Source organism: Serinus canaria, chromosome 6, assembly GCF_022539315.1.
Source record: "Serinus canaria isolate serCan28SL12 chromosome 6, serCan2020, whole genome shotgun sequence".
NCBI lineage: Eukaryota > Metazoa > Chordata > Aves > Passeriformes > Fringillidae > Serinus > Serinus canaria.
In genome coordinates this window covers 9,077,895-9,134,678 of record NC_066320.1, presented here as the reverse complement: position 1 = coordinate 9,134,678, position 56,784 = coordinate 9,077,895, and the positions used below count along the sequence as shown (strand labels likewise).

The following is a 56,784-nucleotide window of genomic DNA, read 5'->3' as shown; positions in this document are numbered from 1 at the left end:
ATAATTTGAATTAAATTAAAAGAAGACTGAAACTCTGGATATCTTTAATTTTTCCAACTTTATAAAGTTACTTATTTCAAAGATTATTTCAAAGTCATTAATAGCTGATATTACATCTTTTTACAGTTATACAGGTTTACAGTTCAGTTCTTCTCTTGGCCATAAATATCTCAGAGAACATTTGTGCATCAGTAGGGAGCACAAAAGTAGAGAGAAAGAAGTTGGCATAGTCATAAGGACAGGATTAAAACTGACTGGGTGTTATCACAGCTGCCATTCCAGGTACCTCAAAAGTAACTAGAGTATGAAGCTTCTTTTTTGCTCCTTATTTGTCAACATACACTCACCTTCAATTTTATTTTAAAAACAATTTACATTTAGGTAAATTCAGCAGTGTGAAAATAATCATGCCAGAATGCTGGTGCCCTGAGCAATATTCAGTTTGGCCCATAATTAGTTATGAAAGAAGGAAGTGGTTAATCTTTGCATCCTAACAAAGGGGGTTGAGCCAAGAAACACAAGGTTTTGCTGAGCCCAGGAACAGCAGGCAGCAAAGCTGCAGTTTCCAGCAGGGCTACAGGACAGCAGGCTGCCCAGCACAAGACTAAATCCCAAAGAAAACCTGTCACTCAGTATCTGCTACCAGCTGAAATCTGCAGGGAGATGGCAAACATTACATTTACAGTAACACTGATCCAACACAAAAGTGTATCAAAATAACACTATCACTATGTCCAGATTCAGTCTCCTTCCCTCCAGGTGACAGAGGCATTAAACCAATATTCTTTAATAAGAAAAACAATACTCATAGCTAAAGCTGAGCAAAGCAGAAATTGTATTGTTTCTTTAGAAGACTGAAACATTTTTGCTTTCTACCACTCTGATATAACAAGATAAGAAAGTAGGAACATCCGGACTGAGCTGGATTGAGAAAACATCAATCCAATGAAGCTTGGCACAGCTGGCCAGGGGCACTTTTTGCAGGAAGCATTCACACAGACAGCAGAGTGGGTTTGCAGCACCTGCCCTGGACAGAAGGAGTTCGTTCACACCTTGCTGTCACCCCAAGCCTCCCTGCCACTACTGAGCAGACTGTCCTGCCCATAAAGCAGCTCCAGTGCAGCTCTCAGCGGAGGCAGGGCTTTCTCCAACACACCTAGCATGTTCATCACTAGGACACCAACAAATGGGTTTCTGCTCTGGCAGTAGATTGTTTATTGGTGTCTTAGGTAAATGCAAATTAATTAGACTAAATTAGTTTAAATAATGCTAGGTCTGGGTAGGATTTACTCCCAAAAATAGCAGAATAAACTTCCCAGATCTCTTGAGCATGGAAAACTGTGAACATCACTGGAAACACAGCAAGCAGATGAGTTTACTACTGTGACTAGTCTTGGGGTAGATTTTTTTGGTTTGTTATTTTGTTTGTTGGGTGGGTTAATTTTGCTGTATTTGGTGCCCTCTTTAACATCACTCTGAGGACATATGTGACATACCTCCAAGTCAGAATTACAGCAGTTTTGTAGGGACATAGTAGGCCTTAATAAATTCAACATGTTTGACTGGGGTAAATACAAACCAGCTTTGAGGAACACAAAGCTGCAGGTTTGAAACAGCAAGCTTTCAAGACAAGCATGGGTTGAGACCAGCTGCTCTGACTTTGCTTTAGAGTAATATTATGACCAAAATGTGAGAGTGAGGCAAAAAATCAGCTGCACCTAAAAGAGATCTCATAGCTCCACACAGAGATCTCAGGCCCCATTACTATGTTTTTGTCACAGAAGGAAGAAATAAATACAAATTTGCAGCAGCGCTTTCAGTCTGGTACTTGCCCCCAGACAATACCTGCAATTAGTTGCCACAGCACTAGCAGGCAGCTGGATATTGAAAGGCACTACCGTAGCCACGTGGACAAAGGCATGTAATTTTTTATAATGAAATAACCACTTTTTTCCCCCTCACTTTTTTCCTCATTTATAAGGGGATTATCTGCCCTGTGGATAATCATGGCCATTCAAAACTGAATTTAGCCTCCAAGTCTTTTCTACAGCAACTTTCAGCCAGACTATTGTGACAAAGTCAAATCAGGAAGAAGAAAGCAGCCGCAGCAAATTATTCCAGTAGTAACACCAGCTAAATTGCTGTGCAGCTTTTATGGTTTGACTAATTGTCTCATTAAGGCACATTTCTGATCACTGAAATGGATCTCAAGTATTATTAATCACTGAAAAAACAGTACCACTAAGAGCCTCTCTCCCTCCTATCCTTGGCACTCTTTGCAATGGAAAAGGCTCACAGACTCCTGTTGATTGGAGCCCCACTGCTGCACAGTTGGCAGTCAAACGGTACTAATGGCACAATAACCCAATATAACTAAAATAGTTACGCCTTTCACAGTAACAATCTCTTATAACATGATTAAGCTCCATCATGTGCATTTCCTTGTGTTTTGCAAATGTCTCAAAAAAATCTGACAATTTTTCCAGTAACTTCTTCAAAAGGAGAGGGAAAATATGTATAAAATTCATTAGCTATCATGAAACAAATTTTAAAAACTCAATAAATTTTAGAATAATACTAAAACAACTACAGCAAGCATGGGCTGTGGCACCCAGTCCACTCTTCCTTGCAGAACACGCCTCCTAAGACTGGCTTTGGCTCAGTTATTTGCAGGCACTTCAGTGAACCTTAGTTTAGGGGCTGGCTTGCCCTGGGCTAACTCTGTAACTGATGGAGAGAGACACCTCCACAAAGCAGCTCAGATCTCTGTGTACAGACTGTACAGCATCTCTGGGCTCCTAATCTAGGTACTTCATTGGTGTTTGGCTTGAAACAATATTAGGAAAGATGAAGCTTCTTCCTCATATAAGGAACCCATTTGAAAAGGAGCAAACTGGCATTATCCAAGACACAAATGATGGGCTGTCTTCATTCTCAGCAAACAGGAGGACTTTGCTCTTGGCCATCACTGCCATACACTGCAACAGGACTGTTCCCCTTACCAGGGGAGGCCTTTAGATGTTTATCCCATGCATTATCATATTAAAGACAGCAGACAACTAATTTCCAAGCAGCTAATTTTCAGAAGTCTAATGCAAAAGTGGCACAGTTATTGCTGCAAGATATACAGACTTTCATGGTTACCAGTTTGATCAAGCAGAAGAAAAGATCTGCAAAGGTCAGGGAGCTCTTCTGTGGAGATGGAAGTGGTATATGGGAAGGAAACTACAAAGGTATCCTCAGTATAGGCTCCTTCAAGTGAGAGACAAGATGCATCACTAATTTAAAGTTTATTTGAAATGCAGCCATTGCTTGCTACAGCTCTCAGTTTTGATCGGTTTTGCAAGGCAGTCTTAAGAAAAGACAGGGTTCTTCTGCACCAACACACAGGCACTTTTCAGGCACATAAATATTTGCTCACATATAGGTGCATAAGCAAATGTCCCCAGCAATGACCCACCGAGGCTGCATGAAGTACAGCCAGAAACATCACAAACAAGTGGTCTTTGCTGTAGGCTTTGGAATTAATTCTGGGTTTAATTTTTGGAATTAATTAATTAATTCACAGAACCTGGCTAGAGAGATCTCCTTCCCTTTGGGCTTTGTTACAGAGACAGGTACCATAGAGCTGAAATCTGCATAAATCTGTTGAGCTCCTAAACTGTGCAATATTATGCTCACTACAACAAATATTATTTTACTGATGAGTCTAATGAGGGACCTCAGGGTCACAGTAAATGAAAATGAAATAAAAAATGGAAGTAACAAAATTAATTTGTAGTCCCTAATTTTTTAATGTACATAAATATCAGAACAGCAATGCAGAAAAGAAAAAAATATTAGACTTTTTTTTTCCTGGCAGTCCCTTCAGAAACTATTTATGAGCAGTCATAAACTGACATGCACACTCAGATATATTTTCCTGAAGCCTGTAGAGTTTTGTCTAAGCAAAAGCTTCAGAATATGTGTGGGTAAATAAATTAAAGACTGTCTGGTTTATAATGAGAAGGGTGTATTGTGGTATAAATATTGCAGAGCACATTAAATAAACATGGTCACATATGACCAGGTATCTATTAAATGAGCACATCACAGGAGAAGTTAATTATCTGAGAGTGTAACTAGGAACCGTTTAGAATCACTGGAGATTAAGTTGCTTTATTTGTGTTTATCTTTCCTTCTGAATATCCAGTAGGTCGTTGCAATGAAGAGTCCCTAAGAAACACAGAGCTTCAGCTCTTCATCAACTCTAAGATGACAGTTTTGTCAACACCAGTTGGGAGTCAGGATAAGTCAAAAATTTTATTCAATGTAATTTTGTGCAAAATGGGTTAGCACAAACCAGTATTTTAAGATGTAAAAGTGCAAAATACTTACAGATACCTTATGGTTTGTTCAGGGGAAACAGGAAAACTTTAATGCTAAGTATTTATTTGTCTCACATACTGCAGCCTAAAAAAGTATATAAGGACTTCTTCAAAACAGATTTGTAGTGTCAGAGACTAGTATCCTGAGAGTAACATACCACTCTACCATAGTAATAAGATTTTTTGAGACTTCACAAGTTATTGTGTTTCAGTGCATATGCAAAAACATCAGTGCTGATAGAATTTGATTTTGCTTGGGTTGTGAAACTCACAAAGAAAGCTGTCCACTGTTCATCCTATACAAAATAACCAACATTGCAAACATGGACTAATTAAGAATATGTTTGGGCAAACTGATGGAGCACAAAGAACTGATGAAGGAGGATTTAATCACATACAATTATTGAAAGCAAGATGAAGCCAATCCCCTTAAATTACTTAAGTACTGCTTAAACCCTGTAATTAACATATAGTAATAAATATTTCATCTTTAACAAGCCTACTGGGAGCAGTTTGTTAAACATTTATTTCTAGTCATGGGAAATTATGTACGGTCATTTTGTCACATTCTATATTAAACAATTTTATTTTATCCTCTTTATTTTACCCCCAGCAGTGGATATGCTAATTTAGGGGAAAATAATCGTTCCTCTAGTGTATATGAAAGACACTCTTCCTTCATATGTCTTTTGGCTTTTACTAATTAACTTTACCCTTGCAAAGTCTTGGCCGGCACACAGTGGCTGCTCATATCTACTTCCCAGCCTCTCCTGTGGAACTGACTCACTCCAGACAGGGGAGCTTTAGTGGGAACTCCAGGAAAACTACCCAGGGCATCACTGCAGAAGTGACCTCACAGCCTGGGCAGGGTCACTTTGGGCAGCAGAGAGAAGAACCGGGTCTCCTCTATGGCACAGCCAAGCCTCAGACACAGGGTGGCAGGGGTGGGTTTCCAGGCAGCTTCTAGCACTGATCTGCTCTTTTTCCTTCAGCCCAGGTAGCATCACAGGTGCACAGGGAATTCTGTGAGAGCACCAAATATCACTGCCCTCCAACCAAGTCTATATCCAGACAGCTGTTACTCCACTGCAGGTGGAATTCCAACGAAATGCAGCCACTTAAACCAGTAGTAAAACAAACCCATTATAGGGATAATCTAATAGCCACCCAAGGAACATACTCCACAGCCAAGCTGTGCTCTCACACAGATGCCCTCCTCTTGTGGCAGGGTGAATGCACCCTGTCCTGGAGTGGAGGAGAATTTCACACTGGCTGTCTATGACATGGGCAGAAAGGGTCTATGTGCTCTTTTTGTAAGAGTACCAGTGAATTTGTGGGCTACTGAACAGGAAGTAAAGACTTCTGAAATTATAATTCAGGGTTTCACACAGCATCTTTAGTGATGACTACAACTGTTTTCCCCTCTAAACAAATTAGATTTCCATTTGCCATTAATGACTGAATCACTTAAGTATCACAAAGGAACTGCCTGGTGCGCTTATTAATAATTGAAAACTTTGAGGAAATCTGTGAAACATTTTCAATCAAAGCTAATAATTCTGTAAAATATTATTTTTCCTGAATAATTACTCCTTTTGTTCTTTTATTCCTTTTGGATAATAGGTAACATTTTAAATAAAGGCATAAAAAAAACCTGAAGTAACTGTTAAGAGGTATCTAAAACCAGAAGTGGTTTCAATGTTAAAAAGCACAAATTAGAAAAGAAAAAATATTAATCTGTTTCCTTCCAGCAAGTACGCTGAATTTCTATTTTAGACTACATGCTGTTCCTTGATATCTTATACCAATGATTAGGAAAATGTACTCCCTTAATCTCTATCCTCATTCTGTATAAAAATGAAGAACAACTTTCAGTTGTGTTTTTGATCAGTAGAGGCCATGAAATCAAGATTTCTATTGCTACACAATTGGAATTTGGAGAACTACTCAACAGTCAAAAGAAGCAAAGAAAGGAAAAACCCACAATTGTTTTTAATCAGACCTAATAGGAATCTTGAACGCCATATTGTAGTTACTCAACTCAGTAACCTTTACTATTCAGGAACAAGGGCAGAAAGATATATGCAAAATTATCCACATCTGCAAAGGTTTTTTTGGTGTCTGAAATGATTGCCAGCACAGAAAGGTTGTGTGACAGGTACTGAAAAAATCTCCCAGAACTGCAAGTTTGTCCATAGGACATGGAGGGAGGGAGTAGTAGTAGATGTTCAGTGTCTGTCCATCCCAGCAGGTCTCACCTGGGGATGATGGCTGCAGCCTGGGAAAATCCAGGTTATTCTATAGTTCTTCCCAGGAAAGGAGAATTAATTTTTTTTTTAAGTGTTCGGGTTTTTTTCCCCAAAAAGAACAAAATGCATTTCTTTACCAGTGCCAGGCCCCCTTGCTTTTCCCAAGCCAGCCTCACTGCACTCACACTGCAAATGGCAGCATTTTACAGCCCTTCCATCACTGGCTCCCCTTGCTTTTCCCAAGCCAGCCTCAGTGCACTCACACTGCAAGTGGCAGCATTTTACAGCCCTTCCACCACTGGCTCCCCTCAGAGATCCACAGCCACGCCAGGGGCTTTACTCCAGGCCTGACAGGGCTCAGTAGCTCTGACAATAATTCAGTGTTCCCTTCACCCCTGGGGCAGGACAACACATCCCCACCCAGTTCCCAGTCTCTTACCTGCCCTTACAAAGTCCAATATCTGGGAGCCTGAGTCCACTTCTCCCTCCTGAGCCTTTCCCAGCAGCCACCCTCGGCCTTGTTCCCCTCACCTTGACTCCACAGCTCCTTCTCACTGAGGAAATGGCGGCAACGCCACACAGGGCACAGCCACAGCCCTCCAGTCTGGGAAAACAAGGTAAAATGCTTGAGGTATTTAGGGCAGGACAGGAAATTACAGAGAGATGGGCCAGCTGTGACCACAACCTGGGCTTTAACCCCCACAGCACACAGGCCAGTCCCATCAGCCATAATTAATTAACCCCACCTGGGGTTAATTAACCCCACTGGGCTGCTCGTTAGCCTGGCAGGGGCCCTAGCGCCCCTCAGCACATCCCAGAGCACAATGCACCAACTTGAGGCGCTGCCTGGAAAATCAAAACATTCTGAATTCACTGAACCTTTATAAAAGACAAGAGTGGATTCTTTTCTTCCATCTTTGACGAGACTTGTTAACTTTACAAATCTATTCTATCTGTTTTTACAGCCATTCTGTCTTTATGTGAGTACTGAGTGTCCTTCTAGTTCATGTCTTAAACAATGTTCAACATCATCTTTGCTAACAGCAATTAAAAGAAGATATATATATATATAGACACACATATATATTCATACACATACATACATATATATGTATATGCATGTGTGAAAGCATAGAGTAGAGGTTCCCAAGTTTTCATTTTGTTAATTCTTAGCAGCAGTAGGTATTCCCAGCTCTGTATCAGAGGCAGCACATCTGCTGGTTGTGCACCCAGGTAAGAGCTACCCAGAGCTCCTGGAACAGCAGCCCGAGAGTCTAGCAAGGGATACTTAAAACAAAACAAAGAAAAGAAACAGACAACATCCCCCAAGGCACACACTTTCATCTATTCAGTTCAAACAATGCACACACATTCCTGACTTTTGTCTAGTCTCATACATTAATTTTTACCTCCTGGAACAAACAGAACGGTTTCTCTTCTGGAGAACAGGCTCCTCCTCTGCTGTAGCACAGACTCTGACTGTACCATGGGCAGAGCAAAGGTTTCCATCAAGCACTCTGCTGCTGTCTGTCAGGAATGAAGAACAGTGACAGAAGCTGATTATCTTAGCAAGTCTTGCTGCTGTGGGCATGCACAGCATGGTGTGTCCCCAAGTAGATGAAGTCAACTCACTCTCACATTTGCTGTTTCTTCCAAATAGCAAAGCTGTCATTTGAATTTCAGTGCCAACTTTTTTCACAAGAGGTCTATATAATATTTTAGTCCTTGTCAAACATTATACAAAGACAAATCTTTTAATCATATACCATTTCAAAGCTGAAGACACATGTTTAGAAATTAGAGATGTTGATTCCAGTCTAGTTCCAGTATTTTAAAAACTCTTCTTGAAATAAAAATGCATTAATGTGTTATTTCAAAAAATGAGCAAATAATAAAACAAAATATTCTAATATAACCTCCATGTTATTGTCAATTTTAAGTCAATGGTTTTAATAATTATCTTTTGCTAATCCAAATGCTGTCTACCTCACTGCTTCTATGTTTAAATAAGCAAACACTGAGGAAACAAATAGAAAACAGAAAAATGAGCTAACCTAACACTTTTACAAATAGGATGTTAATGTTAATGTCCCCACTCAAAGGAGAAATTGTCAAAAAGAACAGCCATAACAGAGAATTTTCTTCTTACGTATTTTATTTTATTGAGGTTTTTTGCATCTTTGATGGAATTTTTATGCAAGTATTATGCCACAATCCCTGATACACAATGAGAGTCAAAGTCTGTCATTTACCATTTATATTTCTATGTTAATTTTGTTTTCTACCTCTGCATATACTGTGGAAAAAGTGCATTTATCATATTTCATGCAGCGCTGACTGCCTTATGCAATCTGAGAATACAATAAACAGCCAGAAATATTTAACCGCACTCAATTCTTGCTACAGAAACAAGCATTCATAAAAGCATTAAAATACTTTGGGTGATGGTTACTGTCTATCAGCTTAATGTTTTGAGCTATAGAAAGGGATAGGAAACAACATTTGTGGCTGTCAACTGCAGTACTTTCCAAGTTCATTAGGTTTTCAAAGACTGAATTAGCTTAAATGCTTCAGTGAGAGAAGAAGCCCAGGGCGACCAGCCTGATTTAAAAGGATGCTACAGAGTTTCACAAACATTAGACTAAGTTCAGTTCTGGATTCCATGGTAAGTACCTTAGCACATCAATTCTTTGCTCTGGCAGAAGGATTGTTTCTTCACCATCATGGTGCATCCAAGCCAAATAAAAGGACAATACAAGGCACACAGGCCTTTTTGGAAACATGCTTGGGTATGTAGTACCTGATCAAAGCTAAAGCTTTTAATTACAGCTTTTTATTTTGATGAGACAAGAAGCTTTCCAGCATCAACTGACTCTTTGAATCAGACATAAACTGCCAAGTTTGTTATGTCACAGTCCATACAGCAGCAGCAGGGCAAAGTACTCCCAGAGCAAAAGCATGTCCAAGGAGCATGCTCAGGACAGGGAGGTGGTGATGAGGTGAAGCCTCATCTTGGTGTTTTCCAGTCACTTGTTATGCTGTCTCCGGGGGACATCCAGTCTGACCCTCAGGGCACTGCTGGGGTACAGGGCCTTTGTGCAGCTGCTTCCAGCTCCCTGCCCCAGCACAGGCATGGCCATCCTTCTGCACCCACTGACACTGCTCACCTCACCATTCCCTCTGCCAGCCAGTACAAAGAGGGCAGAAAGCCTCCTGTCACTACATAGGTTACTGCTGCCACTACATAGGTTAGTGCTGCAGAAACCTGCACTCACAAGTTCTCCTGGGCCAGAGGGAACATGACTTCTGACAATGTTAGTTCTTATGTCAAGAGGGGAGAGGAAAGCTGGGCTCCCTGCCTTTTAGCACTATGGAGGAAGAACAAGCAATGCTTCTCAGACCATCCTGCCATGCAGTGCCTCCCCAGAAGCCAAGCACTAGTTCCCAGCAAGAGAAACAGCCCCTGCTGCTCTCTTCCTTCCAGCACTTGCTGTTCATCAGCCCCCTGACACAGAGCAGCTCTTGAGGTGGTTCACTTTTATGTCCATACTCAAAGTACATGGCAATTGAGAACCTAATTGACAGATAAACATAAGGGACTAAAAAAAATCAATCAATCACTACTTGTGCAAAACCACAGCATGTGCCTTTGGTAAATCTGCAGCTGTTGCTTGCCCACCTTCCTCTAAAAAAATGGGTAAATCAGAAATAGCCACTTCAGAGCTGAATTAGTATCAGCAAGGAGATGTGAGGTAAGGAATAGCACTGGACAAAGCAGAAAATCAACTGCTTGTTGCAAAAACAGAGATTTCTCATCCAAACACCATCTTGTAGTGGTCAAGGAAAAGCATATCTCAAGTAGTATGGTGAGGGAAAGACTGTTCATCCAAAACAAGGATGTTTACAGAACCCCACAGTTCCCTAATACCACACAGCATCAAAGCAGGCAGCCCAGGGAGCAAGAGCACTTCTTACTTTTGAAGTCATTTGATGATGAATTCTCCTGGTGATCACCCACTGCTCTGTCAGCTGTGGTCTCATGTACACTTCTTCCCTCTTCAAGTATCCCCAAGCAACCTTTTCCTGGACCCTTTTACTTCTGCCTTCTTGACCTTGTATCTAAGTAGTTTTAATGTGACTCCCTGTTTCCAGCCTCCTCACACCTCCAGGTTACCTCACCATCTCATTTCAACAAACACAGCTGGTACATTTCTTTACCCAAGTCATCTACCAACTCTGCTTTTCAGTTTCATTACTCTTCTCTGATATATAGACAGAAGTAATTTCTTTTCCTTGTGGTAATGATTCTTGTGTGCATAACTATGGTGCTGTCCATGCCTGCTCTACTTACTTACAGTAATTAGACAGTGCCCAGAGACTGAGATAAGAGCCTCACCAATACATTGCATTCTGAGATAGAAGAAGCTTCTTGTGCCAGAGGCCCCGATTTAAATAGACAAGTGACAAAAAATGGTGGAAGGTAAACTGGATTTTTTTTTCCTTATAAACTGGGAAGCAAGGTTCAGAGTAATGAAGTCAGCTGCTGGATCCTTTTATTTGGTAAAGCAAAAATACATATTTTCCAGTATTCTCCCCACTTTCCTTTTGGATGCAGTGTTTTGAGAGATGACCAGTCAGAGACAGGTTGGGGCCCTGCAGTTAGAATGTCTTTCCCTCAAAGGCCTCCAGGTTGAAAGCTGTATCCAAGAACCTTCTGAGTGACACCAGATGCATGTTCTTGTTTCCTGTGGCAGCTGCAGCAGCAGGCTCTCGGCCAACATACCTTCATGACAAAAAGAATTAGACAAACAGTGTGGTGAGAAGAGACACTATTTTGACAATAACAAGCATGAGAACATGCTGTTTAATGCATTCAAGTCAGCTTGGTGGGTTTGGATATTTAATCATCAATCTTTCTTAAATAAAAATCAATCTAAGTTGTACCAAGTTACTGGTCAGCTTCCCTCTCTTTCCTCCCATCATTGTTAAGCTGTGTCTTCTCCCCATCCCTCCCAGGGCAGCCATATACACTGTCTCATAACTAGGTAACTTGCTTTTGGCAATGAAGACTCAGATTCCTTTGACAGCTGCATGGACAGATCTGAGAGTCAATCATCTAAAATAAATGCAAAAGTGCCTGAATTGAGCTCTTACAACAGCTGTTTCCTGCAGAAACCTAACATCTGGAATGAAATTCTTAAAATGGCAGAATTTTAGACAAAAGAGAGCCAAGTAGCAATAAATACAGACCTAGTTGCCACTGATATTCTTTTAGATCTACAAGGAGGAGCAATATGTGCATCTTATATTTGAGAAATAGTTGTCTAGATTTTTCCCTCCTTCACCCAAGAACCCAGACTGAGAGGTTTTGATTTGTGAAGAACCTGACTTACCCATAAATACCTGAAAACAAGCCCAACCAAATTTAAAAGCAAACACATCAGCCCAGGAGACAGAGCAGTTGTTTAAAGTCTCATACCAGATGGGTCGAGTGCGGTTCACAATAGTGCGGAAACGAGGTCTGACATAATCGTAATATCCACTGTTTTTGTGCTCCTCCTGACACCAGACTAGATCAGCAGTTGGATACTTATCAAGTTCTTCTTTCAGCAAGTCAAAGGGGAATGGCGAGATCTGGAAAAGGAGGGTAATAATTGTCAAGGCTTTCTCTTATGTGGTATTAGCCCATTGTGAGTCATTACTTTTCCATGGAAAGTGACTCATGTTTCTCTAATTGATTTAATGCTCAGAAATGAGTACACAAGTATTTTATAGTTGCATTAGTATGAACAGAAGTAGGTTGTAGTCCAGACCATCTGCACTCCTATGGCTTTTTTAGTGAAGTAGCTGTAGCGTGTTCTTAATCAATGAATGACAACATAGCTTCAAAGTGCACTATTCACAGCATTTAATGCTGGCAGACTGCATATACAAATGTAAGGTGCTATCATATTGTAATCTTAACTTTTCCAGAACAACATAACAAAGTGATCAAGTTTTCTGAATCTCATTGTCCAGTATGCTATTGATATGTTCCTTCTCCACAAGGCCACGAAGGATTAGAATTTGCCTTGTAAGACGCTAAGTGCTAGAAAAATGCTATCACCATCCATTCTAGGAGGGGTCTACTTAAATGCACAGAAACCCCATCACCCTGTCTTCTGAGGATCAGGGAGCTCACCTGTTCAAGTCTGGTTATAGCTACTTGCTTCTCCAGGTCTTGGTTCTTTCTCTCTTTCACAAGGTCATAGTAGACTTTTCCTGTGCAGAGAATCACTCGCTTGACCTCATCTGGTGCCTGAGCTGCTGGCCCATTCTCAGGAATCACACGTTGGAAAGTGGTACCTAGTTGGAGCACAAATTAGAAAAAGTGCCCTCAGTGGAGCTGACATTTCAATTAAGCAGCCCAGGAAACAGTCCTATAGTCCTTTACTGAGCAAGCAGCAGGTTGCAGTGATCAAAAGAGTTCTCCTGCCTCTCTGGTCCTACTTTTCACACTGGTAACTTGGCTAAAGTGACTTTCAGCAGTTCTGTTTCAAGAAGTTAGAAGATTTCCAATAATCCAGTCTTTTACTATACTTAATAGACAGAATCATATTAACAGTAGACTGTTTTTAAGCTTTGTGCTGTGTATTACATCTTTACTTTTAAATTGATTGGTCAGCTCAGCTTTGCTTCCAGTTTGGGTTTTTTTTTCCAGAGAATCACCTGAAATATTCTTTCTTCTTTCCAAGATTATCTCAACCATGTAACATTAATACAGTTTTATAAATTTCAGAATATTCTATAAAAACAAAATACATATCTGTAATGCAACTAAATCTGGCAACTGCAGAAATACCCAGGCGCACACATTACTGCTGTATATTTGATTTAAACTTCTGTTTGAGAGCTTAAACAGCAATAGCCAAAGCAAGAATTAACCCAGAGCTGAGCCATATGTATAAATGCTAATGTACAAGTACCATTTCAGATGCATATCTTCAGTGCTGTCACTTCCCAGGAGTGCAGTTTGCTTGGGATACTGGAAGAGGGACTTGATGGTCTAAAAGATCCTTTTTTTTGCTCTTCTATATGATTGAGTAGAACTATTTCCACATTAAACAACTGCAGGGTAGCAGATAGCTGCTCAACCTCCTATTCTGAATCAGCACACCCACTTACCAGGAGAATAAGCTCCTGTTTGAATCATTTATCTTGGGGAAGAAAAGCAAGAACACAAACATATCAAAGAACAACTGATTTATATCAGAACTATCCTGTCCCACTGAACAGCAGAATTCATCATTAAAAAAGACTGAATCTGTGCTTCACTGGGTCAGCTGGAGTCAAATCTTCCTCTCTCTCAGCTTTCTATTAAAAGCAGAGCAAAAAGGGCTAGCTGAGAGTCAGAAACACTTTACTAGCTGCTGTCCTCTTCAGCAGAAACATGAAAGTATGCCAAAATTCAGTGTTAATTTGGAGTTTTGCCACTACTGAGGTTAGCCTGAAGTAGAGGGGACTCCCAAGACAAAGTGACAAATCCCAAAGCCTACAGAATTTCTAATCTGACCCATTCTACAGAGCTTTTAAACAGTGATAAAAATTTCAAATGCCTTTGCTGGAGAAGAAAATTTTACACAGTTACAAAAACAATATAATACCTTTAAAAAATAAGATAATACCATATTAAATGCACACTTATACAGTGTAAGTTGCTTTGGAAAAACTGAGCAGTTGCTCTCTTCTGACAGCAGTGAAGACCCTCACTGGAACTGGAGATAGATCAGTACACCTATGCCCACATTCTCACTCTGAACAGTCACTTTAATCCCTCACTCATTACATGTCACTGCATTTCCTGATGCCACTCCAACACAGTCTAACCAGTGCAAGGCAGGACAAAAACATTGCAGTGTTTGGCATTCCCCTTGCAGTCATTGTGTATCTCTTGGTGTCTATGGCATGTCAACAACAGCTCTGAACTCACTGATCACACTTAGATCACTGGTGTGACACAGCAGCTCCAAATGAAGGATTGTAACAAGAACTGGGCACATTATTCTTCCAAATGGGCCCACTGTAACTACAACCTATCCCTCAGTCATGGGGGCAGGAGGCATGGGCTGTACAAAGAACTACATTTTTATATGAAGAGAAAAAGAGCAGAGGGACATAGTAGCCTCTTGAGGGGAAACTCCCTGCAGAGATGGGAATGCACTTGCCATTAAGTTTAAGTGTTAAGGTTACAAGATAAACTTGTCAAAATTAAGGACCTATATGTGAAAGCAAAGTTTTCAGCAAAAGTCCCTGCTAGCTCTCACTATGGCAGCTCCACAGGAATTATGCCAAAAGAAAAGACAAACTCTGCAGAGCAGATTCAGAGTCTGACATGCAACTTGGTCTAGCTAATTATTTCCCCACAATACTTTGACCTACCAGATACCATTTCATCAAAACTGGATTTAGCTTCTGGATGCCTCAGCAGTGACTTGGGTGTCAAAACAATCAGCTGTAAGACAGAAATTTTTCCAAGACTCAGGAGCTGCTTTAACTTCATTACACATGCAACATTTATAACACTGTGCACACAAAACCCACAAACTGAATATGATATAGAATTAATTAGTATGAATAGCAAACACAGTAAATTTTTGTTCCCTGTTTTTAAAGCCATTAAAGTTTCAAAATTATTCAGAAGATTTAGGTGGCCTACTCCTTTTACAGGTTCTCAAAACTCACTGGTTATGCTTTTTTTGACAACAAAATCAAATCACAGGCTATGAATGAGTAAAACATTTAACAGTTGTATCTTGGGTCTTTGAAATTCAGCAATTAGACATGCACATGATTGTTCTGCAACCTGTAAGCTACATCACTAATATCTTGACAAGCTCATCTGAAGATCTGCATAGCCAGATGGAAGCAAAACTGAAAATCAAGTTTTAGAGCCATAGTAAATCAGAGCTGAGCTTCCCTCCACCAAACTGACAACTACAACCTGTGTTCAGTTAAGGTTTTTCACCAGAAATCCTCATTCTTTTCAGCAGTGTGTCATATGCAAAGGCCACTCTTTTTTTGATGGCCAATTTACCTGGAATAATCAAGTCCATTCAGGTAACCTTACCGGCTTTCTGAATGGCAGCAAGATCTGCCTTCGGAGGACATGAAAGTAATTGGCTGGAGTCGAACAATTCACCACAATCCAGTTGCAGTCATACAGCTGGGAAACTTCAAACTGCTCAGTGAACACCTGAGAGAAACATTAAAGGCATTAGAGAAATGGCTGAAAGATCAGATAAAAGGCTTGAAAACTATCCTTCTATTTCTGACTCTCAGCAACTCCCTTCCTCAAAAAATTTATTTATCATCTCTCAGCTGAGATTGTTTTATTGGCTAGGGAAGCACCCCTTCAAATCATTCCTTTCTGTTTCCATTTCTTCCTAAAAAATTATGCAAATAAACATGATAAGTTTACATCAATTCAGAAGAGATGGGAAGTCCAGGAAAGAAGACTGAGGAGGAGTAGGATATCAGCAGGTGGAAGAAACAAAATAGAACTGCTTTGAAAGAATGTTAAACTATAATTCATTTTTTTAGTGTACAGTTGGCTTTCACTCTTTCCCATCCTGTAGAGCTCTGTACTTTATCCGTAGAAGGGAATGACCAATCTATTAAAGTCTTAGCCCAATCAAAATTAGAAGTTGCTTATTTTCATGCTCCTAGCAGAACAATTTAGCTCCACTGCAAAGAGCCAGGCTATTCTCACTTGACCTCCTTTAGAAATTGGCTAGAGACACCTATTTGCAGTACACACAGCAATATAAACAAGCGGGCTGTTCCTGAGGAACAGCCATAAAAAGATCATGCTGCCAGAGATTAAATGAATGTAACCTCAGCTTTGAAATGAGAAGCAATCTGAACACTTCCATTACTTTCACTAGAATCAAGTTAGTCACACCAAGACTTGAAGCTGAATCCTAACCCGCTACACCCAGCTAAAAGGATACTACTAACAAAAAATCTCTGGGATGTAAAAAACAAGAAAAGGACAAAACTACTTACTGGATAGGCATCAGAATCATCATTGCTCATCTGCAGAAACCTCTCAGGCCTGGCTGATGAATGCTCTGGACCCTGGTAAAGGTATAATTTAAAACAATGTTAAAGAGCCAAATAAGCAATTAGACATCAGTCTAGATTACTCACTGCATGAATACCTCCTGTTCCCTCTGCACCAGCTGCCAAAGGCAGCTGATGCCCCCTCAGCCAAAGGCATCAACAGCAGCAGTGGGAGAGAGGACACACCACAGGACAGAATTCCTCATCTTCTGCTTTCATAGGAGTTTGGGTTTCACTTGTATTTACAATATATTATATTTATACCAGCTGCAAGTGATTTCTACCCTCAGACTAGCTGCACAATGAAGACTATTAGAAAGGCAGTGGGTCCATGTGGGCACCATAATCACCTTGCTAAGGCAGAGCAAACAGGAGTGCAAGGAATGTCAGGAAGAGAAGCATTGGGGGCCTCAGTGAACTGCAGTGACTCACACTTTGTGCATGCTGAACAGGAGCAAACACAAAGTTAACTGATGACTACTTTTGCTGTATTAGCAACCAAAGCAGGCACAGGATCTGTCCTACTGTTGCGTTCAGTACAGGACCAAACACTGAGATGAACGATTTAGCTAAAATGGATCAAAATACACACACCCATTATCTGCCAGACTAACCTATGATTAATTTCTGCCTCCTCAGGAGATATTTTATGTTCTGTCATTACTGAACATTCCCATCCACTGTCTCACTAGCAGTACCCATGGCAATTACTTGAATTGCACAAATTGTGTTAACTCCATTTTACATTAGCAAAACATTCATGCTGGCCACAGAAATTATCAGGAATTAATAATGTTGCAGAATCTGTTGTTTTTCCTTTTCATGTCCCTGTTTATAAAGGAAAAGAGAAAGCTGTGAGGAATGTGAGAATGCAATGTCCTTTTTTATGTATTGCTATTGCTGACAGCCTTGGCTTGTTCAAGTGACAGGTGCCCTTAGGAAAGGCTTTCATTTTGCACACAGCTGTTAAGTACTTTAACCCAAAGACAAACTATTATATCTCTCAACTCTCTCCATGTCTCATTAGCTAATAATGTTCATAAAGAGATTTCCTCTTTATATGGCTATCTCTCATAGTAACTTCCTCTATTGAAATCTTAATTCATGAACTCCAAAATCAGTCATTATTCTGACAACTGGTAGTCCCCCTTGACTGAATACATCATCCTTCCTAATTCCAAGTGCAGGATTCCATATCCATAGGAAGGACACAAAGGTGAGGACTGGGGCACCTCTCCTATGAAGACAGGCTGAGAGTCAGGATGTTTCAGCCTTAGGAAGAGATGGTTCCAGGGAAATATTTTACAGCACCTTACAGTACCTAAAGAGGACCTGCAAGAAAGCTGGAGAGCTACTTTTCACAAGGTCAAGTAGCAATAGAACAAGGGAGAATGGCTTTAGGCTGCAAGAGAGCAAGTATAGGGAAGAAAATCTTTGCTTGTGAGGGTGGTGAGGCACCGGCATGGGTTGCTTAGAGCAGCTGTAGATACCCCATCCCTGGAAGTGTTCAAGGCCAGTCTGGATGAGGCTTTGAGCAGCCTCTGGTCTAGTGAAAGGCTCCCTTCTATGGTAAGCAGGTTTGAACTAGATGGTCTTTACAGTCTTTTCCAACAAAAACCATTCTATGACTCCATGATTCAGTCTGCTTCATGGACTAAGGGAATTCAAAGGAGAAAAACATTCTGTTGGCAACAAAGGTATAACACAAACAGCCTAGAACTGTGCCATGTATCACTGCTCCTTTGAATTCTGCCTCCACTTTTGAGGTGCCAAATAATCTGGTCACAGACAGGAAAGGACTTGAGAGCAAGGAACAAAGCTGCACAAAACTGTGGTGCACAGTAGCAGCCCAGTTTATTGTAGCACCTCTGCTGTTCACATCTGTTTGCTGTAAATCAAATCCTGCAGTAAGCATGGCACACACAGCACAAAATCCAGTGCTTCACAAGCTTGCAGTCAGTACACTGGGAACAGAGATGTTACCAGCAATTACAGGAGAGGCAGGTGAGGCTTTCCCATCACTCACTCACTGCCCCAGCAACAACCTCAGTCCAGAGCCTCAATGTTCACATCCATCTTCGGTTTCTGTGCTGACACCACCAATCAGACTGCCAGCAACTACTGCGTGGGATGGGGTAGGGTTTATCTCTACTGTGACCACCTATCCAGTGAGACCTAAACCGAATCCATTAGCTACTTTCAGATGAGTCCCCAAGGAGCCATTAGGCTGCAGAGTCTTTCAATCACAGCCAACTTGCCTGTGAATGCATGACCTAGAGGTGAAGGGATCCATATCCCATTAAGAATCCTTCCCCAAATTATCTTGTGCCCAACACTGTAGTTATAGAAAGACTAGTCCTCCTGTAATGAAAAGGTCCTCTAGGAAGAGAAAGATTTCAGCAACCCGGTGGGATTCTTAAATATTCAAGTAGCAAAATAAGCATGTTTCAGAAGACCTGTGCAAATCTTCTCTGCCAAGTGGCTATGGGAAAAAAAAGATTAAATGTATTCTAAGTAGCAGAGAACCAGCCCCTTAAGCAGAGTGCTTCCCTGCAGAGGACCACACCTCCTGCTGAGGGCACATTCGGGTTGCCCCCTCAGGATACAGTTAAAAAAATTAATTTATCAAAACCCTTGTGAACAGCATCAGACCCATTATTCTTTAAGCACACTGGATGTGGAAAGCCATTCATAAGATATGAATGCACCCCTGTGTACCAGGACAGGATCATAATTGAATGGAAATAAACGAAATTGTTTGTGAGAATAGAAATGACACAGTTTGTGGTGAAAAGGTCTAACACATTTATACAGATGGAGATTGCCACTGTGGCACATACTATGCTTTTTTAAATAGAAACCTAGAAACATACATGCAACAATTCATGAAGGTTAATGTATTTGAAAAGGAGAAAATTAACTTTGCCTGACATGATGCCCATGTAATCTTAAAAAGAATTTAAAATACACGAAGAACAATTCCAATGCTGATATGAACTTCACATATCTTTACGTGAAGGGTGTGCCCATGGCCTTTCCCTCTAAGACATTGTCTAGTTCCTCCTACTAGCCACCAAAGAAAAGACAGTCAACAGCTAGTAGAAACATTTTCCTTTCCAGAAAGACAGATTTCTTTTTATATCAAAATTAACCAAGGTCAATGGTTTTTGAAGAAGTTTTAAAGTTGTTTTGTATCATTTCATAGCAAGCGAATTTAGTGCAGAGTTTACACAGATATACTTAATGCAAAACAAAGCCAAGCAAGCACTCTCAGACATGATTTTTTTCTTATTGTACACTGAGAATCCAGCTTTCTGGGGAAAGAGGGCAGTGTCTTAGGGAAAGTTACCAAAAAAGAGAGAAAAAAAAAGGAAAAAAAATGGAGGGAAGTGGTACATGCCACTAACAAGGACACAAAGCTAAGAGCTCAGAAATATTTCCCAGGGTTTTCTGGTTTTCACCAGTCGATCCATCTGAATTCTTCTCATAACACTGAGGCAGCCCCACCTGCTTAACAGTGCCTTCCTCCCCTGGGATCCCCAAGCCACCTTAGGCTTTTCCAGCTGCAGAGAAGGCAGTGCAGCCAGCCCTCCCCTCCAGCATGTGGCAGCCAGCAGTGCTCACCATTCCTTCCATGCCGTGTGGCAGGAGCAGGACGATCCCGTTGTGCCGAACCCACTTGGCCTGGCCGGAGCTGATGAACTGGTCTATGATACACTGAGCCGTGTTGTGGAAGTCCCCAAACTGGGCTTCCCAGCACACCAGTGCATTGGGACTCGCCATAGCGAAGCCAAGCTCAAAACCTGACAAGCAAACAAGTAGGAGAAATAGAAAATAAACAGATTTCCTGAAAATTCTGTTCAAAAATAAAACAAACCCCAAATTAGAGCATGAACTGGACTTTTGGGGCCCCATTACAAATCATGCAGTTTTCAACAGTACCATTTCCAAGACTGACTTCAATCCTTCAAACTTTTCCTCAAACACTTCAATATCACAGGAGTTTTTAAACAAATTAGACCCCCTCCCTCCTCTCCAACTTTAATGTTTCCCTAAAAGCTCACTACTATCTTCTGTAAAAATGCACTTACAGCCCAGTAAAGAGTTATTTATTAATTTTAATATTTCCACAGGCCTATACAACATTATCATCTGCATATGAGAGGGGGAAAGAAAGACAAAGAAAATTACTGGTGACATCAATTTTCAGTCTACAGACATGATTCTAGTCTTCAGATCGTCCAAAAAATTTGAATATAACAGCTGCACGGCAACACATCTGGGACTTAGATAAAAAGTCCTTTCTGAAGCAGGGCTAAGGACCTTTCGGTTTCTACTTCATTGTTAAAGTATTTGATCTCTGTTCATATTTTCCTTTGACCCATTGATATAGCAGAGCCTGGAGTGCTGAATGAATACCTGTACTGAGATTCTTCACCTATAGTTTGGAGTGATTATATCCAAAAAGGTTAAAACTCTCAGTAAAAAGCAGAGGTACATATCAGTGCTTTGGGTGTAGAGGTTCTGAGGCAAAACTGACTCAATACACACGGAAAATAAATATTTAACTGATAGATACATTTTATGTTGAAGCTCTATACTGAATATAATGACCTGGTTTCAAATACAGAACTCCAATATGGGAGTACTCTCATTGAAGCTTACCCAATAGATCAACTAACTTTTGGGTCTCCATAGTCTACTCCTTGGTAATTCCAACCCAGTCTTTCATTTACCATCCCTATGGCAAGAAATCTTTGAGTCACTTGGCTTTTGGACTACTGATCTCTGAACAGTCTAACCGTGACTCCAGCAGATGCTCATGGTCCCACCAAAAGGCAGCTGATATATTAGAGGCCAAAAAAAAGACTGCAAAGTTAGACAGACAGCCCTTTGTGAGTGCCCATGACAGGTCATTACTTTTTCTGGCCTTGCCTTTGGCCTGACTGCCTGAACAGCCTTTCCTCCATCTCTAGCCTCCTCATTTGTGTAATTCCATGGTTCTTAACACAAGGAAAGAAGGGAAAAATTTACACAACTCTGTCAATCATATTCCCAAAGGTATCTGAAAAATAGATTTCCCTAGATAGGCTTGAATCCCATTCTAATTTTACACAAGCATTTAGAGACCATTTCTACTGATTGGGTGACATGGTTGAGAAAATATGCAATATGTTCAAGACTTATTTGTGCATATGCTGCTCTCTGTAGGGGTGCAGAAATCTAGCTTTTAGAGAAGCACAAACTGAGGTCTTGACCACTCAAGAGTTATCAATAATCAAACAGTACTTTTCAAAGAGTATGGAGCTCAGTGCATACTTACAATTCAGTCACAGCACACATATAATTCTACTTCATGTGTGAAAGATCACCTCTAATATTCACATGGAAAAAGGAGTATAATTTCTCATTTCCTATCTTGTTGACAACTTCACACTAATCTCTACAGGGTAAAAATGTTCTAGGTGAAGCTGCATCAAAAAATGTGATCTTAACACAGATACAATTTGCAAGCTTCTGACAGCTAGCTATAAAAATGTCTAGGAAAACATATCCAAATGTAATCTATACATTCTGATTAGTATTTTGAGAAAAATGTTGCTGAGACTACTATTTCATGACACATGTGTCTGTGGTATACACATCTTTGGTATACGAGAACTCAATTTTCCACCAGGAAAATGACAATGAGAGTTACTGAATTAAAACTATTCCAATCATGATTGTAGCAGTGGAATAGCTTTAACTCTTGACAGACTAAGGAGTCTGTGAAGAATTACTACTACTGCTACCTTTGTGGAGAGAAAGTTGCTTAAAGAACAAGATCTGAACTGCTAAATAAATAAAAAAAAAAGTCCTGGTGGAGAGAGATCTAGACAGAGGCAAGGTAAACAGCCCAGGAGAGGGTGAGGTGTTCTCTTGAAAGGGAATTGTTTGGGCACCAGAGTCAAGATCAGGGAACGTGACCTGAAGTAGAAAGTCTCCACTTTCTAGAGATGGGACATGAACTGCAGGGGAGCAAGTTCCTACTCAAGTCCCTCATGAGGACTGAGCATTTCTTTGAAATCCTGTGCAAATATTGTGAGATTAACTCTTACACAGCTAAAAACAGAGAACAGGTTGAAGCTGTGAGGAAATCCAAATCCAGGCAGCAAAATAACTTTCAAAGAATGTCACATAAGGAATCTGCACACCCAAAGGGTGTTGGAGAGCAACCAGCCAGCTCCAAACAGCAGGCAGCTGCTCAGGGCACACCAGGGTACAGGGAACCAAGAACCAGCACAGCAGTTTGGAAAACTTCTACACTGAGGAGACAGAGGGAAGCGAAATACACAGCACTTCATTAAGGCTGCAAAGCTAATGTTTCAGTTGCTGAAGTTCATTATGGTCCCTAGATGACAGACCTAGCAGAAATGCTTGTTTCTATTAGTCCAGTGCCTGCTGTGCTCCCTCACTGTTCTTCTGTCACTCTGGCACAGAAAGAAGTGTTGTCAAGCCAAGTGGCAGTTTACATAGCATACTGTGTTTTTCCCTACAGCATTTTCATGATTGTCATAAGAATAGCTGGTTTTCAATTAATGTAAGTAAGGCTACAGCCATAACTTAATTCAATATGATTTTTAAGTGACTTAGGGCATGAATGTTAATTAATGGTTAAAAGGGATTATCAGTACAAGACTTTTATGTCAGAATGAAGAAAGGTTCAAAGACAGATTTTTGCTATCTTAAACAGAAATTCTAAGCACAGGGACTACAGAAGAATATGCATCCTTTCACAGACCCAAACACAGCTCAGGACAAACTGAAGTTAGTACCTACCTGGTGGCTGACTCTATTGAACAGGGAGACTGATGCCTTCTCAGAGCTCCACGCAGATGCCATTGATTACTAAAGTCTGTTGTAGTTCCTAACACAATTTCTGACAGGCATTTGTATTTGCTACCCCTAACTTTAAAAAGACACTGTTCAGACTGAGCAGTAATACCACATATTCCATCCTAGATGTGTACTGCAAAAAAAAATTTACATTAATACCTGTCTTCTTCCTTTCATCTTTTGCCTAAAACTTGACTTTTTCCCTTGAAAAAACTGTACTCCAAGTCTCATGGTTCAGGAATTTCCTGAACTACACACAATTCCAAGTCTACCTTGCCTGATATTCCTTGAAAAATCGCAGTATGGAATGCCCCAGCCCAAGATCTCCCGAAGGCAGTACTAAATCTGACAAAGAACCCCACCTCTTGGATAGAGACTCAACACTACACAAGTCATTCTGAGGGCTGTAAAGAAAGACAGGAAATCCTTTCAATATTAAAAAAATGCTGAAGAGCTACAATAGAGCATGTGTAAGTTACTTTTGTTTTTCTTCTCTATCCTAATCAGCAAATAAGTTCAGACAAACATCTTTTGCTTAATGACTTCTCTCAGCCACCACTTACCCTTCCAGATATTCAGTTTCAGTACAAGGGGAAAATAAGCAAGGCAAGTGGATGCCCAACTGAATTATAATAATCTGGGTATAGCTAAAAATAGTAGACATAGGATGTCAAACAAAATTATCAGAGGTTGTTAAATACTCCAAATGATCAGAGATTGTTAAGTACTCTGATTTAATGCCCAGTTTACACCCACTCCAGAGTTTCCTGTAGGCAAAACATAAGCAGTTGTCTGAACTACAACTGAACAAGAGTGACTTTGTTTTCTTTCTAAGTGAAATCAGTCTTGCCAGAGTATCATTTTAATGGAGCAGCAGCTCCCCAGGTGTTCCTAAATATCTCAACTATAACTTGGTGCAAAACTCACAGCTCTGAACAGATACCAGCTCTTGGCATATATACCTGCCAAGGAAATAATCTCTAGTTATAACATGCTGTGCTGTTTAATCAATTTTTATTTAGCTCTCCCTCACAGAAACTAAGGAAATTCCTAAAATCCTTCTGAGATGCTGCATGTTAACACAGTCATAAATAAATTCCTAACACTTTTTCACCATTTTCCCCCCTTTATATTAATCTCACAACTCTCCCTACAGCCACCAATTCTAAACTGTTTCTTTTAACAGAATTAGATAGTGGAAGCAGCAGTTAAAGAACATAAAGCGTTCAGGGGTTTTGGTTCTCCTGAAGAACCAATTCCATGAACTGCAAGCCTTCACTTATTCTTCCCTGTATTAAAAAGGACACCCAGTAATGTTACAAGTCAAATAAATATAAATTCTGATAGCTCTTCTTTGACTCAGAGCCTAGAAGAGACATGTTCACACACTGCTGCTTATCCCAAAACTGTCTCTCTATGGAGGCAATACACAAGAGTAAACATGTTGGGAAAGGTCAATAAATAAAAGCCAGAGAGAGAGAGAAAACTTCATCATAAAATCACTTCAACACAGAACTTGCCATTTTTAGCTTGAAGAACCCCAACCTAACAAACACACAAAAAGCCACATCACTTAACTATTTGTACCAATTTAATCTCCTTTACTGTTAGAAAGCATCTCTGACATAAGGGATTTAAAGTTCTTGAAAATTAAAAGTATCAATATTATTAGTTTTAGAGAAACTGTCATCTCATCTGCTGAAGCAGAAGTGCACAGAAATGGTATTCTTGTTTTCAGCATACAAACAAGACCCTATTTTACCCTATTGCTTGTTTTCAATGAATTTTATTAAAACAACTTTCACCTATCTTTTGCTGGGTAAGGTGGAAGGGCAATAGCAAGCAGGATGAGAAAGAGAGAGAGAGAGCCCACTTGGTTAGCTCTTTAGAGAATGCAATTGTGACATAATTGCCTTCACACCATATCAACACTAGGCTTCCTACTGAGGTGTCATTTTTTAAACAAAATCAGATTTCAGCCATATCCAGACATTTGTCACTTCTTTTGGAATAAAAAAAAAAAAAAAAACAAATCCAGAAAGCTATGACCCACTTACCCACAAGTTTTGCAGCAACACTGTAAACAGGCTCAAATTAAGAAACCCCAGAACACACAGAGAAACAACAAGAAATTGGAAACAATCATTCTCTGAAATTTATCTATGCTAATTATTTTTCTCCTGTTTATACACATCCTTGCTTGCACTCTCCTACTGAGAGTTCACCATTACATGTTAGCAATACAAAAAATGTGATTCTGTTCACACCAATTCTGCCACAGAGCTAGCAAAAATACCTCAAAAATCTGGTCTTCAGCCCATGCTCCAACTGTTAAGCTTTTACCACTTTAATATTATTAGCAATGGGCAATATGTAGCATTGCAAAAATGACTAAGTAACCAAATATTTCTGAACTTTGAAATAAGCAGCTATCAACTACCATCTTTATCTACTACAATGTTTCAAGCTTTCCCTTCACTTGATATTTTATTACCCATAGAATCAGTAATGCTTTTGATAAATTATTAGATGTATTTGTTTCGTGCTCCACATTCCTCTTGCCACCCTCATCATGTCAGAGTAAGGTTATCCATTCTCTGTAGCTGAAGGTAAAATAATTCACTGTGATTAATGCTATCACTAAAAAGAATTTGTTTTCTTGAAACAGCACATTCAGAATAGCAGTTCAGATAAGGCCAGGATGGATTTTTTATCTCTCTATGACAAAGTGTCTCTGGTTTTCTTGTCAGATCCTTTTAAGAAAGCATCAGGTGCACATTCCAGCACTGCCAAGATCAACAATAGCAGATGGATGCTTTTAACTGAATCCCAAAAATGTAAAATGTGGGGATGCTTGTTTAAGGGATGCCAGAACCTGAGAAGAAGAGCTCTAATACCAGTTTCATACATGACCATTACACAGCTTTTTTTCCCCACATTCTTCTCCTTGCTGAGCTCGGCTTCCTGTCCAGCAGCCCTAGCAAACCCCAGGCAGATTGAGACATACCTAAGACCCCGTACTCAGAGAGAGAGCTGTTGCACACAGTGTAGGGGGCCTGCTGCTCCCACAGGTGATTCATGGGAACACAAATTCTCTTGTCAACTTCTTGATCATGAAGCACATGGTGACGATGGCTGCAAAGAGTTGTTGGAAGAGATTTATTAGCCAAGAATAATTTTGGATTTTAACAGAGCTAATTTCAAAGTTAAAGCATCAAAATTGTGGTCTGAAAAGCAAGCAAGCACCATGGTTATCTCTGCTACACACAACACCCTGGTCTGGTTGATGCCATGGGAAATGCAATCACGTCTAAATACAATTGCTGCACTGTAAGGACTTTTACTGACTATCCAGGCTTCTCAAGCACTCACAGAAACTGAAAACACCTTATCACTAGTAGAACTGGGAGAAAAACAAAAGGACGGGGAAGTTGTTGCTATAAAATAGAATTATTAAAGAAATTCAAAGGAACAAAATTGTTATTAAAAACATTTCTTTCTGCCTTCCTCAGAAATTCTAATATTTTCCTTGAAATAATTGTTGTTTGTCTTTGGAAAAAAAATGTGATCTTCAGCATTGAAACTTGAAGGAGTTGTATCCTCTTTCCTGCTATTTCCACTCACATGCACCATTTACTGTTCTCTAGAACACCATTAATCAGCATTAAAATAGGGCACCAAGGAATACTACTAAAACAGAGATGACTGAAGTAATTACTGCAATCCATTAACTCTCTGAGCAGACTGAGTGAATCATAGCAATATGTCCAGCTTTATAACCACTAACATCAGGCCAGTTATTGTACTGGTAACAATACTGTATGTTGTAGAGCTGCCAACACTGAAGTTTGAATCTTTTTGCACTTCCCTTTGCTATAATGAATGCTAGCAAAAGAGCTCTGAAATTTATCTAGAACTCAACAATGTAAAGCCAGGAAAAGACTGAACCCTTGAAAAGCAGCACTGGGATGGAAGTAGAGAAAAAGGGGGAAATTCACACACCAGGCAGCTGTTTGGCAGAAATAATTTTTGCCACTGTAATTTTGGTTTTGTCATTAAGCCAATGACAGAAGACCTAGCTGTTAAGCTTCTTGAGTACAAAGTTTTGTGTTTCCCTAGCAAAAGGTAATTAAGATGAGCGTGTATGGCCAGCCAGAAATATAGAGACATACAATTTGCACATGTGCAATTGTCAGATTTACTGACAACCCCCTTCCCTCCATCCTCAACTGTTTGTCTCCAAGAGGAGAAGGAGTCTGGTGCTTCTGTCAGCAACTTTACCTAGCTTCTATCTATTGATAGTGTTGAGGACTGAAACAGGAAGAAAAGAAGCCATCACATGGAACACTGAAAGAAAGAACTATTTTCTAGACATCACTTTAGAAGCTCCAAAATAGTGAAAGCACGACACTGTGTTGCTTTATTACGGCAACACAGTATATTTAGTTCTTCCCAAATTCTAGCCAATGCTATACCAGAGGAGACAGGCACCAAAATTTATTTCTCTATTCTGCAAGCATTCATTATGAAGCACAGTGCAGCATTCACCCCAGGAATTGGCATCACTTCAAAAGGTTTCAATTAAATACATCATTAACATTTTACTCTACAGAGAATCAGGTAAGGCAGCAAACTGTACATATTTTACATAGTGATGAGACCTGTCTTCATACATGCCCCAGAGGCATTAAAAGTCTCAGGATAAAGGACCTTATTTCACTTTAAAAGCCTCACCAACTGGCAACATGTTTGTTCATAGGGTACTCAAGTCCCAGGCAGCCACCACTGGAATTTAGGAAACTAAGGATCTGCTGCAGCAAGTATCCTCTCTTGCTTCCCAGCAATTAGAAAGAATGCAACTTTATTTCTCATTAGAAAGCAGGGGGAAAGATACCATTTCTGCTTTTCAGCAAGTGAAGGTAAGCAGTGTCTAAAAATGTTTGTTCTGGCTTAAATATTATACTTTAAAATGCTGCTACAGATACAGAGGAAATTTGATTATTATGACTGCAAGAACCTATAACATTCAGATTAATGTTGAAGAAAGAGTCCCAGCTTCCCCCTCCCTGCAGAAGACCTTATTTTTTAAACAAATGCCAAGTAGTTTCTTTAACTGTGGGATTTGAAGAGTTTTAAGAACATTTAACAGTTGTTATCTCAGTACTGACCTGAAAGTACCTCTCTCCACATCCTGCCCACTTAGTCGGACGTGGATTCCTTCTTTGAGAACAGAGCCAAAAGCCATGTACTCTGCTAAGGCCCAGTCAACAAGCCTGTTCTGGGTCATTTCCGCACGGGCTTTTAAAATCCGAGAGAGTCCTACATTGGAATAAAGATCAGAAACGACTGGATCTATTGCAGAGAAATTCTCTGTTCACATTGCATTCACCATTCTCCTTCCTCATTGCCTAGACTAAGCACAGATACCAAATGAGGTCTACAAACTGTTTTTCTAGAACTGAACTTGCTTCCTAAGCAAACAGTTGTGTAATGTAACAGTTCATGCCTTCTGTTTGAAGAAGTAAGATTGACTGTGTCAGAAACTACTGAGGACAATTAAAAAGACCCATGGTGAATTTCTTCTTCCTCAAGATTTATTTTCACATCTCTAACACCAAGTACTGTTTTATAGGAGACTGAAAATAGCAATTTGGTTTCTGAATTTTTGTCTTCCTTCTTTTCCTCATTTTTTCTCAGTGTCTTATTGCACTTCTGGAGATGTTATACAGTGAAACAGGCTGGACTGATCAATACTATGAATATCATATAAATAGAAAAACTGTAGCAGCTGCCAATGGATTTTCAGTTGGCAACCAATGGCTGACTTTTCAGGGAAGGTTTTATAACCTCGTGAGCCAAAACACTGTCACTTTCAAAGGGAACAAAACCTCACAGCTGCACACTGGCTCTTCGAGCTTTGAGGCCACAAGTCTCCTGTATTCACTGTCAATTAACAGCATCTAATTTTCACATCTGCACTGATGATTTTGGTAATCTGTCCCATACGTTATTTTCCCATATTTCCCCTTCCTTACTTTCCAATATTTTACAGAAAAACACCCCACTTTCTTTCCACATAAAACTCCCATTGAAATTGCCTCATTTTAAGTAAAAAAAAAACTCCAAAGTTTTCCCTGTAGAGTATACTAAACATTTGATTTAAAAAAAAAATCTTCCCATTGTGTTTTGCAAGACTATATGACAATAAGCATTTCCATTCTAGTGAAAGGACAAAGTACTTAAAATTTCTGTTTTTCTCCCCTTCTGTTTCTCCACAAATTCTCTCTCACAGCCTTTTAAACTGTATAAAAGAATCTAGCATACCATAATTGTTCTGAACCATAAATATACCTTATATTCTGGGCAAATGTTCCCTAGTGTCAATGGTTAATCAACTTACTAACAAGAGACCAATTTACCTTTTTAAATAGAATGTCTAATACTACATTTTATTGGGCAACTACAATTTTTAATTTATCAGTGTCACAACATATTGCACAAAAGTGTAGAAGAGTTAAATTTATCCATTAATTGTATCTGCTCAACAAGCCTGTAATTAATAACTGGGAATGCCCTACCATGATTACTTGTGTTTCATTTCCCAAAGGAAAAAAAACACATAGAGTATTTACAGAAGACAAACTTTATTCTTTGATGGATGACTCCAGAGAGGATTAGCTTTCTCTGTTTAAAGATTTTAAAGAGAAAAAAAATCTCTTTATTCCTTATCTTTAGTATGTATACTACAAGTCAACAAAAGAAAAAATATTCCTAAACAAAGGGTCTCCGTGTTTCTCTATGGAATGAGCAGGTTATTGTTCCCAACAGATGCTAGATTTCAACCTGCCCATAAAATAAAACTATCTCAGAACTCTGACACAGTGTCGGGGCTCCCCAGTGACACAGGCACTTACTGTAATAGATGCCAAAGCGAGGACTGAATCTTTTCAGAACAAAAGCTAAGACTTTTTTGGGGAAAAAAGCAAGGATTTAAAGAATGAAAGAAGTTATTAACTTAAGGTTGCAAAGAGACTTCTACCTCCCTCAGAGGAAAATCTATTTTAATGAGGTATGAAACAGAAGTGGTGTGATACTGAAAGAATATTATGCTGAGAACAAGCAGCAGGAACTTAAATGTCATTCTCCTCACCTATGGAGTGGAAGAGTCAAAGTAAAAAGTCACAGGCATTTTCCTCTTTGAGAAATGGCCCGAGAATAACTTCTGTGCAGAAATATAAAAATGGAGCAGGACACAAAGCTAGGAGGAGACACAAAGCCTTTAGCTGACCTGAATGTATTTTGAAGTCTTGGACTGGCACTGAACTAGCGACGCTGCCGATGTGAGTCAGCAGCTCTTCCGAGATGCCGGTCGGGGGACAGGACATGCTCTTGGGCTCTCCGTCTGCGTTAAAGAAGCCTGCAAGGACAAGGCTGGTGAGATGTTCAAGGACTGTTTAAGAGATATATATCTTACCTATAATTCATTCAACAATCCAAGTGACATGCTGCAACAGACTAAGCCTAGTTCTTTCCCTTTTGCTGGGAACCAATAATTTTGACTGTCTGCATAACAACAGGAGCTGATCTTACAGGCACACAATGATCTATTTTGTTTCTGCTGTCACTCCCTGTGAAGTCCAACTATGTGGGCAGAGGCTGCCAATAAAAGGCATATGGCACCTCAATCCCTCAAATAAAAATAAATAAATTAATAAATAACATGAGACACACTCCTTCTTCCTGACAGCCGAGACAGTTAACAGTACAGGAAAACCACTTCTCTGCTAAACTGGAAAATGGCTTTTTCAAAGTCACAGCTTACTTTGCACATTTTTTAACAAAAGTATTTCTTTCAAGTTGATCTGGTAGAATGCTATATTTACTAGTAACAGGGGTAAATCAAAGGTCATATATTTCATTTTAAAGGAACATTGTCTGATAAAATCTATTTAAATCCTAGATTTTGGACTCAAAATAAAAGCACATTCAAATAACACTGTAATAAGTGAAAGGACACTCCTTACCAGGCCAAGGTGAATCCAGCCAGTGCTTGATATGAAGGATCTTCTTATCCTTAGATCTAGTATATGCTTCTTCACAAATTCTGTCATACTTTGCAATTTCTTCCTGTAGAACAAAAAGGTTTTAAAATGGATAAATATAACACCCTCATATCTTACAGATGGCACCTCTCATTCAGCATGACAATACCAGCTATTTAACTCCATGAGAACATTTACTTACAAACAAATAAAATTAATTTTATCTAGGATCAAACTACCTTCTAGAAACATGCTTACACACATTACTCTAAATAAATCATTTAATTGGACAGGTGTTACAGAGGAGTGTACCAAGAGCTGAAGCTGCAAGCATTGCTCTTGAATGAGACAAAAGTGAAATACCTAATATAATTTACAGTCATACTTCTAAGATCAAAATCATCCAGTTCTCATACTCCTGGCTATGAAAGCCACTAAAGTTTGGAAAAGAAGTTTCCAAAAAATTAGTCTGTCTGGGAGAGTCTAGCAAAGAACCTGCTGGCCACACTTCTCAATGGTAACAGAGAATGCCATATTCCATAGAGGCAGAACACCTCTGCAAGACCTGTGTTTCAACCCAGAATCACACTGAAGTTATTGAGCTAGCTAATCTTTAAAATTAACAGCAATGTTGAGCTCAGTCTTTGCAGCCAAACATCCATCCGGGATCCTAGATCCAGTCACCAAACCCCACGGTGCCTCTACTGGCACACTCTTTCAATAAATGACTCAGAAAAGCTACTTCTGCATGAGCTGTGATGCTTCATACAGAATGCACCTACCCAAACTGCTTATTTTCTTGATCTGCAATATCACATCACTACACCTTCTCAGAAGGTCCATGAATGTTTCAAGGGTCCTCAAAAGGATCCATCTGCACTCTAAACATCAATTCTCAAAAAAATTAAGGTAAAGACTAAAGCAGTTTAATACAGATACCAGACTCTACACTTCACCATTCTGGAATACTTCAAGTGATCTCTGAACTTGGTTGAATTCTTGCAAGAAAACTAAAAGGTTAAATTGATCATATTTCATCATTGCTGGACACAAGGCTGCCAAGGTTATCAGTATGAAGCTATCAACACGAGCATTCAAACATTGTCTCGCTGCTGAATCAAGGTTTTAGAGATGAAGAACAGCTGACAAACGCTTCTATTTTCCAGTGTTCTCATTTAATCACCTTCTCCCTCAGAACTGAAGCAATTTTTTATGAGCAATATATTTTAATTACTTCAGAGCAGTTCCAGTCCTTTTGTTACAACAATAGTATTTTACACAAAACTCCAAGCCAAACTGAATCACAAATTGGCAAAGGGTAAGGACTTATCACAGTAAAGGAAGTTTTCAAGCAGGCAGCATACAGTGACAGTTGGGTCTTTCTCCTTACAACTCCTTAGATTCCTTCTAACTCTGCTGGCATGTACCTCAAACTCCTGCAATGTCACAGTCCCATCTGCAATCAGTTTGTCAGCGTATTTCTTCAGCACTGGGACCTGCTTATGGATCTGCTTGTACATCAGAGGCTGGGTAAACATGGGCTCATCCATTTCATTGTGCCCTCTTCTACGGTAACAAACCTACAAAGGGCAAGATTGCTTCTGTTAATAAGGAAAAATGTTGAATGTAATATTTCCATTTAATCATTTTACAGAAATTTTAAGAGGTTTATTGTATAAAAAACATTCCTGGCTTTTTGTTGGCCTGTTTGTTCCTGTTTTTTTAAAATGAGGAAACTAAAGGCCTTTAAAATCAAATGTTTCTTGACTGAACCTTCAAAGCCACAAAAAAATAAAGAGTAGTACATAATGCAGAGAATGAAAGGTAAAGAAAACCAAGACTTACCAAGTCAACGACCACATCCTTGTTGAAAGTGTTTCGCCACTCTGCAGCCACGCTGCACACATACATCACTGCTTCAGGGTCATCAGCATTCACGTGGAAAATGGGAGCATTGACCACGCGAGCAACATCCGTGGGATACGGAGATGAACGGGCCATACGGGGGTCTGTGGTGAAGCCAATCTAAAAATTCCACAAACTTCCATTAAAATAGTTTGAGGACCTCCCTCTATTCTGTTTTGAAGTTTGCATCCACACAGAAACAGCATCAGCTTTTCATTTTGGCTAGCTAGCTTCTTTTTGCTCCCTTAAAAACCAAAGCAAGGCTAATCCAATTAAGTACTACAAATTGAATGGAATACACGCAGGTGATAAAATATTATCCACTCAAGAGCTGCTAGATACTAGGATCATTTTCAGAAACATCTCAACCATTCTAATATTAAGAGGGGGAAAGGAACCCAGTTAATAACAAACAATAAAAAGAGATAGATGGAAAAGTTGATTGCAAAAGGCTGTACTTGTTACCTGGTTGTTGACCACAACGTGAATAGTGCCATTTGTGGTGTAGGATGGGAGGTCACTAAGATGAAATGTCTCATAAACCACTCCTTGTCCTGCAAAGGCAGCATCCCCATGTAATAATATGGACATAACCTAAGAGGGAGAATTGTACACACATATATTAGAAAGGAAAACTGCAATTTGAGCTTCTCAGCAGGATTTCTTGGCTCCATATTTTTGTAGTGCTTATAAAATAAAACAGCAATTTTATAATAAACAACAAATTTCTCGGCATTCTGCTGCCTTTTCTGTTTGCAAAGGAAATAAAGCTTTAAGCCTACTTCCCAAAGTTACCCATGGGGTCTCAGGAACCTTACCTAGTTCAACAGGTGATATATCCCTTTTGAAGGAGGAAAAGTGGAAGATTCTGTGACATGAAACTATTGGAAAACTATTTTTATTGGAAATACCATGAAAAACTACCATTAAAAGTTACTATATTAAACAGTTGTTACCTTTTTCCCTGCTGTATCTCCTCGGTAAAACTGTTCAGCTTTTGTTTTGCCTTGTACAACAGGATCAACTGCTTCCAAGTGAGAAGGGTTAGCCATCAGGGACAGAGTGATTTTCTTGTTTGTTTTTCGGTTGATCCTCTCATGATACATTCCCAGGTGATATTTTACATCCCCAGATCCCTAACAGGAAAGACGTAATCACAATTCAGGAATGGCATTCAGACCTGCTCAATCTGATTTACTAGGCCTAAAATTTGTGCTTCAGCCTGAAAACTGCATCTGGTTACCTGAACATCAGTGTGCACTATGGGTTTGACACCATAATTCCAAACTGGGACACTCTTCCTATTCTATTATCTTAATATTGTTATCAAACATTAGATAAATACCTACAGCATATTAATACTCTGTTCATTCATATACAACAAAAAGAGATGCTTAAAGGTTATGAACTCTCTCAAATGGAACTTATTTATCTACAGTCACTCCTGAGAGACATTCTGCATGTTAGAAGTATAATTTTGAAATTTGTTAAGAAATTTCACCAAATTATGTTCCTCAAACTAGAAAAGAAGGCATTGCAGCTGATAATGCTGTTTTCATAGTAACCATGACCAAAACCATCTTGAATGTTGACCTCTCCACACAGATCTAATGAAAAAGCATCTTACCTCATCAGCTGCTTCAAGTTTGGGATCAAACTGACAGAAGATCTGCTCCAGCTCTTTTCGGATTACATTAGCCAACACATTCAGCCGACCTCTAAGAAAATTCCAAACAGTTTTGTCTCAAACATGGTACTAACAGAGTCAACAGCATAAAATTTACAAAATCTGAAAACCACCCTGTAAGAAATTTGCAAATGTTCTCTTCAAACTTTTGAGTCTGAAACCCCTGATTTAACCCTTCTTCCCATTACAAAATTCCTCCAATGCATTCCCTCAGACATTTTAGAACACCTTGTTATCCAAGTGCATTTTGTATCTATCTAGCACTCTTCAAATAATCACATTATACATTAGTTAAGGCAGACTGCAAAAGTAAGTTCAAAACTACCTCACAAGCTTTCCCAGTTCTAGAAACTCTATGCAATGGCAGAGATACCATGGCTGCTGCCACATTTGCTTGCAGCTTCAAAGTACAGTAAGGAGAGTTTCTCTATCACTTACTTATGAAGCCTGTAGCCTCTTACTCACAGGCATTTGCTACAGTTCTGTGTTCCCATTACTTGATATGACTGACCCTTCCTATCTCAGCTTCTCTAATATTAACTTCTAAATAAATTTCTAGAACCCAAAACTTGTCCCAACACAGTAAGCCCATTTGTTGGGGTGTTTCCATTGGCATTACCTATGAGGCATTCCCATTATAACATATTCAATTCCCATTTCACTGGATTTATCAATGATGGTCTTAAGTGCAGGAATCATTACTTCACATCCTTCCAAACCAAATCTCTTTTCAGAAGACCACTTGCGAGCAAGGAAGTCTTCAAATCTTTGCCAAAAAGAAACAAAAAAATCAAGAGAATTATTTGTACAAAGATAATGTAGCAAATACAAGCTGTTTACCATCTTACAGCAAATAAGGTTACATTAAATTGTTTTAAAACATCCATGAATACAAGCTATACACCTCTGGATGGGTCACACTGAGCACCTGTTAAACAAACTTACTCAAGCGTAATATTCAGTTGACCAGTGTCAGTTTTATTTCTGTTTAAATGAAACTTTTAATGAGACATTATATTACTGGCAAAAGTATCTTTTAACACCTCCAATGAGCACTTCATTTTTAGAACTTTGAACACAGAATCTTAATCAAAAAGTCTGCCTTTCCAAATATGTGACTCTTGTGTTTAACAAAGGACATACACACTGTTTCAGATTGTAGGGACTGAAATAAATCTTGTGTCTGAGAAGCCTTGTTCCAGGAGTAAGAGGACAATTCATTCTCTGGGATCACAGTATTTCCACACAGATAGACACAATGGGAGCAGTCAATAAGCTATTTCCAAATGTGCTTTCTTTTATTGTAGATACTAAAACTGCTGCAGCCAGGTCATGTAACAACAGCAGAACACATCATGGCACATCTCAAAATGAAAAGGGCAGAAAGGATTTGAAATCACACACCAAGATGGTTCTGACACTTATTTTCTGAAACAAGCTACAAATCTTTAACACAAATGATATTACTAGTGTGTTGAAACAACTTTTTCCTAGTTTACCTCCTCATGCCAATGAAAACATTGCCAGGCATGCCACTAAAAGCCTTTCAAGAGAACAGAATGCTAAGTCACAACACAGACCCTGACAGATTCCTCGCAGCACACACTTTCCTTTGAGAAGGCAGCCAGGTTAACTCCACCCACTTGTACTCCAGATTTCAGTGAGGCTGTTCCCCCCACATCAGCAGCTCCCAGGCAGCAGGCACAGAGCAGTGGCCCAGCCCAGGCCAGCCCAGCCCAGCGTACCTCATGGAGCGCACCAGCCTTGCCAGCAAAGTCCTCTTATCCTCATTGCTGAACTTCATAACTCCAGGCGTCTCAAACTTCTGACGGATCCACTGGCACTGCTCTACATCATTGATGAACATAAACTCCAGGCCAATGTGTTGGCAGTAGGTATGCTAGCAAGTGAAAACACCAACAGAGAAACTTTAGGACCTAGTAGGCCACAAAGAAACGAATACATCTTTTTTAATTATATCCTCTTTTACTCTCCTGAAAGCTACCTTGCTTCCTGTTTCACAACATCTTCCCCTAAAGTAATTCTATAAATGAATAAATTGTTTTACTGAATCTAGTTTTGTATCACAAAGCTTTCTCTATGAAGTAACATTTCAAAATTTTTAAACTGTAAGATTCTCAAGTTAGGCTACACTCAAAGTAGGCAAACAAACCTGCATTACATTGACTGGCACATTTCACCTAACTCAGTGCTTTTCTAACAGGCATAGTAGACTCTTCTTTAGATGCACTAGCAAAGATTTGAAGTAATTTATCAAAATTCGTGTACTTTAATCACATCTTTTGTAAATGTAACCTTAAGCCAAGAAATAAAGACAGTGAGAAGACAGCTATGAAGTCCAATGCAAATTATCTGATAACTGTCAAGTTTCAGAAACCTGGAAATGTGAAAAAAGATCCAAGCAGCTGAGAGCGGAGAAAAGACAGGGAAAAATGCAAAGACACAGCAGTAATTTTATCTCCTTGTTCATTTTTTAAACTTCATTTTTCTTACTTTGAAAAGACTATTTCATTAGAAAAAATATTTTCAAAATACAAGTCAACAGAAGTAAGACCAACTGTGAGTCTGAGACAAAACTAATCTCAACATAGTATGTGCTCTCTACTGCCTTTAAGGAGTTGAATGTTAACCTCCATTAAAAAAAAAAATAAATCCAAAGCTCTAGAGACAGCAGGAAAGAAGAGGGTTATTTCTCCTTACAACAAATCAGTCCCTAAAGGCTTTTATATTTGGCAATTGATTTTGTCCTTTTATTTGCATATTACAATTTTAAGGATTATTGCTACACAGACAGCTAGAAGTGCAAAAACAAACCAAAAAAAACCCCAACCAAATATAAAGCTCAAATGCACAACAAAGATAATGTGGTTTAACAATTTACCATGCCTCAGCTACGCCAACGTAAGAGTCAACAACTGGGAATATCCAACAATGACTCACTTGGCAGCCTACAAATTCATTACCACTCCTATTTGCTGCTTTGTTATTTGGAGTTCGCCTCTAATTATATTTATTCCTTCAAATTAGTTTTTTAATTATTTTAGCTTTGATGACTTCCTATGGCATTAACCATGTCACCTGTCAGATAATGAAACTCTAGAAAAAAGACTGGGGATGGAAAACAAGGACCATCACAGCCTACAAGCGACAGCTGGGCTCTCATGAATTTGGTACCCAGCCTTCATATTTTTCCTCAAGTGAAGATCTCACTAGAGCTGGGGATCTGAAAGCAACCTCTGAATGTCCTGAACACTGTGTGCACAGGTGTTTTATCTGTGTTACAACACTTCAAAGACAATTTCTAAAGGCTCTTCTTTTAAACAAAATCAGTTCTTTCCAGAACAAGGGCTGGCATTAATATCCTACCATATTCATCTCTTTTATACTCATCCTTAGTCCATGTATTTCCAGTATTCAGCTAATTGCACCAGTAGTGCTGCAACTTCTAGAAATAGTACAAAGGTTATTTTTAAGGTTGTTGGAATACTTTACATGCTCTGTTAGCAAATGGCAAATGATAAGGGGGTTTTGTGACTGCCACCTGGAAAAAGTTCACTTTGGTCTGAACGAAGACATTCCGAATGAAAACATGCCCCACTGACCTCCAGGCGTTTGATGATCTCTCGCAAAGACAGACTGTTCTCATTTCCTCCTATGAAGGTGGTTGTTGGCAGCTGAAAGACCTTGTCCAAATCTGATTCATGCAAACCATAAAACCCTACAACAAGTACATTATTGATTTGCAAAGCAGAACAGGAGACAAAAAGGAAACCAGCATTGTTTTTCAAGCCATGGCAATTATATTTAATAAAGCAATATTAAGAAAGAAGATACCAGATTAAAAATCAAAAGTGTAAATATTCTGAAGGTATCCATTGGTAAAATAGACTTTATTCGGGATTTTAAAATGAGTGTTTGAATTAAATAGTCATTACTTGATTCTTTCTTAAATGCTCAAATGAAACAGCTGGAATTAGAATCATTCTAGCCTTTTTTTATATTTTACCATATTAAGAGTCTTGTCATCAATTTTCCACACTGCTTCTTACAGCTCACTGTTTAATAAAATAACTGACTATAAGGAGCAACAAACAAAAAGAATCTCTCCTCACCAACAGAACCATCTGGTTGGAAGCATTTTACATTAATAGACAGACCAAGAGAATGCACAACAGGTTCAATAAAATACTGTACAAGCACTCTGGAGAACTTTCAAGGTATTTCTATTCACTCTCTCTTTTTAGGGAAATTAGTTTGAAATAGCCATGTAGTGACCTGTACAGCTCTAGTTCCCAGGCAGTGACCCCTTATAAAATACACAGATTTCCACATCCCCACAATCTAACACTTGTTTAACCACATTGATCCATCTTGTTTTGGACACATCTAGACTTGTTCTGGCTGAGAATATTATTTAAGAAAATATTAAACCTAACTATTATGCAGTTTCAAAAGCCAAAATACTCAACAGACAAGACTGAAAGACTGGTATCAAGGCAAGTTAAAGGCCTTGTATAGTACAAGGTTAACTGAAACCTGTTAAATGAAGGAAGGAAAAACAGTTCCTTATAATTGTAAGAAGCAAAGGTCAAGCACTTAAAATACACAACACCCACAGTTATAGAACCTTATATATACATTAAAACTACATATGTTCCTACACATGTGAAAATATTTAAAGAATTAAAAGCACCTCCTCCATTTTTAATTTTGAACAATTTATCTTGGTTCAAGATAAGCTGTAGACATCCACTTTAGCAGTGATAAAACAGCATGCACATAACTCTTAAATCAATATAGTGCTTAAATGTTAAGTGATTTTTCTGAAGATAAAAGCAAAGCAGCAAATTAAGGACAAAATAACAACAGCATGTAAGAGTTGAAGACAGGCCATAGGACTGTATTGCTACCACTTTTACTATACAGCAATGTCAGTAAAGAACACGTTTTTTGCTTTAAAAATACTACACTTTAAAATGTTAATTTTGGTTTTAATAAAAATTTCAATAATATATTAAAATTACCCTGGAATGGCCAAAGAAAGCATATGTACCATTACTTCTCCTTTTTGGTATTGCAACAGGCTTTTTCCCAGCAGGAGGGGAGAGTGACACAGGGGATGACAGGGCCTTTAGTGTCATTTGAAACAAAGCAGTGAATTTATTTCTTCACTTTTGCTGACTTTCCCTCAGACTTCAAAGGCTCTTGATGTCCTCTCATGCATAAAGCAGAACACGTACAAGAGTGATTTGGGCACACACAGAACATCTGTGCTTTGTACCACAGCACCACATATTTACTGAAGCATCACCTCGTGTTTAAAGAGATACACCCTCACTGAAATCCTGAAAGCAGTTCTATACCGGGACCCATGCAGTAGGTACATCTGTAAATGCCTGCATTTTCAGAAGCAACTCTCAGAAGAAATTTCCTACCACAAGGAAAAGAACACCCAGAAGATGGAACAAAGAAAATCCACAGAAAACTAAAATATTAAAATACTTTCTGTCCTGCCAAAGACCTTTCAAAAGTTTCCTGCCTGGAACATTCAAGGATAGGACTTGACATCTTCCTCTATTTTAGCTGCGCCAAGACTAAGTTAGAAATTTTGTTTCCCCTCACAAAATGAAATCTCCTCAGTTACACTCTCAAACACATCCACCCATCTCATTCAGAGGTCTGGCATATTTTTCCTATGGGCATGAGGGCTTCAGTGGATGCCTTCTCATCAGTCACAACATCCTGTGTACTAAATTATCTGCAGAGTGTAAAGAAATGTGTACAGACATGCCAGTAGTCACCTATGCTCCAAATTAATTATATTTGCTCAATAAATGTCTCATGTGTTTTCTAGTAGGTACTTTTCCTTAATTAAAGCTGACAAACTTCAGAGAGAAGACCCAATTTGTGTAAGCACCTCTCTAGTCTTAGGCATCCACTTCCTTTATATGATCAGAACTGCTTCTTTCCCTGCACCAGAAATAGAAAACAGAGCAGCAAAGAGTAGATATGCTTATAGTAAAATAAGGCAGAGAGTGTTTTATTTACTTCCTGCACTATGTTTTATGTCTGATCGAAAAAGCTTCCCTACACATCAAAGAAAAATTGATTCAGTGTCTTCATCAAGTAGAAAACCACATTTTAAACTAACCAGGTAGATTGATTTTTCTCTGCTCTTTAATCAGGTGTTTTTTTATTCAAGTAGAGAGAGGCAAAGAAATTGATCAGTGCCAATTTCTCAGACACAAGCCCTCCTAACTATGAGAACAACCTTTGCAAATGCAGACCCTAGCACACCCTCTTTTAGCAGTAAACTGAAGTTTAGAAAAGAAGATATAATCACCCTTGGCTTATATCCACAGATAAAGAATTCTATGCTTTCCACGTTTTCCTCTGTTAACTTCAAAGACACTTCTTCAAGATATACATAAGGAATAAATATCGGACATTAGACTCCAAATTTGATATGAAATTTACCCTAAGTTCCTCTGTCCAGTGCTTTCTTTATTGCTTGTACCCTTCAGATGTCCCCAGTTCAAACAAGTATGAAGTGCAATGCCATAAGAGTAATTAAGATCACTCTTATTGATTACTCTTATCAGAATGTACTGGCTAGTATTAATTTCTGGTGTGGTTCAAAAAAAAAATATTTAGGGGGCTTATAGAGCATTTATAATAATCATTCATCAGAAGATGAAGTCACAGGAACCTCACCTGTGATCTCAGAGTAGCAATTCCTTCATCCTGAAATTTTAGCCTCCTTATAGATGCTCAAAGCCTCTATGTCATGATATCAGCAAGCAGAAAAGGTAGAAGCATCCCTGAAATGTGGCATCTCTGTCCATAGAGGGGAGTTGGAACTGGGTGATTTTTAAGGTCTCTTCCAACTCAAGCCTTTCTATGAATCTGTGCAATGTCTATGAAATCACCTCAGTACAGGGATACACAAATGAGCATTTCAGTAAGAAGGCACACAGCTTACACACCAAGTTTATCGATTGTGGTGATAAGGTCAGATGGAATAAAGGAATCCAAATCTGCATCCAGAATTCCAAGGGGATCTAGCTGAGCCACATGATGGCCACGGATCTGAAAAAGGAGGAAAGTAGAGCAAAGTGAAATCACGCTAAAAGTCAGACAAATGGAAAAAGTTAGTGATATCTCTCCATATTATCAGCCATTAAGCTGAACAAACAAACACCACTAATGTGATGACAGGGTTACATACTCTCAAGTTTTCCCATAAGAACTAAAAATAAGCATTATATCACTGATTACAAATGTACCTTTATAAAAAATTACACATTACAACATAATCTTCATTATGTTGTCTGACACACAATTTAACAGGGATTACACAGGAGTTTTAGTGAAGAAGGCTACTAGAGAGTACACTCTCAGCCACTGATTAAAATTAAGTAACTATGATGAGCCTAATAGATCTTACCACTTGCCAATTCAGTTATTTTGTATTTTTGTCTGAATCCTCCTTTCTGCACCTGCATTATATTAAAATACAGAATCGCTGACTTAAAATGGATTGGTGCTGAAGTAGTTTATATGGGAAGCGAAGGGACCACTCTTCCTGAGCTCTGCTCAAAATCAGATAGAATCTGGCAGCATCTATTTTCATTCATGAAATTTCAGAAATCTGATCTGATAGAATTCATATTCTAGACACTGAAGAACACAAATTAAGTGAGGAATTTAGCCAGCTTTCAATGATCAGTGTGACTGGTGCTAATGCATGCCACAAGTGCTATAAACCAGTGAATTATCATATAATACTGCTACAGAAGAAATAACTAATTTATCCCAGAGAGTCACAAATATAAAACCATTTTTAATATGCCTCTTATGTGTGACTCTCACATACCAAATTAACTCATTAAAAGGTTTGTATAGATGAATATATTAATAATGTCTCCATATAATTTTTCTTTTTCACAACAAATTTGCATCCCTTGGGTAGAATTTCATTCACACTACTAGTATCCTAATTTTCCCTGAAAAAACCCAAAATTATAAAGTACAACATTACAAGTGAAGTACATCACACAGAAATAGTATATGATTACAGTGTGGTTCATCAAGAAGGGTGTAAAAACACTCTTCAATTATTGTATATTTGAGGGAGAGTTTATAACAAAATGGTTTCCAGTCATAAGAAACCAGAAATATGGCATCTTTTTGGAACTACCAGCCCTGTAATCTCAGCCTGAGTTCAGTGATTCTTTGGGTCTCATGAATCACCAGTAATGAAACCCTGACAGGCTAAATGATGCCCACAGCAACATCTGTGCCATCTGACTGTTTACAGTGGCACTAAGTTTATCTGACTGGAACAAAGCAAACAATTCTATCTCAAACATCATCAACAGGAAAGAATTCACCTGCCTAAGTTACATCTGCTCTTCAGTATTAACATGAAGAGGAAGAAGATAAGCAGGAAAATCAAAACCCAGAAAGGCAGAGCAGTAAATGCTGTGCCATATTTTTCCAGGAGCAGTTTGGTCTTTCCCTAAAAGACAGTATTTCCCTCAATATCAAGGCATTTTTAGTAAGTCCTACTACTTTCACTGCATACAGAAAACAATAACTGCAAAAATCAGAGATCAACCTTGTGAAAATACATATGTAGAAAATTTTAATTGATTGCCATATGACTAAATGCAAGTACAGAGTACCAGAAACTAGACTTTGATTTCTCTGGCCTCACTTTTATTAAGTACACACATCCCACTGAAAATCCTTCTTTCAGCGTGCCCAGTGCTGTTTGAACAAGCAATAGATTAACTGCCTTCTCAAAGTCCAGCTCAACAGACCACAAAGCAGTTTACCACAAACCATAAAAACACCAATAGGTTTGAGAAATGAAAATTCTGTATCCTTCTCCATTTCATTTCATTATCAGGCAAAGGAAGGTCACAAATTATCATACCCCTTCAGCACTGAATTTAGAGGGTACTAAATACCTTTTAAAAAGCAGACAGTTGCCTTAGGCAATCCTCTGTGACTGTTTGTTGGAGACACATGGGTGCCTGCCATTTCTACAGACATTTCTGTTCCATCACTTGACAAATACAGGGAGCAAAATGGCAATCCCTGAACTAATTTCACGTAAATTGTGTCAAAGCAGCCTAACATTCTCAAATTTTCTCTAATACTTCCCCAAATTTTACTGCAAAATTGGTTCTTTTCTGCATTTCTATTTCTAAACAAATTTCATATATTCTTTATATTCACAAACATTTCTACTCTTTTACAACAACCCTCCAACTCAATGGTGACAATGTGATGTGTACAAAAAAGGTCTTTTAAGAAGTTCCTCTTCTACTCCTTTCATGACACCAAACAGGATTTAAAATACTTAGGGCAGGGAGGAACAGATCTGTTTAAATCAAACTGTAGGAAACTTCTTGGAAAGTTACTAATTTAAAAATACTTGTGGAATATTTTGCTAAACACAGATCTAGGGTTTTTTTACATCATTTGTAAGCCTTTTATTGAAACTAGGATAGTAAATACAAGTCTAAACAAAAATATTTAAACTTGTTTTTCATTTGGAAAACATCTAACAAAACCCATTGTCCTATTTACAAATTCCTTCTTCTTTTAGAGGAAAATAATGAAATTAGACTTAATTCTTAACTTAATAAAAGGGTTAAAAATCAGAGTGTAAAACAAAATCAATTTTGATTAACAGCTCTCTAAAAGAAATCATCAAAGTTAACCCAAACTCAGTACTGTCAGCCTCCCAAAATTCACTTTCTGGTTAATTAATCATTTCTCCTCTCTCTTTTTACCTATAATCCTGCTCAAATCAGGAATCTCAAGATTCACCTTAGCTGGATGATAAGGCAAGTACATTACATCATTTCCTAAAGAATGACAGTAACATTCAGAACTTCAGTACAAGAGTTCCCAGAGGTGAAGACAGACTTTCACAAACCGTTGTCTCCATAAAGTCCTTTTGGGCTAAATCAGATGACCAGCATCAGGTCTGTGGGTAATCTGAATTATGAGTTTGCAAACCAGACAATCACCTCAGTCTGAATCCAACACTTCCATGTTCAGACACTGTGCTGGAAAGAAAAGCTGTCTAGTTCAAGGCCTTTTGGATCAGAAGCAAGACAGTAGTTAAGACCAGAATACAATGAGAACATAAAAAGGAAGAAGGGTGTTTGCAGAGAAGAGGCTTTCCCACCCCTACCCCAAAATGCACTTACTTGGTATGCCCTTATCAAGGACTGCACAGCGAGGTGGTCTTCAACAACCTTCTCAGCCGTGGCCGGTGTGGGGGCCAGGCCGTGGCTCTGCAGGAACGATCCCTTCCCTTCCTGCTGAGCTGGCAGATGGGCTGCTTGGCCAGCGGCAGCACTCCGGAAAAACACATCCCAGGACTGGACACATGCACAGAGAAGAGAAATATTTATAACCTCAAACAAAAGTCTCATCCAAAGCAGCTCTTTCTAACTGCCAATGGTACCTCACTGCATTACAGTCATAAACTCTACTCACAGACAGCAAAAAAAAAGACAACTGCTATGTCCCAGGATAAGTAGAACTGTGTGTTTTATTTACACAGAACACTTTTCCTCTCATTTCTTACACCAAGCTTGCTCAGCAGAAAACTCTGCAGCACACAGGACCGTAAAGCATCTTCATATATTATCCAATCACACAGCTCTTTCTAATTGTGCTATTTATTCAGGCAGCCAAGAAGGGGTACAATATAATGCTGTTGGTAAAGAGCTATCAAGCCTATAAAACAAAGAACCTTAATAAACTAAATCCATTCCTTTAATGATACTTGTAGAATTTATGGTACTTCAAGACACTCACTGATTATGTTAAATCAGAATCAGTCCTTAAGAGCTTTTCTTGAAGAAACTTTAAAAGCAATTAAAGCTCTTTTGAGTGAGATTTGTTCTAGGATCCTTTCCTCACCAGCTTAGGTTACCTTACCATGAAAGAAATTATGGGCCTGGTTTCAGGTACAAGTCATAATTTTTTGAAAAGTCCTTATCTCAGAAACTGAATCACAACAAACAAGAGATCCTTTTATTTCCTTCTGTGATGCTTCACACAAGCTGCTTCATTCATATAAGCCCCAATCTTGTTTTCCTGAACTGTTTTCATTCTGATAAGGTGGTCACTGTGCCGTGTTAGAATAGTATCAGATATATGAACACTAACAAAGAGCAGCAGATTGGGACAAAACATGTGAGACACCTATACTCAGCAAAGAAGGAAGTCTGTGTAAAACACTTCCCTCAGCTGGCTAACTTCAGGAAAACAAAAAGGAAGCTATTTAAAAACTAACACATCTTTGTGACTGGAATAGAAGAACTGCAAGAGATAAATTTCTGCAAGGCTGCTAGCCTTGCAGATATCCATTACATTTCAAAGAACCAAGTGCCGAAAAAAGAAAAAGTAGTCCAAAGCAATTATTTTTAAAAGATTACTTAATATATGCATTACAGAACCCACAAAAGAATCACAACAACATTAATACAAGCATGACATGACAGAAGAATATTTACAAAATCCTTTTAGCTTTCATTAACAAAAAGTCTTCATACTGAAATTTCTAAAAGCTTTAAGGCATTCAGAAACACCATGAGAGGGGCAGCATAAAGGAGCTAAACATCACCCAACCTTCCAAGCTCAAGTTGTGGAAGTGGGGAGATTCATTGAACCTGTGCGTGGGAACCTCACCATTAGTATGAGGCCTCTGCCCAAGAAACATTGTTTTATTTCACCCTTCTTACTTTTTTATTCATAAAAAGCTGCATCAATACAAATACAGTCAACTTAATTTATCACCCTGCTCTTACATAGGCTTATCTAAACATAGCCTGACTTTTATATGCCCTGAAAAATTAAGGCAGACAGATCATATGTGGTGGCCAATTCCAGACACACTGATGAAGAATTCATTCCTCCTCCCTTCTCCTATTTATGCCGGTTTCCTGTATTCTTCTTACCTTGACATCTTGGCAGCCACACTGAGATTAGAAGCCTGAATTTATATCCTATAAGTGGTCTACAAGAGCCTATTAGTGTGACTGTATTTGACCTGGGATTCTCTCTATACACCTTCTTGGCCTGTTTTAAGAACAGTATTGTTATTCCATGCCTACACAGCACCCAGTCTGAGAGTCTGGAGACTCCTGACAGTGAAAAACAAAATCCCTTTTCTGACTGCTAAAGCTACTTAGACTGGAGAAATTATTTGGGCAATACACAGTAACAAATTATCATTAAATATTAAATTAGGAAATTCCTAACATACACTTGGATCCACGACATCTCTCACATTCATAGTTTTAATAAATGCTTATGTTAAGGCTTCTCTCTGACTTTTTCTAAGACTATGATACATACACAATGATGATAATAACATAACTAACATAACATTAAAAAAAAGATTTTTGGAGTAAAACCTTTCATTTAAATGTAAAAGTTATCACAGCACAGTCCCACAAACTACTGAATGTGTGTTTTCAGACAAGTGCTCTGCTGAGAGAGTTGTTAACAAACTCCAAAAACACTTGCCCAACAAGTGATCTGTTTAAGGAGAATTAGTATAGGGCTCTTTCTTCATGCAAACTTACAAATATAAAGAAAATTTTTCCATCTGAAGATGCAGCCAGGTGAGACAGAATGGACCCAGACTACTTTTTCCTATCACATTTTTGAACTTATTGATTTGTTGGACAGGCTTGACATTTAATCAGAGGGGAGGGAAAATACATCATTTGGCTACAGAAAATTAGTTTTTCCTAGGTACACATCCATCAAAGCCTCCACAAATTTCTATAGTGTCTTTCAAGATTGATACCAGATTATAGTCTTCAAGTTCTGTGTATCAATGTCAGTCTTTGGCAACAGCATTTGCCATGTGACTGAACAGACAGAAGACCAGCTTGCTCTCACTGCAAACCTGGAGCTTCTCAAGTAAATTAGTAAAGTCCATCAAGAAAATGGTAGAGGAGATTAAAAATACAGAAATACATTCACAAAAGAAAAAATACTATGGTGATAGATTATACACTTTCTTTCCTTCTGCCAGCAAATCTATATTGTATTTAACCATTATTTTCTCAAGTAATATAACACAATTCAAGTGATTCAGTGGCAACATTTTAGTGTCATATAATAAACAGCGTTGCAATTAGAATAACAAGTAACATATGCTTTATCTTGATGGTTTGGGTTTTTTCCCAGTGCCATCACAATATTCATCAACTATAGTGAGAACAGAAAAGCCTTAGAAGACACACACTGAGCACCACTACATCATTTAAAAAATAAAATTAATAAAATGAAGTCAAAGCAAAACAATCCCCCAATTCTTTTCCTAGTTCATAAACCAAGGTGATTACACACTCACAGCAGAGCAGCTGCACACAGGATAACATGGCAGGCATTATGTACTCCATAGAAAACCATGCAGTTTTGTAATTAATCTTGTGATAGTAATAACTGAGCCTTGTCAAGCTTCTCTCTTATGATCTATGGCCCTGACACCAAGCTTCAAGGAGAAATAATGATGCCTTTTTCAGAGCACACGTCATTTTATTCTGATTGTTGTTTTGGCCACTCTGATGGTAGGAAATTCAAAAAGCAAGGAAATCATCTGAAATGGATTTGTACAAAGAATAAAAACTCTTATACATATATAAAATATATATGCATATTCCTTGATACGTAACCATGATATATATAGAGAAGGAAGAAAATCTTAGCAACACTTTGGAATGTGACTGACATACTTCAAACAGCTCTAAATAAGCATACATGGGAAGACATGCCCAGTCAAATCTTCTGAGAGAGAAATCAGTTCAGGAGCCCTGATTAATTGGAGTTTCTAAGTACAAGTGAATAGAGTAGGACTTTTAAAGCCCAGGAAAAAGCAAGTTTTTCCATCTAATCAATGAGAAGGCAGATCCCCTCTGAAAAAGGGTTATCTAAGAAGAAACATGAGGACAAATAAAGTATAAAAAGGAAAATGAGGAAAGAGAATACGATGTCTAAATGCACAAGCTGGATCTCTAAATTATGCTGGACATACCAAATAAAACAACAAAAATGAGTGGCCTGCAGAGAGCCAAATCGTTAACAAAACCATAATCAACACCACATGATGTCTCTTGACATTATTTTCCAACACTTCCTCTCCTTTCCATACCTGAATGACAAATGCAAAACTTTATAGTCAAAATCACAGCACAAATTTTTCTGTATTTTTAAGAAAACAGGGTGATTTCAATCTTTAACTTTTCAAACTTGTTTTATGAAAGCTCAGATTGAACAATTTCTGTCTAAAAAAATCTTGGGAAGGTACTTGCAGCTTTCAGCCAATGAAATGAGATGGTTTTCAAGAAACTAAAAATTAATTTTGCTGATGAAACAAAGTAAAATTAATTGGCATTCTTCTCCTTCTCCCCTTTTCTCACAGGCTGTGAAAAAACTAATAATTTAGGCAAGAGTAGCTGTAATCCATTATTTCCATCCATCATATTCTTTCAAGGCTCATAAATCAGGGACACAGTGAATTTACTTCAGTTTGTTATTGTCACAAGTTTATTAAACACAGTTAACCTAGGAAAGAATTCACACAGTTTTATAATCATGATGGTTTGGGCTGGGGTATTTATTTCACAGTAACTGGTTTGGATTTCAAAAGGGGGTTGGCAATATAGAGAAATTTTTGTCATTGCTGAGCAGAGCTTACACAGTGTCAGGGCCTTTCTGCTCCTCATCCCACAAGTGAGGGGGCTGGGGGTGCACAAGGATTGGGAGGGACACAGCCAGGACAGCTGACCTCAACTGATATCCCTCAAAGGAATATTCCCTCAAGGGGATATTCCAAATCATATCATGCTCAGCATGGGGAAAGAAGAAGGAAGATGGGACATTCAGAGTGATGGTTTTGTCTTCCCAAGTCACTATTACATGTTCTGGAGCCCTGCTATCCTGGGGATGGCTGAACACCAGCCTGCCGATGGGAATTGATGAATGAATTCCTTGTTTTGTTCTGCTTTGCTTGTGCATTCAGCTTTTGCTTCCCTATTAAACTGTCCTTATCTCCATCCACAAGTTTTCTCACTTCCACCCTGCTAATTATTTCCCCCATTCATGCATGTGTGTGAAAGAGAAAGCACAAGTGGCCCTGTGGTTGCCAGATGAAGTTAAACCACGACAAAAATGCATCTTGAATCATCTGGGATCCACTCCCTAGGCCACATCCTGAATTCCTGAGTCAACTCATTTATTGCTTGCTGTTCAACCCACAGCCCGCATCATCTCACGAGGATCCATATCTGACTGCGCCTGAACTGTCAGATGAGCTGGATGGCCTTTCGGCAGGATTTTTAGCATTTCTGCCTACCCCGAGCAGGTGTGCATCTCCCGGCTGCCTTGGTTCAGCACCCTGGCCAGCTCCGGGCGGAGCGCTCCAGCGCTGCCGCCCCGCTCCCTCCTGCGGCGGGCTCTGCACTCCCCTGCCCGCCCGAGGGAGAACTTCCCACCCACAGAGACGCCTGCTGGGCTTCCCAGCAGCCAAATGCACTCCACTGCAAAGGGGATGAACCCGGAATTTCATTGATCCAAAAGGAAAGAAGTTAGCCAGAAGCCAATATCACGTAAATACAATAAAAAACAAGATGTCACCTTGAAGTCACCACACACTACTTAAGCATGAGTTCATCCCTTCAGTATCCCAGTATAAAAGAGTTGGTATCGATCTACAGCCTTGACACACCATGAGGCCTTTGCAGAAATTCAGTGCACCCACACACGTGCTATCCCACCCCACACCGGTGGAGCTCAGCTGCCAGCTACAGGACAAGGGCTCAAAGTCAGATGAGAAAGAGCCATTCCTGAAGAAGGTTTCTCCATCCCAAGTTCAGGTGTAACACAGAAGACCTAGGGTCAATCTGCTATGTGAATAACAGTCAGTCTTCAGGGTTGGCACTGCATATGTCATCTTTCAACAAGACTAAGTTCATACACAACATCCAAAGGAAAAAAAAATAGCTACAAACCACCCTTTTTGGTTTTCTTTTTAGTTTCTGCCCTCAGCATGCGTCACTTCCTCACACTCTAGACAGATTATCAGATTTAGAACAACAAGTTCTAAGTGACATTTTGATATACGTGCCTTGAGAATAAGGGAACAGACAACCAATCTGGTAAACATTTTGGGCACAATTCACGTTACTTTCTGGAAAATGACTTGTCTGTTTAAGAATTGATTGGACTTCTCATCAACTTCTTAAGTTACTATACATGTATCACCATTATAGAGCCCTCTTTGTCAGCAGAAAGCTTGCTAAAAGATAAGCCTATGTATTTTGTCCTCAAGAAAGGATTTGGGTAATAGAGTTTTTAGAAAAGCAAACAAATGTCTATTGCCTGGAGAGAGAAGAAAAGATGCAAAACAAAATACTTTTCAAGATACTTCAGAAGAATACTCTGACAATTTCAGATTCAGTTTTAAGGTTACAACTTCCATAGTTTAATCCAAAGACAACTGAACATTTGTCGTCTTCAGACATCTTAGAAGTACCAACATCAACACATTATTTAAATATATTCTCTGATACAGCCTTACTATAAACCAAAAAATTAAATATTGCTTCTTCTGGATGCAATGAATTATTTAACTGACTGCTTGACCAGCATTCCCATGGAGGAATAGTTTCAGAACAGCTGTCTATTTCTGGTCTGTACTTATCCTTATTTCTGCTCTTCTCACCATGCCTGTGCCTCTCCTGTACTTTCATAGTTGCAATACCACATTTTACACCAATCAATAGGTGGGAAATTAATTTCATATTTTTCATTTCACATAACACCTTTTCCTGAAATTTTAATAAAAAGCAAGTGAAAAAGCAAAAAAAACCTATTCCACTTTTAATCCAGCATTACAGTCAAGTTTTAGACTTACCTTATGTACGCTTTTAGGGTTTTCAAGCCATGCACAGTACATTTCCTCCATGTAATTGGAATTACTCCCACTCAGGAATGGCTCTGAGGTTCCTGATGAAACATACCGTTGGCCATGTAAAAATGCCCTTCTGGCTATATCCTGAGTTTCCAGAAGTTTAAAGCCATGCCTCTTCAGCGTAGCTGCAAACAACTTCAGATGACTCATGTTTGTTTATTAGCCAGACGATCCAAGTCTATTAATAAAATAAAACCAAACTTAATCAGAAAAAGAGCCAATGAATTGTAGACACATTTCAGCCTCACAGCAGAAACTGAGGTTTCTGGCTACAGTGCCCTAATACAACACTCAGGCCTAGGCATGAAGCTCCCTTTAGAGCTAAAGCCACAGCAGTGGAGTGGCTGCTCCTGGCTGTCCCCACACAGCTCCTGCAGCTGGTAACACCACCCTGCTCCCTGAAGCAATCACCATTTGAACTGCCTGCCCCCCAGCCCAGCTCCCTGGAACAAATGGGGCTGCTAATCACTGACCTCTCCAGAGCTCCTGGCAACCCCAACTGCTTTCCCTCTGTTTGGAAAGCTGTGGCCTTTTACCCAGTCAGGCTGGGCTGGGGTCAGCAAACAGCGTCAGCCACAGGTGCTGCAGAAAACAAAAAGCTGCTACCTCAAATTTCTGCCACAAGGAATGGAGCAGACCAAATAATTAAAAGTGCTAGTCAAGCTTTCATATTGACATTAGCCTTCAACCAAACAGTGAAACACTGAGAAAAGGCTCACTGTAATTTGTTTTCTTAACTGGCAACATTTATCTCGTGTTTCCAATGATCTCTTACGAGCTTTGTAACATGGACAGCAGATTCCGTGCAATTTTGAATTGAGAAATTCAATTTTCCAATTCAATTTCTCACAATAAGGGTTGAGTCTTCTGAATGCTGAACACCATCAGCTCCAGTGCTAGCAAAGAGAATCAGGGCTCACCTTCAAAATAAAAAAAAACAAATGCATCTTGAAATTAGTCCCAAAATAATACAATCTTAATACTGAAATTGCTAAAACTGCAAAGAAAGAGCAATAGCATGAAAAGAAATTATTAATTTTGTCTTAATTTTTTAAGCATTTAAAAAGCTACAATATCATGAAGTATAAGGTATTAATTTAATAAAATTCAGATTTAACTCCAAAGTGTCTCTCATTTGTTTAGCTGTCCATCTGAAGAAATTATGTATTTTGCCCAAGGTAAAACCCAAGGTCTTTTATTGTTTGCTGTGACTGAACAATTACTAAAAACAAAAGTCATGAGCCGCCAAATGAACTTCAAAGTTATATTTTTAAAAAACAACACTGTTATTTTGAGTAATAGAAAAAAATTAAATGTTACCTATTACATGTTAAGATTTCTTTATCTCTAATTCGAAAAATAGGTACTATAAAATATCTTCATAAACATTTCTGAATTTAAACCCCATTAAATTATTTTCTCACTATTTCTCCTCTTACAGCATCTTTTCAAAAAACAAAACACATGGTTATAAAATGCCTAATTTTTTAAGGATAGGAATAGCTATATTTTTCATAATCCAATTTAAAAGTTAATATTGATCCTAAAAAAAAAAAAAAAGAAAAAAGAAAAAGGGCTCCTACTAAATAAAACAGTATTACTGCTTGCTCTTCTCTGGCATCACATTTTTAGCTCAACATCTATTTTAAAAGCTGATGATTAGATCCTCTTCGTAGCCACTACCTTTACCTATAACCCCAGCAATGAACTGTCCTTGATCATACCAGAAAGCCTTGTCTACTCTTTCAAGGCTTCTGCAGCCTTTTCACTCTCACCCACCAGCAGACCTGAGCTGTAGGTCCTAAGAGCAGCAGCCATCATCCACTTACTGGATGCTCTAAACAGGCACTTAATAATAATATTAATAATAATATTATTATTATTACCATTGTTATTATTATTACACCTACCTTACTGCATGCAAATTTCACCCCCTGCCACAAAACCTTTGCACACATACACTCACTCCTAAGGGATTACCTATTCTCACTTAAAGTACTTTGTAAAGACTTAAGAGGGTAAAGAAAGAGAGGATCATTTTTCCCAGTTTATCATACTGCAACAGCAAGCTTCTTAAGCACAGGTAATTTTACATTTTTTCTTCATCATATTTCTGCCTGAAAAATGTGTAGTTATTTCTTCTAGAAGTTAGTAAAGAACACATAGCAGAATAAGAAAAATTTGTCAGGGAGATTGGAAAATGGGTGTAAATGACATAATATATAACAACCAAAAAAAAGAGCTTGTAAGTGGTACCAATCACTTCCCTCTGGTTCCATTTAAATTTCAAAACAGGGTCAGAGCCATACTTCAAGCAGTAACTACTGAATATGCAATCTATAAAAGCACACAGGAACTAAGTCATTCCAGCCAGATTTCAGTTACAGATTAATATGACTCAAAAGCCCTGACTTCTTCCTAGTTTCTCCTTCTGCACACATCACTCTTCAGCACAGATGTCAGCTGTCAGCAGCTAAACAAACCAGAGACCACCAACGTGATCACAGACCATCCCAGCCCACTCAGCCTTGAGACTGTCAGTCAGAAATCAGCACCCAGGACAGCGCACAGGAGCCGAGAGGAGTTAGACCTGTTCCACTCCACTGTTTCCCAAACCAACCCTGAAATGAAAACAGGGATTGGAAAGGGATCAAGCTGAGCTAAGAGCAATCTAAAGAATGGCATTAATTAAATCTCTACCAGAGGTCAAAAATAAGAAAGAAGCAGTGAACCACAAGAACAACCTGATATTTAATGCACCACAGCACCCTCAAAATAGTGGAACCAAAGCCCTGAGAAGCTGAAAATTCCTGCAGCTGTTCCGCCTCAAACAACGACCTAGATTTCACCTTGGCACTACCACCTCTAGAAGTGTCCTAATGTCACAGACAGTCTTGGGAATTATTCTACCCAGGTTTCTAGAGGGTCATAGAAGCACGTGGAAAACAGACAGCAGACACTTCTGATAATAAAGTTTTCATCCAGCTCTTTTCACTTTCAGTATAAATACACTGCACATATGAATTAATATCCTCCTGGTGTTGTCAGTGCCATTACTGAGTTTCATAATCCAAGTGAAGACCTGCTGCTAATGTTCTTTTTGCTCTGCAGAAGTGGTGGTTAAAAAATCTGCTCCATATTTCATAAAAATAGTTCTTCATCCACTGTCATGGTAATTTCCCACAATATTCCCCACATAGCTTACACTTAAAGTTCTCGTTAAGACTGAGTAATTCAAATAAAACAAGGCTGACATTGAAAAAAATGGATGAACATGATCAAGTTGATCACAGATAATTTAAATTACAGATACAGGGAATATCCTTCTTAAATAAGGCTACTTCAGGGATACCTCCTGCACTACATGTTTCACTACATGCACTACATTTCACTACATTCACTACATGTGCACGCATGCACTACATGTTTCTTTTCCTTCTGCACAGATATGCCGTGCTGTATGGAGAATCCTAACTCTCCACACAGAAAATTGACCTGCAGGAGGTTTTCCAGCGGCGCATTCGCCCCAAGGCGCCCAAGGCGGGAGTCCCGGGCACTGGAGGCGTCTCGGTGCAATAAAACTTAACGGATTTATTATCCTGCCCTGAAAAACGCCTTCAGCGGGTACCACAGGGCTGACACCACCACAGGTTTCAGGCTACCAACAAAGCAGAGGGGAGGATCTGGGAGGGTCGGATTTGTTCTCTGGCCCCTCCCCTCAAGGCCAGGACGCGGCGTCCCGGTCACCCTGGCCACCGGGGGCCGGAGCCTGCCAGGCTGTCAAGGGCGCTCCCGGCTGCGACGGGGTTGAGGCATCACAGGAGCCCGATCCAGGACGGGCCGCCCCTCTCACCCCACGCTCCGGCGCTCGGCTCGGCCTGCGGCGCGACCCCCTCAGCCGCACGGCAAGAGGCCCCGCCGCGCCGGGGGCCTGCGCGGGGGACGGGCCCTGCACCGCGGCCGGGCCCGGCTTGGCTCCGCCGCCCCCCGCCCCTCACCGGCGCGGACAGACCTGCGGGGGCGCAGAGGCTCCAGCGCATCCGCGGAGCGCGGCAGGGAGGGCGCGGAGGGAAGGGAGGGAGCGCCGCGAGCGGCGGGGCGGGGGCCGCACCTGCATCACGTGAGGCGCGCTGAGGTCACGGCGGGGCGGGGCCGCGGGCGCTGCACCGGCAGCACCGACCCGGGACACACTCGGGACACACCGGGACACACCCGGGACACGAGACACACCCTGGGACAGACCCGGGACACGAGACACACCCCGGGACAGGGGATACAGGACACACCCCGGACACGTCCCCTCTCGTCGGGGAACGCCTCGGGACACGCCCCCCGGCTCCCTCACAACCCCCCCGGCTCCCTCAGAGCCCCCGGCCCCCTCAGAGCCCCCGGCCCTTCACAGCTCCCCCCCTGCCCCCCGGCTCCGTCACAGCCCCGACGCCATCGCAGAGTCGGTGGGCACAGAACGCGTTTGATGCTCCTGCCCCTCAGTCCTCACCAAACGGGTAAACACCGGCGA

At 39.5% G+C, this 56,784-nt stretch overlaps 1 protein-coding gene across 1 annotated transcript; it reads right to left on the bottom strand.

The window, feature by feature from the left end:
• Positions 1–11,110: 11,110 nt before the first annotated feature.
• OGDHL (oxoglutarate dehydrogenase L) lies at positions 11,111–56,368 on the bottom strand. Its single transcript, XM_050976262.1, has 23 exons — positions 56,278–56,368; positions 52,209–52,443; positions 45,478–45,651; positions 42,235–42,337; positions 38,851–38,966; positions 36,973–37,127; positions 35,847–35,993; positions 35,168–35,258; positions 34,497–34,676; positions 34,006–34,134; positions 33,481–33,660; positions 33,063–33,215; positions 31,618–31,720; positions 30,882–31,010; positions 28,762–28,912; positions 26,601–26,728; positions 20,342–20,520; positions 16,661–16,732; positions 15,723–15,848; positions 15,035–15,107; positions 12,798–12,961; positions 12,096–12,250; positions 11,111–11,399 (listed from the first exon to the last, which is right to left on the bottom strand). Exons 2-23 carry the CDS (start codon positions 52,413–52,415, stop codon positions 11,276–11,278), a joined length of 3,039 nt encoding a protein of 1,012 aa, XP_050832219.1. The 5' UTR covers positions 52,416–52,443; positions 56,278–56,368; the 3' UTR covers positions 11,111–11,275.
• Positions 56,369–56,784: the final 416 nt, after the last annotated feature.

Coding starts and splice junctions, on each gene's coding strand:
- OGDHL (XM_050976262.1), bottom strand. CDS start 52,415: ATGAGTCATCTGAAGTTGTTTGCAGCTACGCTGAAGAGGCATGGCTTT. Junction 15,849..16,660: donor ATGATTCTGATGCCTATCCA/GTAAGTAGTTTT, acceptor TGTTTCTCTCAG/GTGTTCACTGAGCAGTTTGA. Junction 15,108..15,722: donor TGCTGCCATTCAGAAAGCCG/GTAAGGTTACCT, acceptor TCTGTCTTACAG/CTGATTGTTTTGACACCCAA.